Source organism: Lactuca saligna, chromosome 3, assembly GCF_052625555.1.
Source record: "Lactuca saligna cultivar CGN05327 chromosome 3, ASM5262555v1, whole genome shotgun sequence".
Classification (NCBI taxonomy): Eukaryota; Viridiplantae; Streptophyta; class Magnoliopsida; order Asterales; family Asteraceae; genus Lactuca; species Lactuca saligna.
Genome location: NC_136419.1, coordinates 27,671,388 through 27,742,384, shown reverse-complemented (window position 1 = coordinate 27,742,384; position 70,997 = coordinate 27,671,388). Strand labels below are relative to the sequence as shown.

Sequence of the window (70,997 nt, the reverse complement as noted above, 5' to 3'; positions counted from 1 at the left end):
TAGACGCACGTTATTAGCCATGATGAGATGAACCGTTACCGTGGCAACGGGAGGCAACGCCTCAAAAACTTGCAAACGGTCATAATTCTGACCGTTCCTCAACGATCAAAACGTTAAAACAAAAATCAATTTTACTCGCATATAAATAAACATATTCACTCTATTTTTTACCTACACAATACAATTATTTCTCTCATCTTATTCACTTTATCTTTTAAACACAACTGAACCAAATTCACATTCAACAAACAATGGATCAAAACCTGAACACTCATCCTCCAGACACAAACACATCGACTCCGTTCGGTTTCACGCAATACGAGGGCTTCATGAACCTCCTCAACTCGCAAAGCTCACCACAACTACCATTTTCCAACAACTTTTTTGTTCCACAAACAAATCCAAACCTTCAATAAAACATTTTCAACACATTTGCTTCCATTCCACAAACAACCACATAACCATCAACCACACAAGAAATGCAAAATACGGTTGCCAAGGCACAAGAAGGGGGTAGTCGGAAACCTAGAGTGAGAGGGAAAAAGAAATGGAAAGTGGTCACAGTCGCGAAAAACGATGAAGAACCTCCGATATGATGGACACCAGAGGAGGAGCACGCATTGGTGGTGGCGTGGTGTGGGACATCAAAAGATCCAACTATGGAAAACGATATTAGGAGATGTAGATTTTGGGAAGTCGCAATCGTAAATTTTTGCACAATTTTGAACAAATGGGAGGCATATCACAATCAGTATATGCTTATTAGCAAGTTGAATACACTTAATAAGAAGTGCACTGAGTTTAATTCGATCTACAACAAACTTTCTTCGCACAAGCAAAGTGGTGCGAATGACTTCGATGTGTTTAGAGCCGCATGAGAGCAATATTATGTCGAAACGGATCATGTTTTCAAGTACAAAAACTTTTTGGGAGATTTTGAGAAATGACCAAAAGTAGATTAAGATGCCAACATCATTGTATGTACAATCAAATAGGTCTCATGGATAAGGTTCGGTTGACGTTTTCGATGTACGAACGAACATTGACCTCAATATCGACATCGATGAGCTCCCGGACAACATTGAAAAGATCTCCCCGCCACGACCACCGATACGGTGCTACAAAGCGAAGCGCACTCAATGACATGCGGATGAAAGATAAAATAGACTTCGAGAGCACACAGAAATGAAAGATAAATTTGATGCCCACAACGAAATGGCAATTAAAAAATATGAAGTGTAGGTCATTCGAAGTTCCTTCATTAGCAAGCGGAGGAAGATCAAATGACGAATGATTTGACAATTCTTTAGACAAGCGGGAAAAAATATGGCACCGAGACAAGTACAAATGCTTTAAACGATGAAGGAAATAATCGAGAATAAATATTTCGACGATGACCAGCGTATTGTTATTATGCTTTTTTTTTAATTTAGGACTATCGTATTTTTTCCGTTCAATGTTTTTTTGTAATGTCGTTTTTAGTTAATGTTAGTTTTAAGGATTTAATTAAGTTACACGTGTTGTTAATTTATATGCTTTTTATAAATATTATGATATAAATAATAACAACAAATAAATGGAAAAATAGAAATTAAATGTAACATATACGTTTTGAAATCGTATTTTGTAAATTTTAAAATGTGAATAATATTATATAATATTATAATTATGAGTATTGAGTTCTAATAGATAGTTTTTATTTGAAATGAAGTAAAACTATGTTTAAAATCATTTAGAATGTTTTGGAAGTCTTATAAGATTCCAAACAAAAGGCAAATGTTGAAATTTAACGAAAAAAATAAAATTTAAAATAAGTAAAATTTTATTATTGAAAGTTGTAAAGAATCATGTTAGAAACATTTAGGTGAAAACCTCATCAAAATCCGAATTATAACGAAAAAGTTATGACTATTTGAAGTTTCGCAACAAAACCGGCACGACACCGAATAACGTAAAAAGTGAGTTTTTGATAAACTACTTTTTAGCCTTGGTGATTTAAATGAAGTTCGTAGTGTTTGTTAAATCGAATTTTTTTTCGTAAAATGAACGTCTAAATCTGACTTCGTATGAGGAAGTTATGATTTTTCTAAGTTTCAGAATATCAGTAGACAACTAAAAACTCGAAATAAAGATCGAGCGATATTTAGCCGACACAACCTAAACGAGAATCGAAGGTCTCGTCAATAGTAGTACAACGATAAAAAGACTGACAAAAACGGACATCGGATGAAGAAGTTATGAACTTTTAACGGATTTTTCTGTCCCGGTCTGTTAAAAATAATAGTATTAAAAATAAAATCAAAATTAGCCGACGGTTCCTAAACGAAAGTTGTAGAATATATTCTCGCCTACGCTTGCATATAAAGAAAGTCAAAACGGAGCCCGTATGCAAAAGTTATGGATTTTAGAAGTTCGGGGCAAAATTTCCAAGAAATTTCACATGAATAACGTTCGGCCACGTCACCCTCGCGTGCGAGCTCGCCCCGTGTCCGATGCTGATGACTCATCCGAAGCAGCATCCAACGCGTGTCGCACCCTCCTCGCACCGAAGGCTCGACCAACTAGAATCTGACGCGTGTCTTCCCAGTATCTCGCCCTCGCACCACCACCTCCCCCCCCCCCCCCCCCGCATGCGAGCCACATGCTTGCTTCTCCTTGCTTCAGATCTGAGGCTCGCATCTATATATAGGAAGTGCGAAACCTCCCAGGTAATTTTGGAAATTTCACACTTTTTACCCCTAAATCCAATTTTTAGCTATTTCAACTTCCCCCGAAGCCCTAGGATCATTCCCAACACCCAAAACACGTCCCGAAGTGCCTAATAAATTTATCTTTTCGGTTTGAAGCTCAACCATCGCAGGGTCCAGTTTTCAATAATGCTTCTGGTTTTCAGCGAAGAAAGTTATCTATTATAACGAAGTGTTGCATAAATTACTATTTTAACCCCTGATAATTTCACATTTAGTTCAATATATTGGGATAATTGGATGTTATGTGTTATATGTTCAATGTGCTTTCCATGTTATTATGATAATGAGCCATACCTTAGGCCACAAAGTGTATGACATAAGCATCACTTGGGTACTAGTATGTAGCCTTTGGCCATAAAGTGTATGACATAAGCTTCACTTTGGCATAGCAGAATACAAAGACATGGCTGAAAGCCTGTGTATTCTAGTGAAATGATATTCTGAAATTATATTTTCTACGCCACTTTGGGTGAAGTCTTATTGATGTATATCAAGTATGGAAATTGTTATGTCTCATTGTGTCACAACTAGCCTTTTTGCTAGGAAATTCTAAACTCTTGTAAACATCATTTATTGTGATACCTATAACTCTAAGTTGATACTATGCACCATGGTTTATTCAATGACAAAAAATTGAATCAAGGTTCATCAGTGAAGTTCAAAACCTTATACAAAACACCTCATATGTTCAACTATGGGTTAAAAACCCTAGAACTTCCGGTTCAAGTTCACTATGGACTAGGATCCTCTTATTGGGCCTAATAGACCAATAAACCTTCAACTTGACTACTTTGGGCCTAGAAACCCTAATTGGCTTCTAATTGGACCCACATTCATAGTACTTAACATTTTGGGCCATGTGGGCCATACATGATTCCATTTACCCTAATAGGCCTTAAACCCTTTAAAGTGGACTTCATTGGGTCGTGAACCCTCCTAAGGGCCCAATGGGCCGGAAATTTATTTTTAGGCTTCATAAAAATCGAGAAAAGCCAAGATTGGGCCAAAACCATTTCATTCTCATCTCTTTAGCCCAAATTCTTGGCCCATTATGCATATAATAAAAAAAGGAAAAGGAGGGATATTTTGCAAGTGACACCTCATATTTGCATGGTAGGTATCCATGCAAACATCACCTCAATCTATCCTTCTTCCCCCTTCTTCTACCCATCATCTGAAACCCCACCTCCATTTTTCTCATCTCAAACTACTTCAAACTCTCTCTAAGAACTCCTCTTTCTCCTTCATATTTTCGCAAATTATGGGTGTTTCAAGAGGATTTCATCAAAGTTTCACCCATATTGGTAAGTTGTCATCTTTTATTAGTCATTGTTTTCCATTTTTAAGGAAAGAACACTTCCTTACATGGTTTATTTCATGTTCTAGCTTCCTAGGACCATCTAAGTTCGAAACTTCTTCCAAGGAAGCACTCAAGGCAAAAAAATCTTCTTCAAACACTTCATCAAACCGAATCCAAACCCCAAAGTGAGTTCATACCCCCTTTATTTTCGGTTTTATATGATTTTTGGGGGAGAATACAAGTTACTATGTGATAGATCTAAGTGATATGCATGTTATGTGTGTATTTCTTGATTTAAGATGTGGTTATGTGTGAAAACTCTATAGATTTCGAAATCTCTAACCAAAAGTAGCGATATTTGTAAACTAAAACATTTCATACAACTTACTATAAAGACAAATGTGTTAAAATGTGAAGATCCATGAGAAACTAAATAAAATTTGGAAAAAGGACCATTTTTTACAAATAAACAAAAAAGTTAAGACTTTTATGCCATTTATGGTATTACAAGGACTAAAAAGAGTCATATTTGCATAAAAATGGGCATTTATGATAATTAAATTTTTCAAAAGGGCTAAAAGTGTAAATTCTTGCAAAATGGGCCTTAGTATGTGCTTTACGGTTTTTCTTGAGCTTATTTTGTAAAAATCTCGATTTTTAAGGACTAAATAGTCATTTAATACAAATTCGAGACAAAAGTGTAAACTTGCGGTTTTATGGTGTAACACCGTAAAAATTTGAACAATTTTTCACTTTGTAACCCATAAAATATCATTTGAAATCATAGATAAAACATTATATCAATATTGTATCAGTACAAAACCCAAGATCTATATATATATATATATATATATATATATATATATATATATATATATATATATATATATATATATATATATATATATATATAAACTCCGGTGTGCGTGTGTACGAATCATGCCGGTGCCTTCCCGCGATCATCACTGGTACCTGAAACACATAACACATAACACTGTAAGCATAAATGCTTAGTGAGTTCCCCAAAATACCACTCTAACACATAATAGCCACTCGAGGCTGTAACTCTGTTGACCCTCAGGTCTATGTGTCTTAGTGGGGCCCTCCAACCCCAACTCTCTATGGGCCCTCTTGCCCTAACTCTATGGACCCGAAGGTCCTAACTCTGTGGACTCGAAGGTCCTAAATCTGAATCATACATAACACATATCACCGTAAATCATAGCACATAAATAACATGAAATTACACTGGCATATAACTCTAAAATACTCTATCACATAACTTTGTTACCACACTAGGTAAAGTATAGTGAGAAGACTCACCTCAGGCGTCTCGGTAAATCTCTGACTCGGTAGAAATATTGCCTAGTCTCCGCCTATTCACATAAAGTAAATACTCTTATAAATATAACTCTCGGAACTAGACTCGTCCTGCCATTGGCACCCTCAGGAGGGTAAAAGGCTATTTTACCCCCCTCTCGACACAAGTACTCCATTGACCAAACCCTAAAAGTCAACGGTCACACTTTGACCCTACTTGTCGAGTGCATGGTGAGTTCACACATGTTCTCGAACACTTTGTCCTGCTTGGCACGCCGAGCCCCTCCCTATGCTTGGCAAGTCATACTAGGCATAAATCGCGGGGCCACCACGACTCAACTCGCCGAGTCTCAAGAACAACTTGGCGAGTACCGCCTTGAACTCCAATCCTCTAACTCCCTTCCGACTCACTGAGTCATCCCCCAACTCGGCAAGTCTACTCACTGAGCAATTTAAGTGAAGCCCTAACCCTACTCGCCGAGTCTCATGAACAACTCGGTGAGTTCATGCCATGCACAAACTCTACTGGCCTCCTGAGGTCAGATCTGTTTCCCTAAATCAAAGATCTGGCCTTTCCAAGCATGAATGTCACGTAAAGCTCGAAACCTGATGCTTGTATAACAACAACAAGGCATCAAAAGGAGATTTAGTCCCAAAAATGTCAACCTAAGTCCAATAACCCCAAACTGATTCATAAAGCTCCAAGGGTTAAGGTCTCTGGACCTCTTTGAATCTAGATCCAAGGCACAAACTCGAAGAGGGACCATTTGCTCCACATAATCACTCTCCAAAGGGGTTAGAAAACCCCAACTCTAATTATCAACACCAAAACTGAAGGAGGTTTGAACTATTACCTCAAAATGAAGTCTCTGAACTCTGGAACTGCTAGAATCGCACCTCCCCTTTGCTCTTGTTCACCTCCTTCTTGCTAAACCAAAGGTACAAGATCAAAAGTGACTTCTTCTTCCTCACAACGATTTGGCTCACTTAGGGTTCTCTCAAGGGATTGGTAGCCGCAATGAGAGGCTATAAGTGCCCTTAAATAGGCTCCAAACCCGGGGGATTAGGGTTTCATTAAACAACGTGGACTCGCCGAGTCCGGACGTGAACCCGGATGAACATCCGCAACCCTACTCGGCGAGTCTTGGCTCCAACTCGCCGAGTTCCTCCACAACTCCAAAATAATTAAATAAAATAATATACCTGGAAATCCGGCTGTTACATATGGGCTGAAAATTTGCATTTTATTTGAAATTGGGCCGAAAACGTTATAATTACAAAATGTGGGCCAAAATGTCATTTTTTTTCAAAAATGGACTAAAATTGTAAATTTCTTGTAGAAATGGGCCGATAACAACGATATTTAATTATTTGCGCCAAAAATGTCCAATTTTTATGTATTTGGGCCAAAAACATTAATATTTATGATTTTTTGGGCCGAAAATGAAGTTTTTAGCCAAAATGGGCTACAAATGTCATTTTTATTAGGAGTAAACCCATAAAATGAAAATTTTAGCCTTAAAGGATTTAAAGTGTCAAATTTTCCAAAAAGGTGACTAAAATTGTATATTTTGAGTCTAATGGGCCAAAAATGTCTCTATTAGAAAAATTAGATATTTTTGCTGTCATGGTAAACCTCGAGCAAAAACAAACAATGAAATAATAACAAATAGACGAAATACATCGATAACATGTTATTGGGCCTAGTACTCTCGTTACATGGCTAATGGACCTTAGGGTTTCAGTCAAAAACTTATCCGGTTGCTTAGGCTCTAAGCAGCCCATGAATCTTCTGTAATACCTATCGTGGACGAATTCTTAACCAATATTAATTAAACAAATATGATTTCTCCTTTAATATATTATTCACATAATATATTAATAAACCATAATAACCTCTTTCTCTATAGTTCATCCAGTCAAGTTGTTTTGGTGAAGACAACCCAAAATGACCATGCTACAATCGGGTCAATTACATACCAAATAGAGTTATAGGCTTAAACACCTAATCAACAGTATCCTCATTGCCAACATATTTGGTGTAGTCCTTAGTTTTTTAACCAAACAAGACTCTCTCACTTTCTTTCCTCTTTGGAAAGGTCCGGAAGAATTTTTGTACCATCGTGTTATTACGATTTCACTTGTATATGGTAATCATTATGTGATGGTACAATTAAAGGAGATTGCCCGCTGCCTACCATTTTAGCTTTCTGGATCCACCACAAAGCCACATGTGCAGCTGGATGGGAAACTATGTTCATGTCACGTCTGGAACTTTATAGGCAACCGAAAACCTTACAATCCTGAAGCACATTTTATAACTATAGATGATTGTTAAAGTGTATTAATTTTCTTTTGAACTCTGCATTTATGTATTCATGAAAGATTGTTAATGTTATTGTTTTTTGCATCATATTTTGGTTTTTATGTATTCATTTATATTTATATTTAATTATTAAATAATATAATAATATATATGTTATTATTTTATATTAGTTAAAAAAAAACAATTAATCTTTATATTTAACTATTATATATATATATATATATATATATATTTACGTTTTAATTAGTTATTTCATATTAGATAAAATTACATGAATGGTCATTTTGGTTTCTCATTTTTTCCTAAAATGGTTCTTACGAAACTTTTGTCCCTGAAATGGTCCCTAAGGAGCAAACCTTGCACATAAAAGGCCCCTATGATTAACTTTGTTAAAATATTCCATTAAATTCTGTTAAATGACAAAAATACCCTTTGTTTTATGCACACAAATGGTCCCTCCCTCCCTCACTCACTCACTAACTCACACACACATACACACACACACACTCTCTCTCTCTCTCTCTCTCTCTCTCTCTCTTTCTCTTTCTTTCTCTCTCTCTCTCTCTCTCTCTCTCTCGTTTAATACCCAAACCATTAGTAGCCATAAGACCCCTCCCTCTCACCACCGTCCCTCCTCTCACCACGAAACCATGATTTAACCACCATAACTTATCTGAAGCAAATAAGCCCACCAACAAGTAGTTCTCTTAATTCTACCCAACCACTAGCGAAAATTAGCCCTGCTGCAACCTGAAGGAAGATTTCGGAGGCAAAATCAAAACAATATTTGCAAACTGATCTCAAAGTTTCCCCAACTGTGAGTCTATGATGGTGGTTTGAACACTCCAAATTCCTCCTTGTAATTGGAGGTTAATAATAGATCTGCTTGATTTGGAAAGCGGATTATGTGAAACAGAATCAAAATTGAAGTGAAATCCTCTAATTTCGATCAAAACAAACTCTAAACTCGACTCTAATGTCTGTTGCCTACAATATTCTTTTAGAACTCTGATTTCGTGATTCCACAAAGACTCTAACGTCTTTCGATTTCCACAAAGAAATCAAGCTAGAACAAGGCCAAATCATTTTCTTTTTGATTTTGATTTTCAGTTTTAGATTTTAATAATCAAGCAAGAAAAAACCTAAATGTCGTCGCCATCAGAGAGTTGGAACAACATCACTAGAGAAGGATAGAGATGGGTTGATCAACCATCGTCTTAATCTAGTTGTAGATCAGAGAGTGTTGTTGGGAAATCAATTTTGTTGGATTAGTGTTTAAGTCCATAACTATTTTGGTATGTACTTGACCGATGGTGCATGGTCCTTTTGGGTTGCCTTCACCAAAGCAACTTGATTGGAGAAATGAATAAAGAGAGAGAGGATAATATGATTTATTAATATGTTATAAGAATAATATATTAAAGGAGAAATCATATTTGTTTAATTAATATTGGTCAATAATTAATTAAGAATTAGTTTTGTGATCAAATGTAATTAATTAAACTAGAGGGGTTGATTTGTAATTATGTGATAGTTACAAAATAAGGTAAGGATTATCTTATTTATATGGTGGACGAATTTAAGGTTGGAAAGCCTTAGAATTCGAGTATGATAAGGATTCAAGGATTATCTTATTGGTTGCTTAATGGATAATCAACTAGATAAGGATAATGACTGAAACCCTATCTCTACACCTATATAAACACCCCTAGGGTCATGAATTCGTGTATCCCTTCCCAAGAGGTCCTAAATACGAATTCTAACCTCTCACCTCTCTCTTTATACCTTCTCCATTTGCTTATGGTGTTTGTGAGCCATTAGAGGAGTGACACTTGTGACTCTAAGCCTTCCAAAGTCAATTCAAGGAGGAATTGGGATTGTTATTGCTACATAACAATCAAGGTATGATCTTAAACCTAATTACATATTAATATGATTACTTGTATGCTAGAATTAGAGTTTATAGTCTTGGATTCAAAGCATGTACAATAGAGAAACCTAGATCCAAGCATTAGGGTTTGTATGAGCACATAGGATGTCTTATGACTAAAACCCATCAGTGGTATCAGAGCCTAGCTTGGTTTCAATTGTATTGATGCATTGTATAACTGGAAAATCGTTTTTTGGGCTTTATGGCTGACGAACTCGGCGAGTACCACAGTGTACTCGGCGAGTAGACCTCAACTCGGCGAGTACAGTGTGGTACTCGGCGAGTTCGAGCGTCAGATAATGCTTATCTCAGGATTTCTTGTTGTTTTTGCATTTGGATAGTTACCTTATCATGTTAGATCAATATAAATCCGATTTTATGATATATATGACTATATTCTTGATCTAATTAAAGATAATTATCAATTAACAAGATAATTGTTTCCTTATAAGATAATTGATTAATTATTTTGAGTAAATTGATAAATTTTTTTGCAAGAAATCATTAAACAAATCAAATATGGATAATTATGTAACTAAATGTTAGTTTAGATTATTTGTTATTTGATCCTTGTTGTTATGAAAAGTTTCATATTTTCCCCTTTAGGTTTTATAGTTTAAATTTGAACCCAAAAGTTTTGGAGTTTTGAAATTTAAATAGTTAAAACCCTAATGTTTTGAAAAATGTTTCAAAACTTGCCCTCAAGTTTTGGAATTTAAAAGTTGATTAAAAGGTTTAATTAGAAATGTTAAATTCTAAAACTCTAGTAATGTTTTGAAAAGTTCAAATCACACCCTTATGGTTTTATTAATTAATTAAGGAGTATAATTAAAAGAGGTTTAATAAATCCATAAAAGTTTAGGTTAACCTTTTAATTGAATTAAAAGTGTAATTGTTAAAGTTAACCATATAGTATTTTAAAAGTACAAAATACACTCTATACTATATATAACATTAAAAGTCTAACATTATATATATATATATATATATATATATATATATATATATATATATATGTATGAGTAAAAGTCAGTCTTACCGTTAGTAGGCCTCATTCACGAAGCTGGTCTATAAGGGGTGTTTAAGGAAATTGCCTATAAAATGGCGATTGAATGGGTATCCACTCTTACCCACCGCACTCTTGACTAGTGGAGGGTCATTAGCCGAACGGGTAGGATAGGACGAAACCTTCCATTATAAGTATAATGAAATACCAAGTAACTAAATGTTTTTCAAATTCCCAATCTTAGTTACTTAGGCAAAAGTGAATTAATGCAATTCCATGAAATTACACTTTGTGCCCTTGCGAAGACGTTAGTGGAGCGTGTGTGGTTTACCGGCACACTAAATGGTTCTAAGCAAAGGTAGCAAAGGGTGACTCAATGTTTGTCATAGTTCGGTGGAGCGTGTGTGGTTTACCGGCACATCGAATAGGTGATTGTAACATGTGAGGGCACCATGTAGTTTGCATGGTTATTCACACCCGCTTTGTGATCCTCGGCATCCCAGTCACAAACAAGAGGGGCATATCGAGATTTAAACATGCCATTGAAATGTTCAATGAATCTCAAAGGATCTAGGAGTTTTCATAGATTTAAAACTTAAATTTCTTTTTCGTTTTTCATGGTGGAAATTAGTGAATCGTCATTCACTTACCTTCAAATGTTCTGCAATTTGGGTTACGGCATCCCTCTCCCGAGTTGTAGGATATTGTGTTGGGTCCTAGCCTTGGAATTTCATTTGGGTGATTTACCAAGGACTCAATCAATCAACTAACTTGAATTCGTTTTTCTCCCGATGTCAAAGTTCGACAAACTATGGTCTTCTCAAATCCTGTGGAACAAGCATTCCACATGAAGATGATATTCCACGATTCGATCGAGGAACAAGAAATCATGCTTCACTTCCTTCTCCTCCTCCAAGTATTCTCCCTAACCCACAAGATTGTAAAATTGAAAGGTTCAATAGCACTCAAGCTCTTTTGGCAAGTAAACATAAAGAGGGCAAGTCGGTGTGTGCACACATCTTAGGGATGAAGTCACACATTGATAGATTAAGAATGATGGGATCCGTTGTCGGTGAAGCGATGGTTGTTGATTGGGTTCTTCAGTCACTTCCTAACTTGTATAGTGAGTTTGTAAGAAAGTACTATATGATGAACCACGACGTGACACTCATAGATCTCACCTACATGCTTATTGCTGCTGAATCAACAATGGTTTGGCGCAATAGAAAAGCAAAGTTGATTGGTGAATCTGCCTTCAAGACCTCTATGGATATAGACAATGGCAATGAAAGACATGCAATGATCGAAAAGTTAGATCATAAGAGAAAGGAGATGTCTGAAGTAGTTCCATGTGTTGTTCCAAAGGAGTCAATTTGCTTTTATTGCCAAGAGAAGGGGCATTGGAGACGAAGTTGCCCTATTTACCTAAGAGATCTAAGAGATGGGAGAGTCAAAAGTATGACTATGCTTTAGGTAAGAATCCACTATCTAACTCCATTAAGTTCCTATTCATTGATTCTTAATACATGATGTGATAAGATTGCATTTGAATGTTTTGAAGGATCGGTGAAAAGAAAGGAAGCTTGATAAGAGAGCAAGATGAATCTAATCACAAGAGATGGATCTCGATCTCATGGACTTGAAGATTGGATTTTGAGCTTAGATAGTTATGATAGAGTTGTTAGAAATTTTCTTTTACATAGTCTTCAATAGATTTTGCATTGTAAGGACAAATCTTTTTCCGCTGCTTTCAATAAATAAAATAAATTTTGGTTTGACTCATTTATTTGTTTACTTCCTTGCAATGAAATCGTTATGAAAATTGATGTTTGCATATTTCTACAACGAATGGATATGATTCTTAGTTATGTTATTTATGGAAATGTCAAGAATTTACCAAATAGGGAGAGTTTCTCATCGCCCAAGTTTCAATTGGACAGAAACTTGGAATCATGCAACGTGGATGCACGATGAATGAGAAATTTCATATTTGGAAATTGGACTAATTCATTGACAAAGTGTCAAGTGAAGGACTAGGAGATCGAATACACAAAGTTGTGTGTTGATCAAGTTCACCATAAGAGTAACAAAGATATTCATCATGATTTACTAAAGGTTTAGTAAATATTATTATACTTACAAGATTAAGTGTAATTCTGAATTGATTAAAGGGTTTAGATCAATAGTAGAACGAATAAGAAGAATCAAGTAGGCAGAAAGACAAAAGTTTCCCCGTTCTAAGAAGAAGGGAGAGTAGCTTTTATGCTTTATGATAGATCTTAATGATTAAGAACCATATCTCAATTGATCCTCTAAGTGAGTCTTGGTACAATTGTATGTCTAAGAAGAGGAATCAAAGATTGAAGAAATGGTCAAATCAAGAAGTCAATCACACTTCGTTTCAATAACAAGTCTTAAAGTTAAGATTGTGACATGTGAGTGAAAAGTATTAAAGGTTTATAACATTCATCAAATGTGGAAAGTTGTGATGTCTTGGATAAGACAAAAGACCAACTAGGACCAATTTGTGAAGTGTTTTGATAAAAACTATACTAACTCTTGAATATTTGTTTGTCAAGAAATGTTTATTGACAAAAGAATCTTATATGTCAAGGAGTCAGTGGGAGTCTTAATGGTCTTGAAAGGTTTCAAGAACAAATCAAATAAACCTTATTGATCATCACTAGCACACGAGTTGAGGTTTACAACCTATCGTGAAGACATTATTTTGTTTCTATGCCAATCCAATCGAGTTAATTATGCATGTGAGTCCTATGAGTTCTCATTTGAATGCATAAAAGGCAAGGACCTTGATCAATGAAAGGTACATTGATAGGAAAGGGTGAGCTGCTTAACTACTTGGAAGACGTGGTGGGCAGCTGTGCTACCATAAGGCAAGAAATCAAGATTAAAAGAGTTCGGTCCATATGTGTTTGAATTTGTCGTAAAATCTGGTTTTAAAAAATTCACATGGATAGGAACATATACACCATCAAAATCTAAGTGTCATAAGATTTCCTCCTTCATGAAAATGATTGTGAGGAAATGCTTTCACTAAGAAAGATTTTAAGAAGATAGTGATTGTAAAATTGCATTCTCGAATTCGATCATGGTTACGGCATCCCTTTCCATAATTTGAATTGTGAGGTTTGGCAATTAGTCTTAATTGTTAAGACACACATATGAACTATCTAAGGCAAAAGTGTATAAGTTCAAGGAAGTCTTGATAAAAGATTATCAAAGCACTAAGTATTAGAAACATGAACTTAAGAAATTCAATAAGTATTGTTTTTCTGAAAGTTAAGATGTTTATGAATACATGTCGAAGCTAGTGGGAGCATAAGTGTTATGTTTTATAATAATCATCATGATAGTGGGAGCATAAATGTTATGATTGTATGATTATTAAGGCAAGTATTGCATAGTTGGCAATATTAATTATAGAAAACAAGAGTCATACTTTGCAAAGTTGTAAGAGTTGAAAGGTTGTTTTGCTATAATTAAGGGAGAGAATATTATGCTTCATTTCAAATCTAAAGGATTAGGTTGTGAAATGTTTAGTCAAAGGTACATAGTGTGTTCTTAAAGTTTCGATTATGATTACGGCATTCCTCTTCACAATTCGAATTTTGAGAACATAGAAAATAAAACATTGTGCGTCGTGTCCCATACGCTTCGGGTATAGGATCGATTGCAAATGCTTTAATGTTTGACCATTCTAAAATTTTCCAAATGTCCAGCGCATTTAGAGGGAAAAGGGACTAGAATTGGTTCTGACTAAAATAATTAAACGACTATCAAAGGACAATTCGAAGTTCGACGAGAATTGGTCGCTTGTGAGTAGTTGGAAGTATAGTATTGGAAATTATGGAAATGTTTCCATATTGGATGGACAATATCGACATCATTACGAATAGATAAGATTCTATTAAGAAATTAGTTGTCATATGGAAGCGTGTCCATATTGGGAAGTAAATATTGAAAATCTATGACTAGATTAGAAACCTTTATGCAAAAGGATGTTCAAAGGAATGTGCTTTGAGTGAGAGACATCATATCTAAGGAATTGTCTTGTAACAATCTCCGATAGAGGACTTTGTAATATCATTGGCAATAGTCTTTGAGACTTTGGTGCAGTGACATTACAAAAGGATCGTTGCATAAAGTGTTAGAATCTAGTATATTCTATAAGTAACAAGAATTTGATATTCTAACACTTAAGAAAATGGATTTGGAGTTGTGAAATGAGAATGATTGGAAATGTGTTCAATTTGTCTATTTCACAAAAGTAAGAACCATAGGTAAACATTGTGTGCATGCTAGGAGCATGGGACAAGTGTAATGATTCAAGTAAAAGGTTGATTACCCGAAACGACAAATAATGAGTAATCGATATGGTGATAAATAAAACATGTTTTGTTTATACTCAAAGGTTTGAGGCCATATGGGATTAGTATTATTCTTGTGTTTCACTTTGCATGTTTTGACTTCCAGGATAATTGAGTTTATTAAGAATAATCGAATTATTCAAACGGGCCACAGTCGTTCATATGTTGGAAGTAGATATGAATGAAGATTGTCGTGAATTGGTGTGTGGATTGTCTAAAAGAGTATTAGACATAAGCAAATGTTTGCTGCAACGTTCATGAGTGCTTATGAATATGATTTGAGCATTGGATTAAACCCACGCTCACTTGGATCACTATCTCGAGTGATTAGTGAGACGATAACATCTTATATTCTTGAAACCGAGATGTGTGAGTTGTATCTTGCTAATCGGTTGCACATTGATAATATGTAAACGCACCAGTAACTTGGTGTTATAAAACATATTGTTGTGTGTAATTTGGTGAGTGAGTGCAAGCGAGCATTGTATCAAAGTTTATCCGTTCCTTTTATCCAAAGTAGGATAAAAGCGATATCTTTGGGCCCCTCGATGGTTTAGTGATGACATACGTAAATGCTCGGCCGGGCTAGGGCTAATTTGATTTGTTCAGTTAGTCTGTCGTCATAAATCGAAAATCGAGATATAGTACAAAGAGAATGATTTGAAATCATATCTCATACGATATCTAGAATGGAGGAATATATGATCCCTTATCTAAGGACACGCGTATCTGATATGATCAGAGTTGACAGCGGCTTTGGAAAGCTACGATTGCAGATCAGGATCTGAAGTCATACGCAGAATAGTTGTTAGACTTATCCAAGTGGGAGACTGTTGGATTAGTGTCTAAGTCCATAACTATTTTGGTATGTACTTGACCCGATGGTCATGGTCCTTTTGGGTTGCCTTCACCAAAGCAACTTGATTGGAGAAATGAATAAAGAGAGAGAGGATAATATGATTTATTAATATGTTATAAGAATAATATATTAAAGGAGAAATCATATTTGTTTAATTAATATTGGTCAATAATTAATTAAGAATTAGTTTTGTGATCAAATGTAATTAATTAAACTAGAGGGGTTGATTTGTAATTATGTGATAGTTACAAAATAAGGTAAGGATTATCTTATTTATATGGTGGACGAATTTAAGGTTGGAAAGCCTTAGAATTCGAGTATGATAAGGATTCAAGGATTATCTTATTGGTTGCTTAATGGATAATCAACTAGATAAGGATAATGACTGAAACCCTATCTCTACACCTATATAAACACCCCTAGGGTCATGAATTCGTGTATCCCTTCCCAAGAGGTCCTAGATACGAATTCTAACCTCTCACCTCTCTCTTTATACCTTCTCCATTTGCTTATGGTGTTTGTGAGCCATTAGAGGAGTGACACTTGTGACTCTAAGCCTTCCAAAGTCAATTCAAGGAGGAATTGGGATTGTTATTGCTACATAACAATCAAGGTATGATCTTAAACCTAATTACATATTAATATGATTACTTGTATGCTAGAATTAGAGTTTATAGTCTTGGATTCAAAGCATGTACAATAGAGAAACCTAGATCCAAGCATTAGGGTTTGTATGAGCACATAGGATGTCTTATGACTAAAACCCATCAAATTTTTGATCAAAATCCAAAATGGTTCCAGAAATCAATTCTAGATCAAAATTAGAGGAAGTGAGAAGTGGAGGGATAACATGTGGGTGAATCAGATAATGTCCGACGAGTGGGTTTCTTCTCGGCGGCTTACGGACCTTCTGAGGTGTTGATGTGGTGGTTGTGTGTTATTGAGTGGGAGATGTAGTGATGTTTGTCACATTTGGTTAGATTTAGTTTGGTGAAGTGAGGGAGATGATGAGGATGTTTCCGATAAGGGTTATGATGGATGAGGGTGGCTGGTGGTGAAGTTCATTGGTGAAACCTATATTGTTGGGTGGAGTACTCAACCACACGCTTGCAAATCGATTATGGAGTGTATATTCCTCATCAATTGTGTTCGTATGTGGAGTGTGTGTGCATGGGTTCTTTCTAGAGAGAGAGAGAGAGAGAGAGAGTTTTTTAATTTCTAATTAACAAAATATTAAAAATAAATAAATAAATAAAAACAAAGGGCATTTTTGTATTTTCACACACACTTAATAGAACTAGTTAAGAAAGTTAGTCATAAGGATCATTTGTGTGCAAAGTTTGCTCCGTAGGTACCATCTGACGGAAAAAAGTTTCGTAAGGACTACTTTAGGGGAAAAAACAAAACCTTAAGGACCATTCGTCTAATTTTTTTTTTATATTATTTTAGGTTTTTTTAACAATTTTTTTTTATTCTTAGTTTAACTATTACATGTATATAATATTAATTTTAATTAACTAAAAACAAAAAATTAGTCATTTATACTATACTTAATAATTAAAGGTAAGTAAATAATCATTACTTAATTACTATAAAAAATAATGACATTGTAACGACGTAAATTTTCAAACAAAATTTTTCATTCTCAAACACAAATAAACACATGTCACATTTCTCAAAAATCTCAAGTATCAAACATCAATACATTTTTTTTCAAAAATTGTTTAGCACAATCCAGGATCCTCCAAAAACATATCTCCAATGCGAGTGTGTGTACAATCAAGTTGGGGCATTCCTGCGATCCTTTGTAGTACCTGAAACACATAACACATAACACGGTAAGCACGAAGCCTAGTGAGTTCCCCAAAATACCACACACAACACGTTAGCCACTCAAGGCTAACTCAATACGACCCTCCAGTCAATGTGTTCCAGTGGAGACCCTCCGGTCCCACACTCGGGTGGACCCTTCAGTCCTAACTCAATAAGCTCATAATAATAATAATACTCAACATAGATCACAAAGACATAATGCATAATATCACAATACACATATAAGCACATAAGACATCTCAGTCACACAAAGATACCACACATGGTAAGTATAGCGAGAAGACTCACCTCGTAAGCAAGTAAAGGTCTCGTACTCGGAAATCTCGAACTATCCTCCGCCTAACATATAGGATAATTATCTCTAATAATATTCTACTCATGCTTAAAATATACCAAGAGTTGTTCTCTCTCTCTCTCTCTCTCTCTTTCTCTCTCTCTCTCTCTCTTTCTCTTTCTCTCTCTCTCTCTAACTTTTGGTATGGACAAAAGACCATTTTACCCCTCCATGGTCTCCACTATCCATATTTGACCAAACCCTAAAGTCAACAGAAATCAAACTCGAGTCAACAGTCCATGTTTGACTCGACTTTCCGAGTGCACCCATGTGACTCGTCGAGTCCACTCGTTTTCCTCATAAGTCTCGTGAAGGTTCAACTTAGCTTGTTGAGTCGACCCTCAACTCACTGAGTTATCACATGATCATGTTCATCGAGACAAACCCTAACCGACTCATCGAGCCGGCTCATCGACTCGGTGAGTTCATTCAAACTCTTTTCTTATTCAGGAGATTACAAGGCAGAAAACATTCCTAAACTCTAGATCTAAACTCTTAAGGCTAGTTTATCACGTAAATCCACAAGCTTTACGTCCATGCACGACACTTAGGGCTTGGAATGCCAAGAACATGCTTTATTATGGGGTTTTCACTCAAGAGCTCTATTATGGCTGAATAAAGCAGGAACATTTGGACTCCAGGGACCTCACATGGTCCATATCTAAAGTCCAAACCTCTATATGAACTCAAAACACTAAAAGTCCTAAAGTTAGATGGGAAAAGCCCTAAACTCCCAAAATCATGAGATCTAATCAATAAAATGACAAAGGTGTTGTAACGCCTGTGTTTCTGGGCTTGCCATTTTTAGCAATGTAATGGTCTAGGTTAACCTTTGTAACCCGTTCTGAAATAATAAGATTGTATTATTTGAGTATTATGTGTTTTGTGCTTAATTGCTTAATTATGTGGTTTGATTAATTAAGAATTAAAATAAGCGTCAAAACTTAAGTGTAAAATAAACTTGATATCTTTAGATAATGTTGTAGTAGTTGAAACAAGGTTTCCGAAGATATAAAGAATGCCGAAATTCGAGTTATAACGAGGAAGTTATGACCTGTCGAAGTTTCGCGACAGAACTGGCAACGCTGGATAACGTAAAAAGTGAAATTTACGTTAAAGAGATATTTAGACTTAGTGATCTAAACGAGAATTGAAGATCTCGTTGTTAGTATCAAAGCGATAAAAAGTTAGGCGAGAACGGACGTCAAACGAAGAAGTTATGAATTTATAACGAAATTTTCTGTCCCGGCCTATTAAAAAAATAAATAATAAAAATAAAGTCAAAATTAGCCGACAGAGTCTAAACGAAAGTTGTAGAGCGTACTCTCACCTTTCCGTGGATATAAAGAACGTCGAAAACAGAGTTCGTATGAAGAAGATATTAATTTCCAAAGTTTATTAAATAATTTGTATTTATTTTTAAATCAAAATTCGGAAGCCTTATCCGAAGGCGAGTCATCGATCCGATCCGACTTACGCGCCACGTAAGTAAGTACGCCCCACGTACTCCGAAAGTGTCGACATCGCAGCAAGTGGCTTCGGATGACGTAAGCGATGACGTTTCTCGCACCAGTACGCCCCGCGTACGAGAGGCTTCCAGCCTCCTATAAATAGGATGCGAGGGTTCCGGGTTTATTTGCTAATTTCCTCTCGTTTTTGTGCCGAAGCTATGCGGTTTTACCCCCGAAGCCCCGGTAATATTCCCGAGTCTCGAAGCGAGTCCCGAGATCCCGAAGATCCCGAGAAGTGCGGTTTCCGAGCCGAAGCTCTGCCCGCGAGAAGTTCGATTTTCGTAGAGATCTTCCAGATCTGCTGTGGATTACTACTTCTGCAAGTCGTAGTGTTGTCCGATTATCTTCTGATCAAGTGAGTGTATACTACCTTTCATAAACGCAATAATAATACAAGTATGGTTCGAGGGTATTAAGTTTATTGTCGTTTATACGTGTGAATGCGTTGTTACTTTCTCATAACGTATAACTATGAAGTATTTTATACGAGATACGTGTTATGTGTATATTTTGTTGTTATGTGTGTGAATGTATATTCACTTTCTTCTATCTTACAGATATGATTATTTCTATATGAAGTACGTGTTATGTGCATGTGTCTCATCTGTTATATGGAAAATGTTTTGATCAAGCATGCTATACAGGTTTTGAAAATATGTATAAAATGTATGTTTTTATCTACTAATATGTTGGGTAGAACATGGGTAGATAGTTGGTGTGTAATAAACAGATGAGAGGCCTCGTTGTTGTTTGATCCAGTCATCTAGCGGAATTTAGATGACGACCACGGACTTTTCTAGATAGTCATGTGGAACGCTAGCAGGCTCATAACCTGTAGGTGTTAATGAACTTGGGTGTTCATTCGCTGTATTCCATCCCGCTCATGGTTGCCTTATTTGACTTATATTGCTGAGGAAACCCCGCAGCATGTGTTGTCACCCTGATGAAAATATTCTTATATTAGGTCCCTTGTGTTAGTTATTTTAGGGACGTAAAGTGAGAATAACGGGAATGAGTAACTGGGTTATTGTTGGTTGATAATAATTAATTTAATTATTTATTGTGGGTTGAAAACCCTATATGCTCACCAGGCTCCCAAGCCTGATCCACTCAGTTTTATTTGTATTACAGGAAGTGGCTCAAGGGCGTAAGATGGATGAACCATCAAGTTGTTTTGTTTAAAAGTCTACATATGTTTATATTTGTTATATGACTTGTAATGTATTCGTTTATGCTTATTGGTCTGTATCGGAACATGACACCCCGAGTTTTGATTATAATGAAAATACATTTCTTTTATGAAATGCTTTGGTAAACATTGATTTATCATGTTTTGTTTTTGGGAACAAATTCCGCAACTCTTTCAAATCAAAATGATTTACTCTGAAAATATTTAAAAGCATAAATAAAAATCGGTCTTTTCTGGCCGAGATTTTGGGGATGTCACAGTTGGTATCAGAGCATTAGTTTAAGCGAACTAGGAATTTTTAGGATTTCTAGACTTAAACTTAGAATGCTAAGTGGAATTTTGAGATGTGTGTCTGTTATGTTTTAGACACGAGCACTAGTTTATTTTAGGAAAGTTGCCTAAAATGCTTTTATGTGCTAAATGTTATATGTTGCCATATATGATATTATTTGTTCAGATCTATGGTCTGTTGCCGACCGGATCTAGAAACTTTATGTGTGTAGGATTCTAAGCGTACGTCTACGATATTAGAACTAGCATGTAAACGTTTCGGAGTGATAAGGATGATTTGAATATCTATCGTGAATAAGGATCTAATTTCACCTTATTCGGTGTGTAGATCAAAAATGGTGAGAACAAGAAGTGGAGTTGGAAATGCTGATGAAAACAGGAATCAACCACCAGTGATTGAACAAAGACCTGTTGTAGCAGCAGCACCTGAGCCAATAACCATGGCTGGTGTGCAATTGATGATTCAGACGATGTTGGATCGTCAGATGGAGGAAACTAGACGGTTGCTTCAACAAAATCGTGAAGAACTGTCGATTCGTGTGGAAGAGCCTGAATTAAATGAAGGGCACTCGGAAGGTGGAAACTTCAGTGGATCAGTTGGTCAAGCCAACCCACCGATAGTTAGGCAAGATAACCGCGATGGAAGGAATGATGGAATGGGATGCAAGTACAAGGACTTTTTGACTTGCAAACCATCGACCTTCAATGGAAAGGAGGATCCGATTGGGGTTATGGATTGGATCTCCGAAATGGAGCTAGCCTTCATGACGTGTGGCTGCAGAGGTAAGTTGCAAACTATCTATGCCGTGCGTCAATTCCGAGGTGGAGCCGTTCGTTGGTGGAACACTCTAGGGAAAACTTTGAGCCCAAATGAGCCACTGCAATTGTCATGGGCAGAATTCTTGGTGCAGTTCAAGCGCAAGTTCTGTTCGGCTCAAAATCTATTGGAGCTAGAGAACAAGTTTCTGACTCTAACGAAAGGCAGTATGTCAGTTGATGAATACACCAATAACTTCACCGACAAGATGGAGTTTGCCTTGCGTATCGTTCCAGACGAGCTGACTAAGGTGGATTGGTATGCGAAGGGACTTCCATGGGAGTACAAAGTGCCAGTACGCCAGGCACTTACTCTAGAGGCAACTATCTGGGCTGCCAAGTCTGTTGAGAACATGATCAAGGGGAGAACCACCAACAAGGTTGAGGTTGGTGAGAAGAGGAAGTTTGAGGGAACATCTGGTTCCGGTAGGAAAAGTAAATTTTCGAAATCTGATTCGAAAAGGTTTGGTGGGGGAAAAGGAGGAGAAGCGAAGTGGTGTGAAAAGTGTAAGAAAAAGCACTTCGGGAAATGTAGCGAGGATGTAACTTGCTACAAGTGTGGAAAGGTTGGACATTTTGCTAATGAATGTCCGAACAATAAAAGGATGTGTTTTGGTTGTAATGAAGAAGGGCATATTTTGAAGGACTGTCCGAAGAAGAAGGAGGCAGCTAAGCCCAACATTCCACCAAAGCTGAAGGCGAGAGCATTCCAGATGACACTGGAAGCTGCTAAGGATGAAGCTGATGTCGCTTCAGGTACCTTTCTCATTAACAATTTGCCTGCCCAAATTTTATTTGATTCTGGAGCCAACTACTCCTTTATATCACATGAATTTGGTAGAAAACTAGCTTTGCCTGTTGATAGGCTAGATAATGCTTTATTAGTCGAAGTTGCTAGTGGCAAGTTTGTACCTGTTAGCCATCGTATGAAAAACATCTTAATCGACTTGAATGGGAATAAGTTCCGCGAAGAATTATTGCCCATTGAACTTAATGGTTTCGACATCGTGTTGGGAATGGATTGGCTTAGTGCCAATGATGCCGAAATTTTATGCAAGAAGAAGATAGTGAAGGTAAACCCTCCTGGAAAAGAATCGTTTATGGTGTATGGGGACAAACGCCGAGTGAATTCTGGAATCATTTCCCTAATGAAAGCCAGAAAGTGTTTGACCAAGGGATGTACATCATATTTAGCATTCATGATTGATGCTAAGAAGGAAAAGAAGGTGATGCAGAGTATTCCTGTGGTGTGTGATTATCCGGAAGTATTTCCCGAAGATCTTCCTGGATTACCACCTGATCGACAAGTGGAATTCCGTATTGACTTGTTACCAGGAACCACGCCAATAACAAAAGCACCTTATCGATTAGCACCGACGGAGATGAAGGAGCTAATGATGCAATTCAGGAGTTATTGGACAAAGGTTTCATTAGACCTAGTTCATCACCCTGGGGAGCTCCGGTGTTATTCGTGAAGAAGAAAGATGGAAGTATGAGAATGTGCATTGATTACAGAGAGCTGAACAAGGCAACAATAAAGAATAGATATCCGATGCCGAGGATTGATGACCTATTTGATCAATTGCAAGGTTCGAGCTATTTCTTGAAGATTGATCTAAGGTCAGGATATCATCAGCTGAAAGTAAGAGAGCAGGATATAGAGAATACTGCATTCAGAACTAGATATGGACACTACGAGTTCTTGGTTATGTCGTTTGGACTAACCAATGCTCCGGCAGCATTCATGGATTTAATGAACAGGGTTTGTAATCCGTTCCTTGATAAATCCGTGATAGTGTTCATCGACGACATTTTGATTTACTCAAAAAGCCAGGAGGAGCATGGCAGACACTTGCAAAAAGTGTTAGGAGTCTTGAAGAAGGAGAAGCTGTATGTTAAGTTCTCCAAATGTGATTTTTGGATTCGTGAAGTCCAATTCTTGGGTCACGTGGTCAAACAAGAAGGGATAATGGTTGATCCAGCAAAGATTGAAGCTGTAATGAAGTGGGAACAACCGAAAAGTCCCACGGAGATCCGAAGCTTTTTAGGATTAGCCGGATATTACCGAAGGTTTATCCAAGGCTTTTCTTCGATCGCTAGTCCGTTGACAACTTTGACCCACAAAGGAGCTACTTATGCTTGGAGTGATAAGCATAAAGAAGCATTCGAGAAGTTAAAGAAGAAGCTATGCGAGGCACCGATACTTTCTCTACCCGATGGAGTTGAAGACTTCGCCGTTTATAGCGATGCGTCTGGGGTTGGATTGGGTTGTGTTTTAACCCAAAGAGAAAAGGTGATAGCATATGCCTCTCGACAGCTGAAAGAGCATGAAAAGAATTACCCGACTCATGATTTGGAGTTGGCAGCGGTAGTTTTCGCTCTGAAAATATGGAGGCATTACCTCTATGGCACGAAGTGCAAAATTTTCACTGATCACAAGAGTCTCCAATATCTCTTTAATCAGAAGGAATTGAATATGAGGCAACGACGCTGGCTGGAATTACTCAAGGACTACGACTGTGAGATACTTTACCATCCCGGTAAAGCTAATGTTGTTGCTGATGCTCTCAGTCGGAAAGTCAATCTTGAAAGGAAAAGGCCAAGAGCGTTGAGAATTGAAGTTGTCTCGACCATTGTGGAAAGTATAAAGAAAGCTCAAGAGGAAGCTTATGAGAAAAATGACCGAAAGGAGGAACGTTTGGGTAAAACGTTGGTGTTTGGTACAAACGGTCATGGACTGAAGGTATTCCAAGATCGTATTTGGGTACCTAAGTCAGGAGGAATTAGAGATCTTCTGATGGAAGAAGCTCACAAGACCATGTATTCGATTCATCCCGGTAGCACTAAAATGTATAGGGACCTGAAACCCTACTACTGGTGGCCGACGATGAAGCTTGATGTTGCAAAGTATGTGGCCGAGTGTGTGACTTGTGCAAGAGTCAAGACACAGCATCAGAAACCGTATGGGAGTTTAGAACCTTTACCTGTGCCTATGGGTAAGTGGGAAGACATTGCTATGGATTTTGTCACTAAACTACCCAGAACAAAGAATGGTCACGACATGATTTGGTTGGTCGTTGATCGATTCACTAAGAGTGCGCATTTCATAGCAGCCAGGGAGAAATGGTCTATGGAAAAGCTTGCGAATTCTTATGTGAAGGAAATTGTGAGACTTCACTAAGACGCTGGCTGGAATTACTCAAGGACTACGACTGTGAGATACTTTAACAATTGTGTCGGATCGTGATAGTCGTTTCACCTCAAGGTTTTGGAAATGTCTACAAGAGGAAATAGGTACCAAGTTGTGTTTAAGTACAGCTTACCATCCGCAGACTGATGGTCAGAGTGAAAGAACGATACAAACACTTGAAGATATGCTGAGAGCATGTACCTTGGAATTCCTAGGTAATTGGGATGAACATTTACCTTTGGTAGAATTTTCCTATAACAATAGTTTTCACTCGAGCATTAAGATGGCACCTTACCAAGCTTTGTATGGACAAAAGTGTCGTACGCCGTCTTGTTGGCTTGAGGCTGGGGAAAAGCAGTTTATGGGACCGGAGATGGTTCATCAAACTGCTGAAAAGTTGAAAATAATTAGGGAAAGAATGTTAGCGGCTCAGGATCGTCAAAAGAGCTATGCTGACAAAAAGCGAAGACCGATGACTTTTGAAGTTGGGGATTCGGTTTTGCTTAAAGTCTCGCCGTGGAAGGGACTTATAAGATTTGGTAAAAAGGGAAAGTTGAGTCCAAGGTTTATTGGACCGTTTAAAGTTCTTCAGAGGATTGGGAACCAAGCTTACAAGCTCGAACTACCAGAAGAACTGAATGGAATTCATAACACTTTTCATGTGTGTTATTTACGGAAGTTCACGGGGGAAGTTCCCGACATGATTCCACTTTCGGAGTTGAGAATTGATGAGAACAACATGTTGATTGAAGAACCAGATGCAATCGTTGACCGAAAGACTAAGAAGTTGCGACACAAGATGGTCAAGTTAGTGCTTGTCCGATGGAAACACACGAATGGGCCGAATCTCACCTGGAAGACGGAGAGTGACATAAGGAGTCGCTATCCGCATTTGTTTGTTGATGTGTGATTCCGGGGACGGAATCATTCTAAGGTGGAGAGAATTGTAACGCCTGTGTTTCTGGGCTTGCCATTTTTAGCAATGTAATGGTCTAGGTTAACCTTTGTAACCCGTTTTGAAATAATAAGATTGTATTATTTGAGTATTATGTGTTTTGTGCTTAATTGCTTAATTATGTGGTTTGATTAATTAAGAATTAAAATAAGCGTCAAAACTTAAGTGTAAAATAAACTTGATATCTTTAGATAATGTTGTAGTAGTTGAAACAAGGTTTCCGAAGATATAAAGAATGCCGAAATCCGAGTTATAACGAGGAAGTTATGACCTGTCGAAGTTTCGCGACAGAACCGGCAACGCTGGATAACGTAAAAAGTGAAATTTACGTTAAAGCGATATTTAGCCTTAGTGATCTAAATGAGAATCGAAGATCTCGTTGTTAGTATCAAAGCGATAAAAAGTTAGGCGAGAACGGACGTCAAACGAAGAAGTTATGAATTTATAACGAAATTTTCTGTCCCGGCCTATTAAAAAATAAATAATAAAAATAAATTCAAAATTAGCCGACGGAGTCTAAACGAAAGTTGTAGAGCGTAGTCTCACCTTTCCGTGGATATAAAGAACGTCGAAAACGGAGTTCATATGAAGAAGATATGAATTTCCGAAGTTTATTAAATAATTTGTATTTATTTTTAAATCAAAATTCGGAAGCCTTATCCGAAGGCGAGTCATCGATCCGATCCGACTTACGCGCCGCGTAAGTGAGTATGCCCCGCATACTCCGAAAGTGTCGACATCGCAGCAAGTGGCTTCGGATGACGTAAGCGATGACGTTTCTCGCACCAGTACGCCCCGCGTACGAGAGGCTTCCAGCCTCCTATAAATAGGATGCGAGGGTTCCGGGTTTATTTGCTAATTTCCTCTCGTTTTTGTGCCGAAGCTCTGCGGTTTTACCCCCGAAGCCATCCCGAAGCCCCGGTAATATTCCCGGGTCCCGAAGCGAGTCCCGAGATCCCGAAGATCCCGAGAAGTGCGGTTTCCGAGCCGAAGCTCTGCCCGCGAGAAGTTCGATTTTCGTAGAGATCTTCCAAATCTGCTGTGGATTACTACTTTTGCAAGTCGTAGTGCTATCCGATTATCTTCTGATCAAGTGAGTGTATACTACCTTTCATAAACGCAATAATAATACAAGTATGGTTCGAGGGTATTAAGTTTATTGTCGTTTATACGTGTGAATGCGTTGTTACTTTCTCATAACGTATAACTATGAAGTATTTTATACGAGATACGTGTTATGTGTATATTTTGTTGTTATGTGTGTGAATGTATATTCACTTTCTTCTATCTTACAGATATGATTATTTCTATATGAAATACGTGTTATGTGCATGTGTCTCATCTGTTATATGGAAAATGTTTTGATCAAGCATGCTATACAGGTTTTGAAAATATGTATAAAATGTATGTTTTTATCTACTAATATGTTGGGTAGAACATGGGTAGATAGTTGGTGTGTAATAAACAGATGAGAGGCCTCGTTGTTGTTTGATCCAGTCATCTAGCGGAATTTAGATGACGACCATGGACTTTTCTAGATAGTCATGTGGAACGCTAGCAGGCTCATAACCTGTAGGTGTTAATGAACTTGGGTATTCATTCGCTGTATTCCATCCCCCTCATGGTTGCCTTATTTGACTTATATTGCTGAGGAAACCCCGCAGCATGTGTTGTCACCACGATGAAAATATTCTTAGATTAGGTCCCTTGTGTTAGTTATTTTAGGGACGTAAAGTGAGAATAACGGGAATGAGTAACTGGGTTATTGTTGGTTGATAATAATTAATTTAATTATTTATTGTGGGTTGAAAACCCTATATGCTCACCAGGCTCCCAAGCCTGACCCACTCAGTTTTATTTGTATTACAGGAAGTGGCGCAAGGGCGTAAGATGGATGAACCATCAAGTTGTTTTGTTTACAAGTCTACATATGTTTATATTTGTTATATGACTTGTAATGTATTCGTTTATGCTTATTGGTCTGTATCGGAACATGACACCCCGAGTTTTGATTATAATGAAAATACATTTCTTTTATGAAATGCTTTGGTAAACATTGTTTTATCATGTTTTGTTTTTGGGAACAAATTCCGCAACTCTTTCAAATCAAAATGATTTACTCTGAAAATATTTAAAAGCATAAATGAAAATCGATCTTTTCTGGCCGAGATTTTGGGGATGTCACAGGTGCGGACTTTTACCTTTCATAGAATCTCTAGGATGAAATAACCACGGATCTAATAGCCCCTTTCTCGTCCCTTGGCTTGAAGTCCTTCCCTTCTCTTCAAAAGATGCACCAAACACTCAAAGTTAGCTCAAATAATCTCTCTTAGCTCAATGGCCGAATAGGGTTTTCTCTCAGTGAAGATGGGCAGTTGATAAGCTACAAATGAAGCTATAAGTGTCCTTAAATAGGCCCCAAACCTATGGATTTAGGGTTTCATCACTCAGCGTCTACTCGGCGAGTCGACTCTCTGACTCGTCGAGTAGGTCATTGATCCCACGTGGCCAAACACGACTCTGCTCGACGAGTTGTAGCGACAACTCGTCGAGTGGCTCAATATATTTCCAAAATGAATAAATAAATAATAATATACCTGGGAGTTCGGATGTTACAAACATTTTACTAAAAAAAAGTATTTTATAATCATTAAAGGATGTTTTCTTAATATAGATCGTGTTTGTAGTAAATAGGAGTGTTTATTTAGCCATTCTCTTCTTAATACAAGACACACCCAATGCTTGGAAGCACCAATAATTACCCCATGCCCATCATAAGTTTTACTCACATCTGAGTTACTGGGATTAAGATATTATGTTGATTCATTCAAGTAAAGAAAAAATCATTCTTGAATTCCATCGAAAAATTGCAAAAGAATTCTATAGGAAGGAGACTCTAATAGCAAATAAATAGCTAAACACAGATTTTCATAGTTCAACCATAACTTTATTGCATAATTTTAGAAAAATGTATCATAAACCAGCAACAAGACTCAAATATCTAATAGCAACATCATTTATCAATACTATATCAAGAAAAAAGAAACATCTTTCATTATGAGCAGTGACGAAGTCGTTTTTTTTTTTTTTTTTTTTTTTTTTTAAGTTTATGCTTTTACATCATCTTCTTCCTTTTCTTCTTAAAATGCCGAGATGATATCGTTACTCAAACTCGACCCATCGTGTTCCGGATCTTCCTCGAGCCTAGAATTCGGGAACCCAGTTGAAGAAATCGAATTCAAGAAATGCTCAAATGAAAAACTAGGGTAAACATGGAATCGAATGAAATGGTCGATTTGTTCTCAGATGAAGATTCGGGAAAAAGGGTTTTGGTGTTGGGCTCTGGGTGATTAAGGAGATGATGAATTATGGGTTCTATTGGATTCTATGGTTGAGTAAAGCTTTAGGGAGTGTTTGAGATTGTTTTTAAATATCAAAAGTTCTTTTTATAAACGGACTTTTTGTAAAATGATTTTTTGTAAAAGAAGCTTTTTAAAAAGTGTTTGGATTAACAAAAGGACTTTTAACTTAACTTTTACATGTAAAATCACAAAAAGTCACAAAAAGTTAGGTTTTTGTAGGGCTTAAATCGGGCATTCGTGTCGTGTTTTTGTCTGACACGACACGACACGACAAAGTTTTGTATAACACGAACACGACACGGCACGGTGTCGTGTTTTTTTCATTTACACGAAAACGAACCAATTAAAAAACGACAACACGACACGATACGACAAAGATAATATTACATAACTATTCGTGTATTTCATTCATACTTAAAGATATATAACATGACAAAAACGACAAACACGAAAAATCCGACAACCACATGCTTAATCGTATCGATTTATGAACACGAACACGACACGATACGACATTGTGTTTTTTAATCTTGACACGAACACGAATTTGAATTTTGATTTCGTCCTAATTTCGTTTCGTTTCGTGTATTTTTATCGTGTCGTGTCATAAATTGACACCCCTAGGTTTTTGTGATTTTTTAAAACCCCTCATTTTACTCTATACAAAAAGTCATTTTAAAAAGAATTTTTCTATTAACCAAATATTTTTTTAACTTTTTGAAAAAGATAAAATCAAAATTCATTCCAAAAATAATTCCAAACACCCCCTTAATTCTGCTTCCATTGAAGGGTTTGCGTGTCATTTTTTATTTTTAGGGATCTCTTTCTGTGAGAGAGACTAAGCTAAAAAGGAGAAATTACTTGGGCTTGATGAGGCCAAAACGGGAAGAAGGTTATGGTGACAAAAAAGGGAAGAAAATAAGAAAATTAAAGTTACGAAAACAAAAATAATAAAATGTCAAACAATTGCCCCCATGCAGGATCGAACTACAGACCTCCAGTTTACAAGACTGGCGCTCTACCACTGAGCTATAGGGGCTTTTTGTCTAATTCTAAATGGTCTAAATTTACAAATAAATCGGACTACAATTTACAAAATTTGTTTAAAACTACACAAACTATGGTGGGTTTTTTAGCAACCATATAATGGTAAAGTTTTATTGAAACATGGTTCAGAATAATCAATCATGTTTTCGCGATATATATCAGTTGTTCACTTGTTTGACAACAAAAAAGTGTCAAATACACATTTATGTATCGAGGCTACTGTGTGAACAATACAAAACAGCGACTATAAAGAACTACACTTATTTCATGGATGTTTTTCGATAAAACAGCATCGTCTTTATTACTAATCTAAAACACTCTATTTGGATCCATCACATTGATAAACAACAAACGGTTTCATCAGACGCTTACATTTATCGCAAATCACAGGTCCTTGATCATATGGAACCATGTTTGTGTGATCACAAGTCATCATCGTGTTGTTCACTTCATCATCATCAACGCTTCTGATCGCACCCACCAACCCCAATGTTGCAAGTTTTAGACCCCAAACATGAATGCTTTCAAAGAATTTCAAGATTTTGTTTCCTTGTAACTTCACCAAATCATTAGAATTCCCACATCCAAAAACAGCCCAATTGTTGTTATCATCATCGGTGTCTAGCAATTCTGAGACTTGCTTCAAAATGGTTTCATAGTTAGCAAAATTATGAAATTGGCCTACACGAAGGATTGAATCTTTGATCTTCTCCAACCTTCGCCAGAAAAACCGAATCTTTATGGGAGTGAAGGAGATGTCTTTGTTGAAAAACCCTACTTTTGTTTGCGTGTTTTCACTGGCGTTTCTGCTTCCGATGTAGATTACTTGAATCTGCAAGCCTGAATTTTGTAGTTTCTTGATTCTTGATTCGAATTCCTCTATCCAGTCTAGGTTACTACTTCCACATATGCAAATATTTCGGCCTCCATCCACCTGAGAACAACACAAATGTAAGATGTTCAAAACCCTAAAACACAACTTCTTGTTTAGTTCCAACTGATTAGAATCATTGATATAACTGTCTCTGAAAACTGATTTAAAAAGACCAATATTTTAATCACATCAATGATGATAATGATGATGAGATCGATAGATAAAACCAGAAAAGATACGACCCCACATGGAATTGAGTTCGAATCTACATGGGTTCGCTTCTTATTCTTTTGTATCTTTCTTATATCATTAAAGAAACAGAAAACTAGGATTCACCGATATAACTAATTTCTTGAATCTTACTGTGTTCGTTAGGGATTGATCTATTCCTTCAAACATAAACTGGAAGTTCCATTTTTGTTCCTCCCAAAGCTCTTTCTCTCTCCATTCCGAAAAAGGAAAAGCTTTTGCTCCCCAAATCAACACCATGTCCATTGCATTGTAATTCGAAACCAATCCATGTGAATCTAATACCACCATTAATGGATTTTCTTCAAACTTCCATTCTTCTCTGATCATTCTCACAACTGCTGAGTTTAGCAACCATGGTTGCCTGACTGACAACCATGGTAACGAGTTCGATAAGTAATCAAAACTTACGAGTTCATCAAGAGTCCATGTTTCTGAAGACGAAATCGGGACCCACACTATTTCGTAATCTTGCTCTATGTTCTTGTTGTGAGGATGCTCATGTGTTTGCTGTAGCAGCAGTAGAGTTTGATCTATTGGCAAAAGATCCGGCTTTGAAACCAAAAGCATTACGATCTTCTGTTTCAGTTTAGATATACCTATCTGTTTTACAAAGCAGTTAAAGTTATTAAACTATATTGAGGATTTTTCAACCTAAGTATATAATAAAATAACAAAAAGTGTGAGTGTACATTGGACCTCATTTTGGGTCCCTACACACTTTAATAAAAGAAAGCGCTAATTACCTTTGACTGAGAACAAGAAGAATCTTTGAGGGGCATATCATCATTCAAAGAAAAGAATAAGTGAAGCGCTTTTTGATTATCAACTTGTGTCTGATCCTTGAGAAGATCCATCAGCATTTTGTACAATTTCTCCTCTACCAAAGATACACAAATAAAATATAATTAATACATAAAAAAAAATCTTTCATTTCCCTAATGACAAGATTCAAGATTCAAGATTCAAGATTCCTTTCTGAGTGTATTACCTATCTGTTTTTGAGATGCATCAACCTGTAGTCCGAGGCAATTGCATAATCTGCTCAACCTAAGAGCCAAACTAGACAAACCCCATGCTGCATTTGCAGTTACATTCGAATTCCTGGAATAAAGTTTGGAGCTTTATTATATAAATGGTTATAATGATGTAACCAAGAAAAGTGAAATATAAGAAAAAAGAAAAGAAAAGAACAAGCACTTGCTCCTGCTTCATGGCAATCAAGTCTCTGATCTGAGAAGCAGATGTCAATGAGCTTCTAAAGATCCAATAAGTAGCCAAGTAAATCTGAGACTTCACAGCAGCCATTAAAGTACAACCATGATCATCACAAAGTACAAGTTGAAGAGGCAAGCTTTCAAATCTAACCACACATTTAGCCAATTCCACCATTTCTTTAATTAGCATTTCCATAGCCCTAAGCTGGGGTCTCAAAGCTTCAAAATTTCTCCAACACAAGTTCTTGAGTGTTGCAAGTGATGCTGCTAGTGAACTTTGTGCATAAACATCAAGAATCAACCTAAATTCACCATAACTTATTGCAAATGCAGTGAGTATTAAAACCACTTTTGCATCCCATCTGTAATTCCCTAACATCTCTAGTAAAACTAGAGTTCTTGTGTGCATATCCATGGTGTCATGACACTGCAATAGTATCGCACGTGAAATTTTATAAACAGCATGATCCAAAGTTTCTTTGGAAGCAAAGTTTTCAATACCATCAAGAATGCACACATCATCAATATCCTGCAACAAGAATTTGACAACTTTGTTAATTATAAAGATCAAGAATCTAAATGATTGAAAGAATCAAGAACTATGGTTATAATAAATACATTGCTGGAATTAGATGCGTAGAACATGACATTTTCCATGGCTTGAAATAAAATCTTGCAATCCACAATATGTTGGTTGGTTTCATGGGTGAGTATAGTCTTATTTATGATGAATTCTTGCTGAAGTGATAGTTCTGTAGAGGGAGATTGAGGGGTGAAACTGTCATTTCCACTTAACTCCATGGCTGAACTTGAATCAACTCCTACCCATTGCTTTGTCTATTTGACGTAGTATAATTATTAACTGTGGAAAGGATAGTGAGATATACAAGGTAAACCTTTAGTAGACTGTTATAGTACAAGTACTTATAGCATGTGTACAACTCATCAAGTGGACTTGGGTGGATCTATTTGCTAAATATGGGGAGACGTTCGAAAAAGCAAAAAGTAGATTTATAAAGAAAAAGAAAAAGAAAAAGGAGGTCGAGGTTCTTAAACCTTCTTGTAAGCATGTAATATATGTGGGAAAATATATATCCAAAAAAGCAAATTAAGTATGAATGTGAAGATCCTTGGAACGAAATAAACAATCTGATAAAATCTTTGATATTATCATGGATTAATCAATGTCTATAGAAGTAGTAGGAAAGTAGTTATATAGAATTTCAGATCTGTGGAGACGTTCATATCATCATTATTATAAGTAGTATCATCATCATGATTAGGAAATTACCAATATTTACATCATAATTTTCAAGATGTATCTACAAACCAAACAAAATTACGAAATAATCAAATGGTATGTATATTTTATTAATTGTACTCAACTACCATGTGCATGACTCATGAGTTGATCACTTCCTGTTATATTCAAATTCCACCTAAAGAGTTTCATTCATCATTTGCCCGTTTCAAGTTCAAACAAAAATACTATCTTAATTTATCAAAAACCCTCATCTGAACTCGTAGTAAAAGCTCGAGTAAGAAAGATTCAAACTTCATCCTCTGCATCTTTGTATAGCTATGATTTTGACATGCATATAATATGTCAAAACCAGTCTTGAATCTTGATAGACAAATTAATGATTCACGTTTAATCCTTTGACTGTTATACACTTATCAGTCTTTCATCACCTCGAATCAAATTTAGTAAGAATTCCTCTATATCTTCCTATGCTTTTGTTGCATGCATACATATAAACAATATGATAAAACCACACTTCATATATAAATGATTAATACACTTACGTGGGGGTCATGAGATCATGCATTATTGCTCGTTAAAGGTGGCTTGATCATTCATTAATCTTTCCAAAGATGGCTCACTAAAATAAAATGTGATCTAAAATGAACCCCTCTCCTACACATCGTCTGAGACCTATATGTCCCTTCAATGGGTCCATTTAATTAGCACCACCCTAAATAAAATATTAATTGATTACCAAAGATTAAAACTTTATACTTTAAAAGGATCTTAATGGTGATTATAAAATAGAATCCTACATATGAAATCTAATATTGATGAGTAACATTTTGAATTTCTAAGAAAGATTCAAATTAAACTGCTATTGTCATATGATTTTTGTGACATCAATGATTTTTTTCATCATTTCTAATCAAGCGATTGAAATTTGGGACAAAAAAAAAAAAAAACTTCTCCACACGTAAATATATAACACGAGTTTTGTACTTAAACTTAGATAAAAACTCACACACAATTTGCATGGTAAGATGGTTGTTACAAAATGAGTTACAACTTACCAAAAGAGCCGTCTGAAACTTAGAACAACTTATATAAATATATATGCATATACATAACCGAGATCCATAAAGCACACCAATCTCACGCCCTCTCTCATGCATATACATTGATACATAGATTGTACATTTGATTAGCTTGATGTACTCTCTTGAATACCCTCTCATATACAACCCCTCATCTATTATTTCATGAAACCAAAAAATCCTCATCACAAAAACAAAAGATGGAGTACAACATGATCAAGAGCCTCATATTCTCCTTACCAAAATGGTTGTATTCCCATATATGGTTCTCAGACATAGCCATAGGACTCCTTATTGTCTTCATCTTCAACTCCATAGTTCAAAGACTCACCACAAAGGGTCCTATGACATGGCCGGTTTTTGGCATACTTCCAACTGTACTCTTACATGTGACCCACATTTATGAATGGGGTGGCGAAGCTTTGGTCAAATCTGGTGGAAGCTTTTACTATAGAGGTATGTGGATGGGTGGTACTTATGGGATTGCCACATGTGATCCTGAGAAAATCGAGTACATACTCAAAACAAATTTCAAGAACTACCCGAAGGGTAAAGCTTATAGGGAAAGATTTTATGATTTTCTTGGAGATGGGATTTTTAATGCTGATGATGAGTTATGGAGGCAACAACGTCGTGTGGCTAACTCTGAGATGCACTCAACTCGCTTCACACAATTCTCCATGAACGCCATCAAAACGTTGGTGCATGAGAAATTGTTGAAGCTTCTAGAGGCGAAAAAAGGATGTGTTATTGATTTGCAAGATGTACTTCTTCGTTTCACTTTTGACAATACTTGTGCTGTGGCATTTGGTGTTAATTCGGGGTGTTTGGAAGTTGAGTTACCAGACATACCCTTCGCCAAGGCATTTGAACAAGTGACTTACGCAAGTTTGCTGAGGTTCTTGATGCCTCCATATGTGTGGAAACCAATGAAGTTTTTCAGATTAGGGTTTGAGAAAACACTACATGAAGCTGTCAAAATTGTGCATGGTTTTGCTGAGAAAACAGTAAAAGAAAGAAAGATGGAATTATTAGGTAACAAGGAGGCTATAAATAACAACTCAAGGTGTGATCTTTTGTCAAGGCTTATCATCATGGAACAGGATAGAGAAGAAGTGTTTTTTACTGATAAACTACTTCAAGATTTCTGCATAAGTTTCATCTTAGCAGGTAGAGACACCAGCTCTGTTGGACTAGCATGGTTCTTTTGGTTAATTACCAAAAACCCATCAGTAGAAACCCGAATACTCGAGGAAATCCACAACATTTTACAACAAAGAGAAAACCCCGACAAGGAAAATCAAGAAAACACAACCTTCACAGAAGAAGAGCTAAAGAAAATGGTGTATCTTCAAGCAGCAATAACAGAATCCTTACGTCTATATCCTCCTGTCTCATTTGACCACAAAGAGCCACAAGAAGACGACATGTTCCCTGATGGGACCCCAATCGAAAAGGGTGCACGAATAGTATACGTCATGTATGGCATGGCTAGGATGCCGACCATATGGGGTAAAGATTGTTGTGAGTTTAGGCCTGAAAGATGGATCAGAGATGGTGAATTCATCAGCGAAAGCCAGTTCAAATACACGGTGTTTAATGCAGGTCCACGGTTATGTGTGGGCAAAAAGTTTGCATATATGCAGATGAAAATGGTGGTTGCTTCGATTCTATGGAGGTACACAATAAAAGTGGTCAAAGGCCATAAAGTATGTCCAAAAGTAAACACTACACTCTATATGAAACATGGGTTGTTGGTTACACTGGAGCCTAGGGCCAAGTTCATAGATTGATGTTGATTTTGACATCATGATGTTGCTTGCTTCTTTATTTTAATAGTTATGAGCTTATTTCAATTGTTAATTAGAGTTCAGTGTTATATATGCATGTAATATATAATGAAATTTGATGTGGTCAATGTTTCGATATGATCTTTTTATTTTAAGTTTATGTTAAGTAGTGGTGTACTTCATTTATCTGCTCCAAATGAATGGGGCCCTTATACCGTCTAGTAACATCCTCTTTCCGAGTTCAAGACTTAACGAGAGAAAAGAAAGAAAATTGTAGAAATAAGAAGAAAATAAAAGAAATTGGTGTTCCCGAATTTAATTAAATGAATGAGAGAAATGGAATGATCACTTTCTTTCCTAACTTTCCTTCCGATTTGGGAGCATTTAGAAAGAAAAGAACAAAATGATTAATTTTCCTTTTACTTCTCTTCAATTCGGAAACACAAAAGAAAATTTTGTTTTTCTTTCATTTCTCTTCTTTTCTCTCATGACTTTCTTTTTTCTTTTATTAAACTCAGGAACTAGGCATCATACGTTAAAATGGATTTTTTTTAATAATCACTTGATAGGCCGTTTAATTTTTGTTAGCATGCCTTTCATGTCCGACAAGCATGGCCCAATAATTTCATTCACAAAATACTTTATTTCATATAGAACCAATAACATGAAATTAAAGGTTGTTTATAGTGTATTTACTGAGTCATATCTCATTGGTTAAATTCAACCCTTATTCTCACCGTGACTAAGTAAGAGACATTTTAAAGACAAAACTACAAAAATAGTCCCTGTTGTATGCATTTTGTCGGGTTTTAGTCCAAACTCTGACTTTTTTGGTTTCACGGTCATTTTGGCCATGTTCTATGTGAAAATGGTCCCAGACTTAACTCCCATCAAGTTGTTGTTGTTAACTACCCCACGTGACACTCACATGAGGGAAAATATGTCATTTTCTTCTAAAGGGCCTTGTTTCTTTAATGATAGTCCGTACCACACCTCTCCTTAGGGATGTCAAAAAGTCTTGTAGGACCCCAAATGCGTAGGGCTCCGATCTCATATGAGAGATATTTGTTAAAAAGAACATGGCGGTCCCGTCCCAAACCCCTATGGGGGCCCCGTTAAGATACTATATAATATTTATATAAATTAATTATATAAATATAATAAATAATAACAATGATTCTGACCTTCCAAAAGTCAACAAAAAAAATCATGTTTTTAAGTTGTTAATATAACATTTTTGAGATGTGATAATATTTTTTTGTTTTTAACATGTAAAATTATGTTATCAATAACTATTTTTAACCAACAAGAATAGTTTCTTTAAACCTAAAAAACAACTTCTTTTAGCCCAATAAAAAATACCTCAAAATCAATCGGAGGCGGTGAAACGGGGGCGGGGGCGATGAGTAATCCATGAATTTGGGGGCGGGGGCGGGGGTAGGGAGGCTGGAAATTTTAGGGGTAGGGGCTAGGGAATGGGAAAATATCTTGGGTGGGGGCGGGGGATGCAATCTCAGTCCCGTTTTCCCTCGCTGACATCCCTACCTCTCCTTCTTCTGCTATATCTCAGGTGACGGTGACGTCGTCACTAGTCACCCACAACCACTGTCACCGTCACCAGTCACACCGATAAACTCTCCTCCACAAGTATTCTACTCGTTTTCTCTCTTCTTTGACCTGCAATGTCATTGCTCTCTTCTCTTCCCTGACCAACCCTTTGTAAATTGTGTTATTCTGAAAATCTAAACTTGATTGATTGACCTCAAATTTGGGGCATGAAGTTGAATCATCATCTTATCATCAAAATTTAGGGTCATAAATCTGAAATTATTTGTTGCTTGCTTAGTTTTGTTTTCTTGTTGGGTCATAATGCTGTAAACTTAATTAGTGTAGAATGTTAATATCCATCTATCAAAACATATGAATTCTAACTAAATTTAGTTTCATATTCATTTACAACCAAACATGGAACTAAAACATAATTGAATTCCAATTCTCGATAAATCCCTTGAAATCAACATATCATACACCCCCATTAACTTCTTGAATGCTCATAATATTAAAATCATTTCCTTCACTTATTTCCTCCTTTAAAGAATATTAATTTTGTTCATTACTAGTTAACTGGGATGAATCTTAGAGTTATTCAGTAAGAAACATTTAGTTAGCTAAAATTCTTGTTATGTTATGCCTTAATCGGTATTTAAATATGGTTGTGCTTATATTTCCTTGAATATTAATATGGATCTGTCATATATAAGTTTTTATATAGGCAATTGAGAATAAAGAAAAGTTGGAAATTAGGCTTGATGGGTCAGAAAATTGATGGTATTGTGTTCCCATTTGAATAATTAGTTTTGTTTTCCAATTATTGTATGTATTTATGGGTAATTAAAATTAGTTCACTGTTGAGTTTCCTTGAAATTCAATATTTTTTCTTGTTTTACTATATATCGTCAATATAGATTCAGAACAAGGGAAGGTGACGGTATCAGGAAATGGGTGTTTTGAAACGAAATCAACATATGAATAGTCATATTAAGAACATGCAACAGGGGAAATGGGGTGGAAACAACCAACATCAACAATAAGGGAAATGAGGGCAACCATCATAAAGACTAAACCAACTATCATCTCTTTATTTCTTAAATCTTTATGAATTCCATTGATCAAGATTGCATTTTATTAAAAAAATCTCAGTGTTTGATACATTATCATGTAAATGTCATTGTAACTTCTGTACATTTCCATGAATCTTTTATTAATCCTTTGAAAAAAAAACTAGTCTTAATGATTTGTTTATATAATGCCCGTAGATCAGGGTTACTTAATTTAGAGACGATAAGCATCAAAAATGACTTTTTGATAGAAGAGTGTTTAGAATGAATAATCATAACCAAGTTGTAGTATATGTATCAAGGTTTCGTGCATATAAAAAACGCCGAAATCTGAGTTATAACGAAGAAGTTATGACCTGTCGAAGTTTCGCGACAGAACCAACATGACTGTAACGTCCGTAGATCCGGGCTAGTCAATTAGAGACGTTAAGCGTCAAAAATGACTTTTTGATGGAAGATTATTTTGAAGGAATAATCTTAACTAAGTTATAGTATATGTTACAAGGTTTCCGTGCATATAAAGAACGCCGAAATCCGAGTTATAACGAAGAAGTTATGACCTATCGAAGTTTCGCGACAGAACCGGTACAACACAGCGCGACGTAAAAAGTGAATTTACGTTAAAGCGATATTTAGCCTTAGCAATCTAAATGAAAGTCGTAGAATACATTAAACCATGAGCGTGCATAAAAAGAACGCCCAAATCTGACTTCGTATGAGAAAGTTATGATTTTTCGAAGTTTCGATTTAGCGGTATGCAGCCCGAATACTCGATTTGAGACCGAGCGGTTTTTAGCTGAAACAATCTAAATGAGAATCGAATATCTCATTAATTGTAGTAAAACGATAAAAAGATAGGCGAAAACGGACGTCAGATGAAGAAGTTATAAATTTATAACGGAATTTTCCTATCCCGGTCTACTAAAAGTAAATAATAAAAAAAAGTTAAAATTAGCCGACGAAGTCTAAACAAAAGTTGTAGATCGTGGACTAAAAAAAACTATAATATCTCAATTCTCAAATTTCAACGTATTGTGACTAGGGTTATTATAATTCATTCTATCCGTTGAATAGTTGATTTCCTCTTATATTTTCCAAACTTGAGTTGTTCTTCTTTTCATTAAATATATACTTAAAAAATAGCAAAATTAAAATGGCATGAGCACCCATGGTCTATTGGACCATAATGAGAAATAAAGTCCTATAATTGAATATATTCCAAAATACAGGGGGCGTAAGTGTTATTTTGAAGAACATATGTAGACGAAGCGAGACAACCCCATTGCCTTTCTACCCAAGATTTCTATGTTATATTCATAAATCTCTTTGCAGATTTTGAGATTTCTACGAATCGGTTGCGCTCTCGATCAGTAGTGAACTCGTAAGTCGATCATATCTGAGAACCAACATATGCAGTTTCAGTTTGTTTGTAGCTGTTCGTGTAGTATTTTAATTTTCGATCACTACTAATCCCTAATTAGGGGTGTTCCTCCCAAACTCGTTAATAATTCGTTTATTTTTATGATTGGAGTAGATTTGTTGTAATTTAGGTATCTGAAGATGTCAAATACGACAATGGATGTTCCGAAAACCGGATTCAGTTTCGACCTGTGTAGGAGAAACGATATGCTGGCGAAGAAAGGCTTGAAACCTCCTGGGTATCTTAAAACGGGAACCACCATCGTTGGCTTAATCTTTGAGGTACGCTGTGCTTCTGTTATGTTTGTTTGTTTGCTTGCTTGCTCTGTTAACAGCTTTATATGTTTTGTTTAATCTGAATTGGGTTTATCTGAAGTAAGATTATAAATACTTTTAGTCAAATGTTTCTGTATCACACTAGAAAATGTGATGAAGTTGTGTATTTCTAGGGTTTACTGAAATAAACAAATTAGTCATCAAAAGTATACAATTGCTTAGGCTTACCATGATCATAAACCTAAGTAGTTTCTCTTGAGATGAATTACCTCTAATCATCACCATTTCATCTTCAGAATGGTGTGATTCTTGGAGCAGATACCAGAGCCACAGAAGGTCCCATTGTTGCGGATAAGAACTGTGAGAAGATTCATTACATGGCACCAAACATTTACTGTTGTGGAGCTGGAACTGCTGCTGATACAGAAGCTGTTACAGGTACTCTTTCAGTCATCTCTGTTTCACTCCATCACTTTTTTTAAAGATCCCCTCCCCTTAACTTAGTCCTATACATCTCTTTTTTATTAGACAACATCAGCTCTCAACTGAAGCTACACAGATATCACACTGGTCGTGAATCAAGAGTTGTAACAGCACTTACACTGTTAAAATCTCATCTTTTTCGGTAAGCATAACATTATTTATGATTCTTTTTATTTTTCCTTCTGTTATTTAGAAGTATCTGACTTTGTTTTCACTTACTCAGCTACCAAGGCCATGTTTCTGCTGCTTTGGTACTTGGTGGAGTTGATGTCACAGGCCCTCATCTCCACACTGTAAGTTGATTTATTTATCGGGTATTTGAAAATTAGTTTTTACAATTAAGATGACATACTAATTGTTCCAAAACAATTTACCTTTTTTTAGATTTATCCTCATGGATCAACTGACACACTCCCATTTGCCACAATGGGATCTGGTTCTCTTGCTGCAATGGCTATCTTTGAATCAGAGTATCGTGAAGGACTTACTGTGAGTTCTTACACTTTTCACATATTCAAATATTCATATCTTTAACAGTTTGGTAATCAATGAGTGTTCATTTTATTAAACAGAGGGATGAAGGGGTAAACTTGGTAACCAAAGCTATATGTTCTGGAATATTTAATGATTTGGGAAGTGGAAGCAATGTTGATGTGTGTGTGATAGAAAAGGGTAAGAAGGAGTATCTGCGCAATCATCTCACTCCAAATCCCCGAACTTACATCAGTGAAAGAGGCTATACTTTCTCCAAAAAAGCTGGTTAGTAATCTCACCATATTCCCATAAGTTTAAAATAAGTTTCCATTTATCTATGCTTTTATCTGATTCTAATGATCCAATTTGTGTTTACAGAAGTTCTGCTTACAAGGATTACACCACTGAAGGAACTGGTTGAAGTAGTTCAAGTGGGAGGAGATGCCATGGAAGAATAAGTTTGCCATTTCTACCCTTTGTTTCAGCAAATTATGTCTTCTTTTCGTTTAGAACGAGCTGCTTGAGTTTAAACGACACTGAATCCAGTTGTTTGTTATCATGTTATCATTTCATGTTATGGAATATGAAGTTGCTGAATTTTATTCGAAGTTAGTATTCAAATTTACAATATTTACATACACTTTTCATACTAATAAGTTTGCTCCAAAAGATTGGAGAAGCGAACTAATAGGAAAATACCCTTTTGCTGCACTGGACCCTGACGTGGCATTAATGATTGTAAACCACTGGCTAGCAGGGTCACACGTGTTGCCATTGGTCAAACATTTACAGTTATTTGTGACAATATTGTTTTCAGAATCTACATCCAGACAAACAACTGTCCCATTGTTGATCTTTGATGAAAGATGTAGTTTCGAAGCTGATATTGGTTCCCATTTTGAAGATTGATCTGTGCATATTATCCCTAATTTTGCGTTCTTCCCAATTCCATCTGCTTGTAGGCAATAGTATGTTCCCTTAATTGTTAGGATTTCTCTCGCGGTGTAATCCCAATGCTCTGCTCCCGAACACGGTCCCAAAATCAACGGCTTGAAAAACGATTGTCTTTGCACGCAAAGCCCCGTTGATGGATGGAAAATGATTTTATGCGGACGTGTATTTGATAATCCTGGTCCTGCATAACATACACAACTGTACAATAAGCAAAACCAGAAGGATCTGATATTCCTGATCAATTCCATAATTGGAATTGATCAGGGCTTATTATACTATACAACTGTATAATAAGCAAAACCAATATCTGGTAGGCCTGACCAGATATCCGAAGGATATGGTTGGGTCTATCTGTATTACCTTGAAAAGGAGATTGGACAGCTGAGATCTTTTCCAAGAAACTTGAATTTCTTGGACGACACCAATCCCAATTCAAAACACCATAAAACTCCTCCATTCCAACAACACCTTGCCTAAAATAGTAACTTCCCGCAAGTGTCCATAAAGCCCAATCAAGGTCATGGTTAGCTGCCCATGCCAAAAAACAATTCAAGTACCTATTGTCATTGTCGTTTGTGCCCCTTTGATCTATACCCCATTCACTTACAAACAAAGGGTAACCACTGTCCAATAAAAACCCGGCTTTTCTCGTTATACTATCAACCACCCGCCCACATACCTCATTTGGGTTACCATTTTCCCATTCTTCACTATTTGAAAACCCATACCAATGGACTTCAAAAACCAGTTTTTGACTAAATGTTAAGGTTACAGGTTGGATTTGAAGGAAAGACAAATCTTTATCATAGCTCAAACCAGACATGATAACTAGAAGATTAGGGTTTGCTGCATGAACAGCTTCTGCACCTTTTTGCATGTACCTATAAAAACGATCAAATTACAAAAAACAAACACTTATATATATATATATATATATATATATATATATATATATATATATATATATATATATATATATATATATATATATATATAGCTTACCAAATTATAGGGTTGTTTGATAGTTACTAATTGAGCCCTAAATCTGACTGAATAAGTCAGAGGAGGAGTCAACACAAAGGAGGATAGAGTCAGAGGCTTCTAAGTGTGATACAGTAGAGTCACACACACTCAACCTCTTATCAGTAGTCGTGGTAAGTGGGATATTAAACAACCCCTTCAGATTAAGTTATGTTTTCATTAAGTTTTAATGTTACCTGTACCAAATGGTGATGTTTTGTTTAGGTCCACGGAGTTCGTTTCTTAAACTCATAGCAACAAAATTGGTTGAGTTGTTGAAGATGGTGGCGACTTTTGTGAGACCTTTTAACCAGACATCAGGGTCAAAATATTGATCACCAAAGAAGCCATTACCATCGAAATCACTGCAACACCATCCAGGCTTGCTTATCTGATTATCTAATATTATCATCACGTTGTTTCTATCCAGACTTGATACAACTTCCTGTAAAAAAAAAAAAAAAATCAATCAAGTTATTGAACTCTACTCGATTGATTGATGCTTTTTTATACACTCCGATCAAATTAGTTTATAAATAGACATGAAGTCTAAGTAAAAATTAGGTACCTGAAAAGCTTTGATGAGTGGGAGATCAATAATGGAAGGATTGTTGGCTTGAAATCCGGCAATTGACTCGATCAATCCAAGTTTTCGAAGCGATTGTCTGACTGTAACTGACCCTAGGGTGTCGTTTGTGAATAAGAAAAGTGGGTATGTTAGTCTTACACAGTTGAATCCCATCTCCAAGATTTTCTTCGAGATCATATCCACCGGTTGTTTGCTTAATCCCTCTGCGACCACCGCATCTAGATGGCTAACCCAGTTCACGCACGATAGTTTCACTCTTTCTCCGCCGTTTCCGTCGTCGACAATCCATCGTGAGTTTGTGGAGAGTGGAAGTGCCGCCGCCCTGAGGTGGTGGTGGGCGGTGGTGGCAAAAAGAAGGAGGAGGTATAAAATATTCAGACCCATATATGTTTTGTATATGATGATTTAGGATAAGTGTGTTTAATATTTATGGATGCCCAATATTCTGAAGGTTGAGATCACTATCACTTGTTGCCGCTACTTTAGTTTTTCTTATGAAAAGTCAATCTTACCCTTGTGTTCTAACAAAATTTCTAAAATAAAATGCTTTTTGCCGTATGATCGGTTTTTCATTATTTCATTATAAACGTGTGTAAACGAAAATTACAAGTTCAAAATTGATGCTTGATTTCACAGTATAAGACGAGTGCAATATTTTAGAGAAATTAAACACCTTTCTATTTTTTTCTTATAAATTTTATTGGTTAATACTAATTTAATGATATTTTAATATATTAATATGATAAATGTTATCGTTTAATTGGATAAAAGAATTTATAGGAACAAAAATAAAAAAATATTTAAGTTCTCAATATTTTAAAGATCGATATGAATCATAAAGTTATTTATATAAAGATCAAGATTTTGAGCATCTTATTAAACTCATTAACAAATAGTGATAGTTGATTAAAAAAATACACTTTTTGTGATTGAGCATCTTATTTAAAAAAAAAAAATCTTTTGGAAAGTAAACTTTCCTAACGAGGATTTTCAGGTAAGTTTTCGCTCATCGATTAATCCCCAGCTACGAATATGAGGCTATGTTTCATGTCCTAGAGTTATTGCAGACGAACATCAATGGCTATAAGAGCTAAGTAGCGCACGGATTTAAACATAGATCAATAGATTATTTATCATATCTTTCAGATGTCTTATAATTATCTTACAAAGTCACACAACCCAAATAATTTCTTATTATCATCCTATTCATAAAAGACGCTTTTTATGAGTTGATTGGATTCTAGAATAACTTATTAATATATGGTTTTTTTTTTTGCTTTTTTTTTTTTAATGATATAAGTTATAACAAGGCTACTGGTTATACTTAAAATGCAATGAATATAATGGTGATGTGGAAGCTTGATCAGGACGTCACCACCCCTATATGGCATGGTGGTGATGTGGTGGTTAGTGTGGTAGCCCACATCTAAAATCACAACTTCTCTTTTTATTTTTTATTTGTTTTCCTTGTTCATTCTCTTTTTGGTATGAAGGTCTTGTTGAGTTGTCCGAAGGGGTTGCATGAGGCTGTGCTAGTATACCCTATAATATGACATCTGATCGTGGCAATTTAAAAAAAAAAAAAAAAAAGCTTCTTAAATTTCTTTTTATAAAACTAACGACATCTCTAATGATTAACATTTTAAAAAAGCTTTTTTCATTAATCATATCAGATTTCTAACGATCTTTAAAAAGCTTTGGTTATAAACTCGGTCCAATGATTAAGATTTTTTTAGAACTTAAACTATTTATTTTAATCATCTTATATGTTATATAAACTACCTTAGTATTATTTTTCAATTTTTAAGTACACGATCATTTTTTTTCAATAGAATTAATTCATATTATTATTAACATCTTAGTAAATAAATAAATAAAAAAAGATTATATAGTATGTTATGGTAACGTTTTTTAATCCTTGGTATATGTATCATCTTTAAAATTTTGACAATTATATAACTTTTTATAAAGCTATATGCAAATCTATTTTAAATATTAAATAAAATAGATTCAGTAATTAACAAATTAAAATTTTAATATCTAAATATAACTAAAGTGTAAAATAAACTGTTACGAAATATAAATCCAAAACAGACAAACCATTAAAATAATTAAAATGTTAGAGAATAATAAATGGTTGGAATGACAGAAAAACTTCATTTCAATGGTAAAAAACTTTTCAATTTTTTTTTTTCGAGTAGTAAAAACTTTTGAAAAACTATCATTAAAAATGGTCTAATAGAAAGGTTTTAGAAGGTTATTCTCCTTAGACTTTTTAAAATTGATTTATAGATTTTTAAGATAAAACAACATTAATGCTCTTATTTTAACATAAACAGTAAACAAACGCCCATCTTCTATTCACCTTCATATCGTTTTTCCATTGATGGTTCTCCCTTGTTATCACAATATAGGTCAAAATATGTAAGCAGTTTTTGCCAAATATTCTAAAAGATTTTTATCAGATTATAATATTTTACGTTGTGAAATGCTTTTTGTTTTCAAAACTCAATCCCCAAACACCAGTGTATGTTCGCGTATGAAAAGGTAACAAAGATCTACATGACTGATTTTGTAACCTTTTTCCTGTTTAATTGTGTTTTTAGTTTTTAGATAGCAAATGCGTCCATTCTATTTTTTTTTTCTTATCTAAAATAAATAGTAAATGATTTAAGCAGCATATTTAAATATTTTTTTTCTTCATAACAATATTATATAAATGAATTACCAAAAAAATCTTACAAACATAAAAAACTTTTCATGATTGTTGTAACTGGTTCAAAGAAAAATAAAACACATTTTTTCCTTTACCCAGAAAACTATAAATTATATAAGCTTTGTTTCTTTATAAAGTTAAACCATATTTTTTTAAATCTACCTTTTCTATTCAATGCAGTATATTAATAAGATTAATATGGCTTAAAATATTTTTATGTGCATATTTAGAAAATCGTTCCCATGGTTACCAAAATATAGAATTTTTAGTCTACAATATTCATTTGTTAAATTTCGTTGCATATTTGGTCCCTTGAACTGAAGTTTGTTATGTCGTAACCGTTAAGCCACCTCATGTGCCTTGTGCATGAGGGTATTTTGGTCATTGTAACTAGATGCAGAACACTAAGAACAAGATGAAAAAACATGCAGAATATATGATGATCCTTAGTGTCTTTTCCTCAACAAAGAAACACCCAAAAACTAACCAAAATCTCAAAGATTATTTTGTAAAATAGAAACATAAACATAAACAACCCACGAACCAATAATCTTAAGATAAAATCAAATCACTTAAACAAAAATCATAGATGAATTTATGTGTATATGTAAAATCTACAAACCTGCTACATGTATGGGTCTATGACCAAAACCTTGTCATGGAAGGTCTTGAACTAAACTGATTTTGGAAAGAATTAGAGAAAGAATTTGTACGGATGAGTCGAGTGATGGTGGTGAGTAGTCTTGTTGAAATGACAAAAATACCCTCATGGTGGCGAACCCACGGGTACTACTTAACGGGCATTAGGTCAAGGGAATGTGAGTGTAACAAAGGTGTGAAACAGGGACGGAAACTTAAATATCCCCACTTATATCCGAAAAATCAATTTCGTAGTATTTAATGTCAATATTTTCCAATAATATGTCTGATTTTATGCACTAATATCGTATATCGTTCACATTATTATGTTTTTTTTTTTTAACTTTTTGTTAGATTTAAGTAAAAATGATTTTTTTTTTCTCAAAATTCTGGAATTGTTCATCGGATTTCAGACTTGTTCTTGAAATTCCAGAGTTTTATTTTTTCGAAATCCTAAATTTTAGTCCGGAATCCGAAATGTCAGTCCAAAATGTAATTTTTGTTTTCTTGGTCTAAAATGTGAATTTCGGACCAAATGGTTATTTTTGCTAAAAACAAATTTTTTAGGTTTTCTTTTTCAAATATACATTAAATTGTGGTTAGATTACTTAATTTCCATTAGGTATTTTATCATTGATTTAGATCAAATCATTCTTAATTCTTACATAACATATAATAGTTCCAAAAAGGAAATGGAAAAGTAGATCGCATGGACTTTAAGAGGGTTTGGCAAGACTTCAAAGGCAAACAATGGCAATGCTTCTTGTACAAATGAATCATTTTCTTTTGCTTAAATTTTGTGGAATCATTGTTATACCAAGGCACGGAATATGATTGGATTAAGATTATGGAGTTTGGCTTTATTTTTCAGATAATTTGAAAGAAACAAAGTTTCTTATAGAAAATTGATGCGATCACGATAAATGATCATGGCACTAAATTTATAAGAGTTGTATCAAATCATGGTATTTTTTAAGAATATTTACCAAGTGAATATATTTTGAAACTTATGTGCTGAAAGAAAAAAAACAAATAAATTTGATCATTCTTTGTAAAGAAACAACTGAGTCATAAAAGACTTTATACTTCGCTCTAGAGGGTTAATCTTGGTGTGGGATCCTTCGGTTTTCTTGAAATCTTGAGTTTTTAGTTAAGATAACATGTTAATTGTAGAGGGTGAATGAGTTTTCTTAAAATTAAAATGTTTCTTGATTAATGTTTACGCGCCTTAGGAAGACAGGCGGAAAGAGGATTTATGACGCTCCATTACTTCTTTTAGGGAATAAAACTCTGGTAATTACATGGTTTTTGGTGATTTCAATGTGGTTCGTTATGCTTTAGAGAGACTAGCGAGACTAGGATCGTTGTTCAATCAAATCGCAACATGCTTTCAATGATTTTATAAGTATTTGTCATTTATGGAATGTCCCCTTGGGTAGGCATGCTTATACTCATATCAGAAGCAACCGGGAAAAATTAAGTAAGTTTGACAGGTTCTTAGTTTCGGAGATGTTTTCAATATTATTCAAAATCTAGAAGTGATTGCTCTTGGCCGATTGATTTCAGATCACATGCTATCATTTTGAGACAATCTACTGAAGATTATGGTCCTGTCCCCTTTAAGTTGTATAACTCCTGGTTACATTCTCCTGATTTTGATGACTTGGTCAAAATGGCTTGGTCTGAGCTCAAGTTTGTAAAGGCTCTAATATGTGTATTGTTTCTAAAAATAAATTGAAGTTTGTGAAAGAAAAAATTGGAGCTTGGGCTCGAGATTACTCGGCTAAAAAGGACTCAAAGAATCAAGATTTGGTTTTAGCCAGAGGGTGGTATTGGTACAGATGACATGATAAACGAAAGATTCAATTTATTAAAAAACCTTCATGATTTGGAAAATAAAGATAGACCGGATGCGGCGCAAAAATCTAAAGTTAATTGGGATATAAAGGCTAATAAAAACACGAAAATTTTCCATGGTTTGATTAATTAGAAACGGCGGCAACTATATATCAAAGGAATAAAGAGTGAAGGGGTGTGGTTAATTGATCATTGGGTTGTTAAAGATGTATACATGTTTTTTTTAATTTTTTTTTCAAAAGAAATATAAAGCCTTTGATGGGGTGAAAGTGACTCACAAAGTAATCATACAAATCCTTGAATGATGATCAGATTACTTCTTTGTAAGCGATTATTACTGAACAAGAGGTGTGTGATGCTATATGGGCTTGTGGTTTGGATAAATCGTCAGGTCCAAATGGTTTACCTTTGCTTTTTTTTTTTTTTTTTAAATATTGGGAATTTTTGAAAGTTAATGTTATGGTGTTTGTAAGTGAGTTTTTTATTACGAGATTGATTCTTAATCCCCCAAAAGTTAACAGTCCAGTGATAGTGTCTGACTTTCAGTCTATTAGCCTTATCAGAGCTCAGTATAAGATTATTGCTAAAGTCTTAGCAATAAGACTTTCTCGAGTCATTGACTCGGTCGTTAGCCGTGAGCAAAAAAAATTTGCCAGGGCAGACAAATTTTGGACGGCTCACTCATGGTAAATGAAATATTGGACTGGTACAAAAAAAAAGCACATGATTTTCAAGGTGGACTTTGAAAAGACGTTCAATTATGTATCTTGGGACTTTCTTGACTGTGTGATATTTTTCTTGGGATTTGGTTTCAAATGGCGGTTGTGGTTCCGTGACTGCTTGAATTCGGCCAAGACTTCTGTCTTTGTCAATGGAAGTCCTTCTGCAGAGTTTGCCCTTCAAAGAGAGTTACATCAAGGAGATTCTCTTTCTCCTATTTTTCTTTATTTTAGCTATGGAGACTCTTCATGTTGCAGTCAATGATGCTTTAGTTGTGGGGTTCTTTCAAGGTGCAATGATTGGTTCTCTTAAAATTTCTCACTTACTTTCTGCAGATTATGTGTTATTCTTGTGTAATTGAAATCGCCCTAATATACATGGGATTGTTCAATTATTACAGTGTTTCTACTGTGTCTTTGGCCTAAAGCTTAATCTGTATAAATCTAATATGTATGGTGTGGTGTAGATTTTGAAGAGGTAAATTTTTTTTTGGTGGAATTATTGGATGTAAGGCGAATCAACTTCCCTTTTTCTACTTGGGTCTCCCTGTTAGCGATAACATGTCGAGTTTCAAAAGTTGGGATCCTATAATTGAGAAATTTAATAATAGGTTGCCTAGATGGAAAGCTAATATGCTTTCAATTGGTGGTCGCTCAGTGTTGGTTTCTACTGTCTTAGGGTCTCTTGATATATATGGAGGTGGACGTACATCTATCTTTCCTCATACTTATGGGCAAGGTATATGGTCTAGGATTTTAGGATCCATAAATTCCGAACACGAAAACGGTCTGGTACTTAATTCTTTCTTACAAAAAAGGTGGGTGATGGAAATTCTACATGCTTTTGTAGTGATGTTTGGCTAGATGACTTACCACTTAATATTAGATTCTCTAGATTGTTTCGTTTGGAAACTTAACAAATTGTTTGGTGCGAGATAAGTGGAATGATGGTTGGCATTGGAGTTGGTCTCGACCTATATGTGGAGGGGCTAGTAGCCGTCAACTTGAAGACCTTTTAATGTTGTTGCAAGGTGTAAGCTTTTCTAATAATCAAGACCATTGGAGATGGTGTTTAAACGACTCTGTTTCTTTATTTGTTAAGGAAATCAGGTTGCACATTGATAATATGACTCTTCCTTATAACAATATGGAAACTAGGTGGTCTAAATTCCTTCCTAAGAAGGTTAATATTCTTTTTTGGAGAATTTTACTTAACATGATCCCTACTAGATGGAATCTTAGTCGGAAATGTGTGGATATTAACACTCTCATGTGTCATGTTTGCTTGATTGTTCCAGAAGATATAGACCATGTTTTGTGGTCTTGTGATCTAGCAACCACTGTTTGGTCCAAAGTTTTTAAGTGGGTTGATGTTACCCTTCCTTCTCCTGACAAGTTGTGTGATGTCTACGAATGGTTTGATGATCTAACGTTGACTTCGGTTCATAAATTAGCTCTCGAAACTACTTTAGGAGTGGTGTTTTGGGTGATATGGACGTTTAGAAACGATATGGTGTTTGGTGATAAACTTCTTCTTGTGAAGTTTTGTTCCAGAGTATGGTTTGCTAGCTTTAAATATATTCTGTTGTTCCAAAAAAAAACCTTTATATAATGTGTTCTATAGAAAAACAAATGAATCATATATTCTGAGGTAATATTAAAGATTAAATGTAACTTTTTTTTTTCTGAAAAAGACCTTCCATTTTTTCTTTTCCTTTTTTTCAAAGTGATTGTTTTAGTAGTTTTTTTTCGAAAAAAAACTTGCCAAATGTGGGTTTATTTCGAAAAAATAAAACTTGAGGGTGTTTTTGAAAGATTAAAAGGTTAAGGGTTTTTTTGGAAAAAAAGTTTTGGGTTTTATTAGAAAAAATAATAATACAAGATGTTTGTTAAGGAAAAAAACAGTCTTCATGATATTAACACTTCTGTATAATCAAACTTCTGTCATGCTAACAAAATTACTGAAACCTATAACTAGGGATGAGCAAAAGGATCGAACCGGCCCGAACCGGACCGGAACCGGGAACCGGCTTCGGCCAAAATCAAGAACCGAACCGGCCCGGCGGTTCTATCGGTCCAGTTCTACCGGTTCTTGTCGTGTCTTCAAATGTTGGAACCGGTCCTTGAAAAATAGCATCATACGGTTCCGGTTTTTTCCGGTTCTACCGGTTCCGGTTATATCGGTTCCGGTTCCCGGTTCCAAAAATCTACAAAAATAACGTCCCGGTCCCGGCCCGACCGGTTCCATCGGGCTCCGGTTCCGGTTCCGGTACCGGTTCCGGACGGTTCCCCGGTCCATTTGCTCATCCCTACCTATAACTAAATACAAAAACTAAGATTTTCAAATAATAAGAAAGTCATATTCTCCACCAAGTTCACCATAATGACCCTATTTTTCCACAACTTTGCTAACCCATGTCAATTAAAGCAACAAATATTGAAGGAAAAAATATTATCGTTAAACAAACTATGCGAATAATTTTTTAGCTATAAGCGAAATACATCAAAAGAAGACAATGGCGTGAAGCAACAACATATAGTGATATCCATCAATGTTGACAACAAAATAAGACCAATACGTACAATGAAAACAAATGCCAAAAACCGATGTTAGCAAAAGATGATACACCTTGGCACGGGTGCTTATGGAACTCCCAAGTTCCAATACTTTAATCACAAGCAACAATAACAAAATACAAAATATATTATAAATGCGGAAATGTAAATTTGGGGGGAAGACGAGACGAAACCTAACACAATAGTAAGTTAGTAACTTAAGGGATAAACTGGATTTTTTTTCTTTTTTGCAGTAGATATCAGTATTTCGGTATGAAAAAAAAATGTTTTTAGACATGTAATGTAATGGTAACTTAGTGGATAAATAAGTTTTTTTTTTTTTTTTTTAAATTTACGGAGTCATTTCCTTCATGGCTAGAAGTCTACAATGCACGATGCTCGATCCAATACATTAATATCTTAATGATCACTGTCAAACGGTTTGATAACCATGGGCTCAATACATCTTATTTTAGTTTTTAATACGGTTACACTTCTTTGATGTTGTACATCAAAAGGTGTGATTGAAATATAGATTTGAAAAACGTGTGTTCAAACATTGAATGTGGTTGTGTTGCAGCTATTGTATTTTCCATGTAGTTAGATTAAGGTGTTTAAGGTTCTAACTAAATTGTTATAATATTGATGAATAAAAGTAAATCTTTTATGGGTTGTCCAAGAGAAATAAATGATTTATTAATATATTATATGACTAATAGAAATAGTTATAATTAGTTAGAATTAATTAAAATTAATTTCAAGTTAATTAAAATTAAATTAATTAATTAAAAGCTGAAGAATTATAGATGTAATTGTTTAAAAGTTGAGCAGATGTGTCACACCCCTGAACCTGACGGCGGACGTTGATGTAATTGTTTAAAAGTTGAGCAGACGTGTCACACCCCTGAACCAGACGGCGGAAACGTCCGAGGAATCGCGTGACTATAATTGAATATCATCACAATGAATATACATGAATCATAACATAAACGTCACCATGCATCAATATATTACAACTGTAATTGTTCACATCAAGTACATTGTTTTAACATTACACATTCATAACATAAATGGTTTAAGTGCTTCTAACAACATAACATCTAACATTAGTTCATATTACTCTTGCGCTTACCTGTTACCTGAGAATACAAGTTATTTTGGAAAAATGTCAACATATAAAATGTTGGTGAATTCATAAGCAATGTTGTGGTAAAATGATTTGTATAGTTTGTAAAACCCAGAAAATCCGATATTTTCTGAAAAGACTTTTGTTTATCAAAGTGTGAAGATCCATAAGTTGATGCATAAGTGATTTCAAAAACATATATATATATATAGGGTATTTTGTATAATAGTTATAAAATTTCGAGCGAGTAGTATTGAATCCCCCGGAAAACCCGATGTTTTCCGATGTTGAAATGTATTCGTAATTACTGATTTTTGTATTGTCTTAACGAATGAATCTTGATTAATCCACATTGTATATCGTCCTAATTTCGTCTACTTTGAAATCCCGTAAGTCTTAGCGAACGAAGAGAAGGGAGCATTAGGTCCCACTACTATCGTAAGTATCTTAGGCTGTCGTGGATGCGGAAGACACGATGGTCCAACTCGCATTTAATTACTGTGACCTTACTAGCTTTTCTAACGGGACACTTTGGCCCACTAGCACATAAAAGCTATTGAAAGTCCTTTTATAAAATATTGGGTCATTGAAGGCTCAATAACATATAAGCGTTATCCTTTTGGGCCCAAAGATCATGTTAGTGGGTTTGCAAGGCCCAACAAGCATGATTTGAAACTCATAAGCCCAAAGTTTGTAGATTTACTTATTGTAGTCATCACGTATCTATTAAAGAGTTTTGATTTAACGATTGTTGTTTTGTATTGATTCGAGACCGAATCAATTTCGTTTATAACGATATTTGGTGTTGATTATGTATTTGTTTTCCGTTTTGTCGGTTGTCGTGGATCTTGTATTCTATCTTAATGAATTAATTTGTTTAAAAGTAGGATTTGACCTTTTCACTACCTTTCTTTTATAAAAATAACACTTTTAGTCATTTATATAAAAGAATTTCATTTTTAGTCCTTTAAAACATTTTCTTGACACTTTTGTATCATAAACTTGTTGAAAAGACAGTTTTAACCCAAAATTTATTTTGTAAACAACTTTAGCCCTTCCAGAATGGAACTTCTCGGTTAGAACCCCATATTCGCAACTTTTACAGTTTTGGCCCAAAATATAAATAGTTTACATTTTTTATCCTTTTTGGAATTGAAAAGCATTTTTGACCTTTGAAATAGTTTTATTTCACTTCTTATCCCCTGTTTTGCAGAATGTTACATTTCACCCCCTTTAAACTTCAATTTTCGCAATTATGGGCTTATTGGGCCGAAAAGCCCAAATTTAGCCCATTAAGCTAAATTTTTGCATTTCAAGTCCTTTGAAAATTCTAATATTCAGAAAAATGATTATAGAAATTGTTTTGACTCTTTTGACCCTCAAGAAACTATGACTTGACAGTTTTTAACCCAAGTTTTGTATTTTTGACAATTTAAGCCCTAAAATGGGTTTTATGTTAGAATATGTTTCTCATAACCTTGTAAGCTATTTTTCTTGACTTTTTTAGTGTAAAATAACTTAGATTATGTTTGTTTCCTTTCTCAAGTCATAGATCTAGAGTTAACACCCCTTTTGGTTATATATTTATCACAAAAACACATAAAATCACACACATACATGCATAAAATCACACATAGCATACACATACACATAGATCTACACATTTTCTTGTATTATCCCCCATAAAACATATGAAAACCGAAAAGAGAGGGGTATGAAGCTCACCTTGAGTTGTAGTTTCGGTTTTGAAGAGAGAAAAGAAGAAAATTTCGATCCTAGCAAGTCCTGATCTCGAGTTTAGTGGCTTCTAAGGTGCAAGATCACAAGTTGGAATAGATTTAGAAGAGATTTTTGATGAAATGAAGTAGCTAGATCATGGATTTAACATCAACTTACCTTAGATGATGTGTTTGTGGGAAAAATCTCCTTGAAAGCTTCCTAATTCTCGAAAACTTGATGAATGAGTGTAAGGATGTTCTATTGAGAGTTTGAGAGAATGGAAATGAATTTTGTGAGTGTATGTGTGTTGTGTTCGGCCGATAGAAGAAGAGAGGAGAGAAGAGAAAAGGTTGATGAGATGGTTGCATGGAAATATGGGAGAGTGCATGGATGACCATTAAGTAAAAATGAGGTGGCACACACAAAGTCAATTGCTCCTTCTTTGTGGGCTTGGCCGAGAATGGAGAGGAAAAAGAGAAAGAATTGGGTCTTGAGTGCTTAGCCCATATTATGACTCACTTTAGATGATGTTTGGCCATAATAAATTAAGGTATAATTTTTATGACCTATTATGGCTAAATTAAGTTGGTTGTGACCCATTAAGACCCATTAAAGTTAACCTAGTATATTTTGGGCTCATAAGGCCCAAAAGTATTAAGTTTCATGTATATGGGTCCAACTAGGGCCCATTTGAGAGTTCTAGGTTCAAGATAAACAAATTGGAAATTTATTAGTCTATTGGGCCCAATAAGGAAATCCTAATCCATATGGACTTAAATCGTGATTTCAAAGGTTTCCAATTCTTTGTTGACCATTTGTAGTGCTAGAATGAAGTATTTGATGAAGTTTTGTTGTTATAGAATAAGCATCATGCATGCTTTCATGTTATTGATTCATAGTTGTTATAAGTGTTGTAGTTATAAAGCCTCAAAATTCCTAGCTGTGACAAGATGTCAGGTTACAGAACCCTCCTATGTTGGACGGTTTAGAGGCTCTCTGGAAGCCTTCATGTAGATAATAAAGGAACTAGATAAATTACCTTATTTGAAATAAAATTATTTCATGTTCAAATTAGAGTTTCTATTTGTTTAATAATCAATTATAAGTAAGGCCCTAGGGATTTTTGGCCATGCTATCACATATACCAAATCTGAAAATTTGCCACTCTCCCCTCTCTCCTAAATCTTTTAGGTTTCTTGAGTTGTGGGTGTGAACCATTAATTTTTGGGTTGGGTTCGGGTTTGACCGATTTTTGTCAGCTTTAACTGAATATATACGATTAAACAAGTTCAAGGCATAAATATAAATGAAAAAAACTCAATGATCAAATATACGTAAATTAAGAAAGATATTACATTATTAAAAAAATTATAAATATAAATAAATAAAATTTGTTTTGGTGTTGTAAGCCAAGATGGTCAGTTTGAGTTCTTCCTTTGAATACCCAAATCTCAATTCCCCAATATTCCCACTTAAACCCTAACATTTATCGCCTTTGATTCCACTCATCATCATCCAATTTTGCATTATTCGTCGACAGCCTTGATCCTCCAGGTACACCTACTATAATTTGATTAATCAGTTACCTAATGGAAGCTTGTGTGATTAACCGGTCATTGTGAGTTGATTTTCTGTTTGTTTCTCCTCAAATTTACCAATAATGGCCGAGGAAGAAGATAACGACGCCGTATTAAGTGATGTTGAAGAAGAAGATAATCCTCCGCCGACGGTGTTTGATGGAACTTCCTCGTCAACAGAGAATGTGTCGGTTGAGAGATTCCGAGAGGTGGTTGCGGAGCTTGATCGTGAACGCAAAGCTCGTGAGGCGGCAGAGAATTCGAAATCCGAATTGCAAACTTCGTTTAACCGGTTGAAAGTTCTCGCACACGAGGCGATCAAGAAACGCGACGAGGTTACTCGCCAGAGAGATGAGGTTTCTAGGGCGAATGAGAAGTTATCGGCGCAGTTAGCTGAAGCTGTTAAAGAGAAAGATGATTTGTTGAAGCAGAAAGAGGATTTCGCTAAGCAATTAGAGGAATCCGTGAAGGCAAAGGATTCATCTAGGTCGGAGATCGAAACTGCAGCTCAAATGTTAGTCACAGGAATTGATAAAGTATCAGGTAAAGTGAGTAACTATAAGAACTTCACTGCCGGAGGGTTACCTAGGTCTCAAAAGTATTCCGGATTGCCCGCTATTGCTTATGGAGTCATCAAGAGGTCAAATGAGATTGTTGAGGAGCTTCATAGACAGATCGAATCAACAACAAAATCAAGGAATGAAGCTCGGGAGCAAATAGATCAGAGGAATTACGAGATCGCCATTGAAGTATCTCAGCTTGAATCCACCATTGATGGACTTAGAGATGACGTCTCTAAGAGGGATTCTGTCGTTCAGGATTTGGAGAAGTCCATAGCTGAGAAGGATGAAAAGATATCGAAGTTGGAAACAGAGTTGTTAACGATGCAAGGGTTAGTGGATGATTATGGCGTAAAGTTGAAGAACACGGAGTTACGGATGGATTCACAAAAGCCATTGCTAGTTAACCAGTTGGATTATGTTTCAAGAATACATGGTCAAATCTGTAGTGTTATCAATATACTGGATGATGATAAGAAAAACCAATTGGATTTATCAGAATCCTTATTTCTCCCACAAGAAACAGACATTGAAGAGAATATTCGTGCCTGTTTAGCAGGATTGGAATCCATAAGCGACTTAAGCTCAATTGTTCATGAAAAAACAAAGGATTTGGTTGCTGAGAGAAACCTACAAGTGAAAAGCCTGAATGAAAGCATAACTCATCTAGTAAGGGAGAAAGAACATATCGGGTCTCTGCTGAGAAGTGCTTTATCAAGAAGAATGTCAGCTGATCTATCATCTAAAACCAATGAACTTTTCAGAGTTACAGAAAACGGGTTAAGAGAAGCAGGGATTGATTACACATTTAGCAATCATACAGATTCAGATCTGGACAAAACAGACGATGAAATATACACTTTGGTGTGTGTGTCTTAACACCAACTTTACACATCACGACACTTAATTTTTTTCACTTGTCTGATATCTTAAATCGCTTTGCACAGGCTGGTGCTCTTGAAAACATTATAAAACAATCTCAGCTTGAGATTATCGAGCTACAGCATAGTGTTGATGAACTAAGGGAAGAGACAAGGGTACTTAAGGAAAATGCAGAAGCTCAAGCGAAAGAACTTATGCAAAGAAAAGAAGAGGTGGAGGAACTTAAAGAAAAAGAGAGGGTAGCAAATGAAAACGTAAGTTTCCATTTCCATACTTACTCAAAATTAGGATTAGAGTTTTAGAGTTACAAAGGTTATGTATGTATGTGTGCAGGTTGAAGGGCTTATGATGGACATTGCTGCAGCTGAAGAAGAGATTACAAGATGGAAAGTTGCAGCGCAGCAAGAAGCTGAAGCAGGAAAGGCCATAGAACAAGAGTACGTGGCACAGGTAATGTGTAGGTTCATATAAAATTATAAATTAGTTAAATTATACTATCTATTAACATTAAACATCATCATTCATCAATGGTTTTGTGTAGTTGTTTAAGGTGAGGCAAGAACTGGAAGAAATGAAGCAAGTGGTGATGGAGTCTGAGAAAAAGATGAAGTTTAAAGAGGAAACAGCAGGTGCTGCCATGGCAGCTAGAGATGCGGCTGAGAAATCTTTGAGATTGGCGGATTTGAGAGCAGCGAGGTTAAGAGAGAGGGTGGAAGAGTTGACTCGTCAACTTGAAGAAGTTGATACACGTGTGAGTGTGGGGTCAAGTGGTCAAACTGGTGCCAGGTATGCATGTTGGCCATGGCAGTGGCTTGGTTTAAATTTTGTTGGGTCCCACTCCCACACGAACACACCGGATACACACACAAATAGTTCCAACGAAATGGAGCTTTCTGAACCTCTTATTTAACATCGTATTTTGGTTTTCATCTCAGGGTTAGTTTCGTCTTTTTCATCTTCATGTGTGTATTTATTTATTTACTGGTAATTCTAGCATATTCTTTATTACTGTATAGACTATAGAGAACTTTTTTTATCAGCAAAAAATTGGTAAGTGGCTTTGTTCTTAAAGATTATTAAGGGTTTTGATTTTTAATTTGAATCTATATACTACAAAACAATTTCTGTTAAAAGAGACTGAAAATCAAAGTGTCATTGATATTTTTATAAATAATTAACAAGTAAAATATTATTAAAGGTGAATTTAATTGTTTTTGCCAAATCAATCTATTAATGAATATAGATGGGTTAAAATTACCATTTTTGTGAAGAAGCAAACGTTTTTGTAATTGTAATCATTATTTATTTTTATTTTTCTCAAATCAAGCTATTAACAAGTAGATTGGTTAATTGAAAACGACTGAACATTTTTGTGTTTGGTAATTGGTAGTGGTATTTTGACTTGAGCATATTGGTTGTAACAAACGAAAGAGAAATTGTGAACTAACATGTTCGTTTTTTGTTTTTTTGTGACAAATGAGCAATCATCCCATACCGAAAAGATTCTTGACAAATTACAAAAATTAAATACACAGAATACTTTGCATTGTTTATCCAAACATGTGTCATTATCATTAACTGCAACGCTTTTTCGTATCGTAGTTTCTCATCAATACCAACACATTTTTTTTCTTTACAAACAAATACGATACGTGCAAAACCTCAAATAAAAAAATAATAAGATATAAGGTAAATTACATGATGGTCCTAATAGTTTGGAGTTGTGTGCATGTTTGGTACATAGTTTTTTTTTTTTTTTTTTTTAACTCAGATAGTTTATTTATTATATTGCCTTTTATATAATTATTACAATTTAATTATTATTATTAATAATTAACATCTTTTGAAAATTTAATAACCTCCCTTCTAAATTAGATAGATCATCCCACCCACCCCTTTGCCACTGTCATTACCCACCATAATTTACCGCTCTAACTAACTTAAGAAGAATAAATACCCAAACCAAATAAGGTGTCATCTCCGACTAACACCAACCTCATCACTCCTTCACTCTCCATCCTTATTCTCTCATGCCGCTCAATAACCCCACTGCCCATATCTTCTCTTCTAGACTTCCTTTCCCTTCAATTTTCTAAATTCCCAATCGATCTTAGAAAAAAAAAACTAGAATCCTGAATTCTAAGTTTAGAAATATATCGAAACCTACAATCTCATGTACCTTTCTTTTGCCCCAAAACCCTGTGAATCCAACTTCATAATTCATTTAAGAAAATCATTGTTTTTTTCACCTTCAATCAGGGAAGAGATACTTTCAAATGATGGATTCAGATCGTAGAAGAAACCTGTTACAATAAACGAGTTTTGTGAGGCATCCGAAAATCGACTTTTGAATGAGTTTATGAGAAGATGAAGTGTTGCTGAAATTAGTTTTAAAATCGACAGCGATGAGCAAGATGATTTTGGGGAAGACATTTTGAGAACTCGAGAAGACCCCGTGTTACTCACAAAACCTTCTTAAAAAAAAGTATAATGGTTAAGCTACATAAGCAATATACTAATTTTCTTCTCTAGGATCATAACATCAGAACGAAAGAGGTGGAGTGGGTAGTTGTCGAATACTGTGTGGTATTACTGGAATACAAACGACGGAAGTGTGGTGACATGTGATGACGAGATGGTAATGGTGGGGAAGGAGATGAGATCAATGGTATATGGTGTTGCATGGGCTGATTAGTCTTTTAATTATTAATATTAAAGGAAAAAAAAGACAAAAGAATAATAGATAAATCAAAAGGACAAAAGAATCATTTTAGGTTAGTTGGGGATTAAACCGAAATAAAACCATAAAGATGGCCAGAACTAAAAAATAATTAAAGACGATTATATATAAAACATATTGACCACCACAAATCATAGAGCACACCAAAATAGATAACATTTAAACTAATAGGCAACATTTGTAACAAACCACAAAAGAAAATTTGCAATTTTAGCCCGACGTGACGTGTTCAGTCTCTCGTTCAACCATTCAAGAACGCAAACCAATTCATTTCTCGGATCTAGTTTCGTTTCACATATTTTTCGAGACTTAATTTGCATAAAATCATTATATATATATATATATATATATATATATATATATATATATATATATATATATATATATATATATATATATATATATATATATATATTTATTATTATTAATTTTTGTAGTAAATTCCAGTAAAGCAGTCCCCTATAAATAGCAAGCAATAGGATCCAAGGGGAAAGAATTGGATGACGCTGGCACTTTGACCGCTTCTGGTTTCCCGGTCAAATATGGCCACCACCTTCCTCTTTCCTCTTCTTCTTTGCGATTCAATCTTGAAATAAGAATAATCCAAATCTCTCGTATTATGATTATCATTTAATTATTACCATTAAAACTTTCACCTCACACTCCTGTTTTCTATCCTCCTCCTCCTTCTTCATCGTCTTCTTCTTCCAAGTCTTCGTTCAACGATCTGCGCCCGCTTTTTCTGAATTCCTATTTAATGTATACCCCACGATAGCTCAGTCGTTTACTCAGTCCATTCTACTGCTAGCTGCTTTGCTTTATTTTCTTCACAGTCAAGGGTTTTAGGTGAGATTTTTTATTACTTTTCATTTTTGAATCTCTGATAAGATAATCAGTTTATTGGCCTTTCCTAGAACCATCCTCAGATGAGTTTAATCCGCTAGTTCTCTAGAAAAAAACAAAGGTATAATGTTCAAGGAAGAAGACAAACCAGCACAGCCGCCGCCTCCACCTGCAGCAGCAGCCACAGCCGGAGGAGGAGGGAGAATATACTCCCGGTCAGTTTCCTGGGCGGGACGCTCGCTCACAAATCCAACTCCCGGCAACCCTAAATCACTCTGGAACAGCAAGGCTAGGGCATGTTTGCCGCCGCTTCAACCTCTTTCAGTTTCCCGGCCGAAAGCCGAGGAGTGGCCAAGAGCAGGCTCCGACGATCTCGGAGTTTGGCCGAATGTCACCGCCACCACCCCCGGCGCCAGACCTAGACCTCCTGCTCTTCCTCTAAACTTAGGAAAACCCCCTTTAGAGTTCGAATTTAAGAAAGATAAACTCGCGTTCTTCGACAAAGAGTGTTCCCGAATCATAGATCACGTATTTCTAGGAAGCGACGCCGTCGCCAAAAACCGCGACGTTCTTCGCCAAAACGGAATCACCCATGTTTTGAACTGTGTAGGCTTCGTATGTCCGGAGTATTTCAAAACCGATTTGGTTTACAAAACGCTTTGGCTTCAAGACAGCCCGTCGGAGGACATCACCAGCATCCTGTACGACGTTTTTGACTATTTTGAAGACGTTCGAGAGCAAAACGGACGTGTTTTTGTCCACTGCTGCCAGGGTGTTTCCCGATCAACCTCCTTGGTCATCGCATATCTCATGTGGAGAGAAGGACACAGCTTCGAAGACGCGTTTCAACAAGTGAAGGCATCAAGAGGGGTGACTAACCCTAACATGGGTTTCGCTAGCCAGCTTTTACAGTGTCAGAAACGGGTCCATGCTGTTCCGGTGAGTCCAAGTTCGGTTTTGAGAATCTACCGGATCGCTCCACACTCGTCTTATGCACCACTTCATCTTGTTCCTAAATTGTTAGCTAAACCCAGTCAACAAGCTCTTGATTCTCGTGGGGCTTTCATTGTGAATGTTCCTTCTGCTGTTTATGTTTGGATTGGGAAGAGTTGTGATCCGTTGATGTATGATAGTGCCAGGATAGCAGCTTCTCAGGTGATTAGGTATGAAAAGGCAAATGGTCCGGCTTTGACTGTTAAAGAAGGGGAAGAACCAATTGAGTTCTGGGATGCGATTGGGAATGAAGGAGATAAGGGTATTCCCGGAAAAAGAAAAATAGTTGAATACGATATAGACTTTGGGGTTTTCACCAAGGCGGCAAACAGTGGTGTGGTTCCACCGTTATCCATCTCCGGGAAAAACGATTCCGAGATGTGTCTGCCGGCTAGACGAAGTGGTTGGGAAAGATTAAGGAAAAAGTTCACAACTGGAATCATGAAGGAGTTGATTACCTCAGCTAAAGTAGTTGAATCCCCGGAATCGGAATCACAATCGCAATGTGACTCGCCGGATTCTTGTTCTTCGTTTTCCGAGGTTTCAGTTAGCCGGAGTTGGGTGAAGGCAACTCCGGGTATTGGTTCTAAGGGAAGTGAAGATGATAATAACTCGGAATGCGTATCACCGGATTCTTTCTCTTCTTTTCTTGTTAAAGATCCAAGAAAGTTTGATGATAATAATAACACGTCTCCCTTGATCTCACCTTCAACATCCGATTACTCGAATTCATTTTCGTTCTCACCAACATCATCTAACTGGTCTGACTTATCTTTATCTGCACAACCTTCCCCTTCCGGATTGGAATCCGTGAATCCGATTCCGAATAGGCCTAAGGTAAGAGAGGTTTCACCTCCAAAGAACCTGCTCAGGACATGGTCGTTTTCCATGGAGGATCAAAGCATGGAAGATGCTGAAGAAGAGAGCTCGAGTGATGCGGATGAGCATGAGTCCATGTTTGAAGCTGAGTTTGTTCTTTATCGGTGGCCTGGTATGGAAAAAGTTGAAATGGGTAGTAACATGGGAATTCCTGATTCCAGAGGTGTGTATATAACTTATATTGCAGATGTGGTATATATTTGGGTGGGGCGAACAAGTGGGGAAGATGATGATAACCAGTGGCAGATTGTTGGTGATGACTTCATTGTTAGAAAAGGTCTGGCAACAAGCTCTATTGTTCAGGTAATGTGTTGATTTGAAAAGGCTTCTAGAAACTAGTTCTACTTGTATCTTCAAGTCCTATTGCTTATAATATTTTGTATATGATTGAACAGATAGTGAGAGAAGGTGAGGAACCAGAGCAACTATGGAAGCATCTTCACTGTTTCTCATTCCAGAACACAGGAGAGACACATTAGAAGCGTCCAAGGCAGCTTCTGCTTTGTGATGCAGTGATGTATGAAAATGTTGGTTTAATTTTTTTCCATTATGTGGGTGGGAATTTATGTACAGTTTCTAGTAAAAAAGAAAAGAAACCGGATGGAATCAACTTATTCCTCGTTGGCTTTGTATATGTTATTATTCTACAACATGAAATGTTATTATTTTAATATCTTAACCTATCAATATTTTCGCAAATTCAATAGTAGAAAACCAAAAATTAGCTCATTCAAAGAGTATAGTCATTCAACCTTTGTACATACAAAGAAACCTAATAACAGAATCCAAGACTTACATGGTATCTGATTGCATAGATTCTTAGATATTACATTACATAGTAGGTATAATATAATATTAGAGGGAAGCAGGTCTCATACCTTAAACAGCCATAATAGATTTAGGCATTCCGACCTCGACCACGGCCTCCTCGACCGCGTGGGCCCCCACGTGGGGCCCATGGTTTCCCATTGCCATTGCCACGAGAACTTCCCCTGCCTCCCCAATCATTTCCTCTGCTTTGCAAATTTACTGAACTGCCCCTCAAGGGTGTAAAAGATGACCATGGCCTTCCCCAGGAACTTCCTTCTCCACAATCTACTTTCTTGCCACTTGTCCAACCAGTCAATGAACTTTGATTGTCTTGAGATGCATCCGGCTTCTCTGTATTCAACCATGGATTACCCATACTACCCTTCCCCTTGTCTCTGTTCTCAGAGCACTCAGCTATATTAGCATTTGGGACAGGGTCACCACTTACTACCATGCTTGAATGATTGACATTTGGCAATGGCAATGGCGTTTCTGTGTTTGAGTTTGCCTTGCTGAAATGATCCCATGGGTTTGCTTCTCCTCCTACAGATATACAACATGTTTTAGTATCTTATTCTTTATTCTTGTGAGGTTTGAAGACATGTAGCTACCTGTATTGGAGTCTTTTGAGACATTATTTGTGTTGTTGTCATTACTGTTGGATACCAAGTTTTCTGCAGCATCTTTGCCATCAGTTACAGTTACAGGAGCTTGTTCAACACCATTAGTGACTGCTTCCTTATCCTTATCCTTAGCAGCTTCTGGATCATATTGCTTCACGTAACAGACATCAAGAAGAGCTGAGTAGTTTATCTGCACACACGCAAAACAAAACAAAACAAACATATTGGTAGTGATTAATTAATTCACAGAGGAGATATAGGGGATTATTTTTCAGGGTGAAAGGTTTGAGTAGTACCTCTAAAGTCCCATCTTCTCCATAAAGAGAATCATTGGGCCTGTTCTCATCCGTTTTATCAGTAACAATGGGATATTCTGGCACTGGAATCAGAACAATGTCTCTCGCATCATAATATGATATTCTTCCAACCTGCAATATAAAAACATTTTTTTTACTTTTTACTTTTTACTTTTCACACAAACAAGAAAACAAATAAAAAAAACATATATATAGATATAACTTCAGAGAAGAAAGTTACACGGAAGGATGAAAACTCAGGGATCCATGAAGAAGATAACTCAAGGAGACGATATGCAATCACATCACCTTCCTGCAAATTATAACAAATACAATTTGAAGAAAAAAAAACTTCTCCAAGTATGTGGATGCATGCACTGTGTGTGTGTGTGTGAGAGAGAGAGAGAGAGAGAGAGAGAGAGAAAGACCTTTGGTGAACAACAAGGAGGAAGCTTGCTGAAATCACTGGGGTCAATTATGGGAACTTGCATATCTGTAATGGACATTTTGAAGGATTTTTTGTCTATTCTTTTAGTGTCATTCCTTCGTGAGGTTGAGAACTTTCCATTACTACCCCATCTTTGACCTTTTTTCTTTCCATTACTACTACCATTCCACCTAAAAGCTTCCTGAACCAAAACTCAACAAATTCATGGTATAAAGACTGGTGTGACATAACTAATGAAAACTTCAGAATGTGAAAAATGTATGCTTCATATTATATCATATCAGCAATCATCTAGGCCCCAATTACCCATGTGTTTAAGAGGTAAAATTCCATGCCCTTTAAGAATTTAAAGTTTTAGCTTCTTGATAAGATACCTAGTCACTCAAGCCATTTAACATGCAATACACAATGCATCAAAGTCACAATTATTGATTATGTGATACTATTGTTGTTGTAATCAAGAGTTTCTGTGAGCATGAGAAGCATACATTTGATACATCAGTCTGTTTTGCAGCTTCATCTGCATGAGACAAGAACAATGAAAATTAGCACTCTATAATGACACGAATAACTCAACCCATGAGAAAATCAATAAGTAAATAAACGTGTTGACTACAAAATTATGTGTTGAAGTACTACTATGTCTCTTTCAAATGGCTATTCATTAAATTATAGTACTTTACTTAAGTATTATATATACATGCTAATAAATAATGTTGATATATGAAAAAGAAACTACCTTCATCAAGGTTTTCAAATCGAATATGTCCTGGCTTTGTTACAACAGCCACATCCCCATTCTGATTGCTTGCTTCTTCTACTCTATTCTTATGCACAGGCTTTTTAAAAGCCTGTTTCCAGTGTAGCTGCAAATTGAAATTTTATCAAAGAAAGCAAAAATACTTCATAGTTAAAGGAAATTTAATGCACAATTAGTTACTTACTAGTCCCTTAGGCCGACCATTAGTATCCTTGTTTTCAGCTGGAGTTACTACAGGCTTTGAATAGGGTTGTGGCTACAGTTCAAGATAGTCAAGAAGTGGATATGAGTCTGGAGGAATAAATTACAGATTTGACCTTTTATTCATCCTCAAAAACTTTAGCAAAACAATTACCTTCTTCTTTGAGATTTTAGCCAGTTCTTGCATCCATTGTCTCTTAGCCTTTTTCCTTCTAGCACTTCTACTAGGCATCTAGCAAGTTGGTGGGGCCCAGACATTTATAAATTATAATTATATAAAAAGAAACTTTTTTACTTTTTAGTATACATCACTATTACCAACCTTTTTCCCACCAGGGGCAGATACTTGTTTTGCTTGTTCAGCATTCTTATCATTGTCAAATTCCTGTGTCTCAGCCTCATTTTCAACATCATCCAACACCCTCAAACAAGGTCTCTTATTTCTGATATTCACAAAAGCAAACAAGTTTTTCATACCTTAGTGATGTTAGATTCATAATAAGATAAAAGGTACACAAGATATAAGGTTTACTTCGAGTTTTGAAGTTTAATGGAGGCTTTTCTTTTCTTAGAAACTGGTTCTTCATCTTGCGACTGTTCTTCCTCAACCTCCTCAGATTCACTTTGGACTTCTTCAGTTCCTTTATCGTTTGCTAAAAGTAACAAACCATTCTCTCCAGGTTCCAACTCATCAGCTTCCACTTCATCGAGCAAATTGTCTGCATCAGGTGTTGCCTCACCTTTCTTTTTTACACTAAAACAACAAAAAGTAATGCATAGTTGTTAAACATATGATTACATATTTACTGGAGGATGGTTAATATAAAACTGAAGAGTTTAACTACCAGATAAGTTCCTTATCTTTCAAGATTTCAGTTGACTCACAAGGTGGTAACACAAAGCCATCCATCTGCAAGGAAAGAAACAGCTAAGTGTGATGAAAGTAAGACAGCAAACACTAAACTTTACTTACTTTACACATCAACTCAGCACTTAACACAAATTACCATAATAGGTAGTATTCCTAGAGCTATAAGAATGGTAATGTACTAAATAAAATCAAATACATACCCACAACAACACTGGGACCAATTTGCATAGAATTATTTTTCTTGTTTTCATGTCTGTTACCTTTTTACAGTGTTAAGGTATAAAGATTTACAATAACCACCAGAAAACATCTAAGAGATCCTTTGCATTCATGTTAAGAAAGGACAGTGGAAAAAAACCAACTAAATTCACTAAGGGTGACTCTTTATACTAACTTTTTTTAAGAATAAATACATATGATTATTTTTAAAGTACCAAAATCAGAATAAATACATACATTCTTGTCAAATTTTCATTTGAAAAGTGTCAACTCAAAAAATCAAGAGCAGGCTCTTTTTGGAACAGATTGAGTATTGTTAGCAACAGGAGATTAAAAAGTACCAACCGACAAAACTTTGCAATAAACTTAAGCAACAACTCATCAACACACAAAAGGGCGATTTACACAAAATTAACATTTGAAAGAAGAATAGCCCTTGTTGGACTAACGATTTAGAAAAAATTAGGGTTTTAGCACATACATTACGGCATACCAAGAGAGAATAGAAAGAGAGTTACAGAAAGTAGGATCCCATTAGGGCAAGAGCGATGAAGTTTGAAAATGTGGAGAAGATGAGTGCAGACATCGGAGATTGTTCGATGTTGTTGTAATTTGAGGAGAAGCCAGCTTTTGTTCATCCCATCCGATCGCTGTGGTTTGCTAAGAATCGAACGATCTCCGAACTCCAGACGGACCCTTAACGATGGAGTCTCCATTCTTACATGCAGAACACACACTCACACCGTAATCTGTAGAAAGAGAGAACGAAAAATACGATTGACGGAAATCGGACAGAGTGCTGAGTGCATATAGTGACACAACCGCCGTGCTCCTCCGCGCTCTAAAACCCCACCACCGTAAATCGGTCTCGGGGAGTTATTGGTGGTGTTAATACGTTATATGTACTACGAACGTGGCAGTACGACGGAATATATACGGAGTTTTCTAACAAAATAAAGTTATTTGAAAAAATATTTACCATATAGTTTGAATTTTTTTTTTTTTTTTTTTTTTTACTAAACTAAGCGTTTTTCTTCGTTTTTTCTTTATATTTCATTTTTTCTTGTTCTTTTTTATTTATTTTAAATATCTCTTTTTCTACTTTTTATTTTATTTCAGTTTTTACTATACTTTATTATTTTTCTTAATACCAGCTTTTTTTTATTTCAATTTTTTTACATTTTTTTTAAATATCCAATTAACATAAATGCTTGGCAAGGGCAAAATGTGTTTGTGAACTATTTTTGTTGTGCATGTGGAATAAGAGGGTGTTTGGGATTGCTTTTGAAAATGATTTTTGGTTTTTTGTAAAAGCTAAAAGTATAAAAGATGTTTCGTAATTTAAGAAGTTATTTTTAGATCAACTTTTTGTGACTTTTGGCAAGAACAAAAATCGGTTGTTTTAAAAGTCATAAATTAGTGACTTTTTGTGACTTTTAGGATTTTAACCTTTAACTTTTCAAAAGATAAACCAAACACATTTTAAAACCATTTTTTGTAAAAAGCCAAAAGTCAAAAAGATCTTTTGTATAAAAGGACTTTTTAGCCTAAAAAGCAACCTCAAACACCCCTTAAGTTGTGTTTAGAAATAGACATGTTACACACGTATTTCATTATATTATTCAAACCGTGAGAGGTTAGAGTAGGATACTCAAAAGAATTCATTACATTAGGTTATGAAAGAGATAAACCAAAAGGCTGACAATTAATCACACATTTTTGAAATACATTTAAAAAACAACTCGATTTTACAAATATTCATCTTACTTTGATTGGGTTTAAAAGGCAGCAGCTAAGCAACCTGTTGTACCACCAATGAGAAACTTGATGGCTACAATAGCTACAACATATAAGGCAAAATAAATGAATCAGCCATAAGATGGAAATACCAAACGACAAGTGCAAGAAATATATATTATACATTTATTTAAATATTAATTATAGCATTGTGTTTTCATTTTCTTGGTTAACAACTTTGAAGTAAAAAAAATTTACCAAATTATATAAGTGCAAATTGCCTTGTATTTGGGTTATATTGATTTTTACCTTCAAACATACATTTAAGAGGCAGAGGCAACTAATATAACATCAAAAAAAAAATTAAATAAATAAATAAAAATAAGAAAAAAAACAAGCAAAGTCAGTAGTAACATTGCCAGTTTTCAACTTCTATTTATTTGGAAAAATATACATTTTTAACATTAAAATAGAAATGAATAAAAAGATTGTTCTGATATTTTTATATAAAAC

The 70,997-nt window shown here is 35.6% G+C and overlaps 6 protein-coding genes, 1 non-coding gene and 1 pseudogene across 9 annotated transcripts; 4 read left to right on the top strand and 4 right to left on the bottom strand.

Moving 5' to 3' along the window:
• Positions 1-30,327: 30,327 nt before the first annotated feature.
• On the bottom strand, positions 30,328-30,399 carry TRNAT-UGU (transfer RNA threonine (anticodon UGU)). Its single transcript has one exon. It is a non-coding gene; the product is annotated as a tRNA-Thr (tRNA).
• Positions 30,400-30,538: 139 nt separating this feature from the next.
• On the bottom strand, positions 30,539-33,625 carry LOC145034897 (sieve element occlusion protein). Its single transcript, XM_078983456.1, has 6 exons — positions 33,366-33,625; positions 32,735-33,276; positions 32,522-32,634; positions 32,277-32,410; positions 31,645-32,133; positions 30,539-31,341 (listed from the first exon to the last, which is right to left on the bottom strand). Exons 1-6 carry the CDS (start codon positions 33,546-33,548, stop codon positions 30,727-30,729), a joined length of 2,076 nt encoding a protein of 691 aa, XP_078839582.1. The 5' UTR covers positions 33,549-33,625; the 3' UTR covers positions 30,539-30,726.
• Positions 33,626-35,110: 1,485 nt separating this feature from the next.
• On the top strand, positions 35,111-37,016 carry LOC145034896 (cytochrome P450 86B1 pseudogene; annotated as a pseudogene).
• A 3,707-nt stretch (positions 37,017-40,723) lies between these two features.
• On the top strand, positions 40,724-42,778 carry LOC145034899 (proteasome subunit beta type-7-B-like). Of its 2 annotated transcripts, none has more exons than XM_078983458.1 (8): positions 40,724-40,879; positions 41,033-41,199; positions 41,490-41,631; positions 41,722-41,818; positions 41,900-41,969; positions 42,061-42,165; positions 42,249-42,435; positions 42,529-42,778. In XM_078983458.1, the coding sequence occupies exons 2-8, from the start codon at positions 41,059-41,061 to the stop codon at positions 42,606-42,608; spliced, it is 822 nt and encodes a 273-aa protein (XP_078839584.1). In that variant the 5' UTR covers positions 40,724-40,879; positions 41,033-41,058; the 3' UTR covers positions 42,609-42,778. The 2 variants fall into 2 exon arrangements, with proteins under 2 accessions (XP_078839584.1, XP_078839585.1); XM_078983459.1 differs by having other exon boundaries at positions 40,732-40,879; positions 41,049-41,199.
• LOC145034898 (glycosyl hydrolase 5 family protein-like) lies at positions 42,725-45,136 on the bottom strand. The gene is made up of 4 exons (XM_078983457.1): positions 44,693-45,136; positions 44,322-44,569; positions 43,465-43,985; positions 42,725-43,285 (listed from the first exon to the last, which is right to left on the bottom strand). The coding sequence occupies exons 1-4, from the start codon at positions 45,095-45,097 to the stop codon at positions 42,795-42,797; spliced, it is 1,665 nt and encodes a 554-aa protein (XP_078839583.1). The 5' UTR covers positions 45,098-45,136; the 3' UTR covers positions 42,725-42,794.
• A 12,314-nt stretch (positions 45,137-57,450) lies between these two features.
• LOC145034895 (uncharacterized) lies at positions 57,451-60,166 on the top strand. The gene is made up of 4 exons (XM_078983454.1): positions 57,451-59,046; positions 59,130-59,318; positions 59,398-59,514; positions 59,606-60,166. The coding sequence occupies exons 1-4, from the start codon at positions 57,706-57,708 to the stop codon at positions 59,972-59,974; spliced, it is 2,016 nt and encodes a 671-aa protein (XP_078839580.1). The 5' UTR covers positions 57,451-57,705; the 3' UTR covers positions 59,975-60,166.
• Positions 60,167-62,297: 2,131 nt separating this feature from the next.
• On the top strand, positions 62,298-65,206 carry LOC145034892 (protein-tyrosine-phosphatase MKP1-like). 2 transcript variants are annotated; one of them, XM_078983452.1, is made up of 3 exons: positions 62,298-62,650; positions 62,719-64,822; positions 64,915-65,206. In XM_078983452.1, exons 2-3 carry the CDS (start codon positions 62,774-62,776, stop codon positions 64,996-64,998), a joined length of 2,133 nt encoding a protein of 710 aa, XP_078839578.1. In that variant the 5' UTR covers positions 62,298-62,650; positions 62,719-62,773; the 3' UTR covers positions 64,999-65,206. The 2 variants fall into 2 exon arrangements, with proteins under 2 accessions (XP_078839578.1, XP_078839577.1); XM_078983451.1 differs by having other exon boundaries at positions 62,298-64,822.
• Positions 65,207-65,223: 17 nt separating this feature from the next.
• Positions 65,224-69,659, bottom strand: LOC145034894 (coilin-like). Its single transcript, XM_078983453.1, has 13 exons — positions 69,266-69,659; positions 68,503-68,567; positions 68,190-68,411; positions 67,980-68,100; positions 67,812-67,889; positions 67,641-67,712; positions 67,436-67,562; positions 67,185-67,216; positions 66,677-66,877; positions 66,490-66,561; positions 66,249-66,380; positions 65,941-66,142; positions 65,224-65,872 (listed from the first exon to the last, which is right to left on the bottom strand). Exons 1-13 carry the CDS (start codon positions 69,461-69,463, stop codon positions 65,418-65,420), a joined length of 1,977 nt encoding a protein of 658 aa, XP_078839579.1. The 5' UTR covers positions 69,464-69,659; the 3' UTR covers positions 65,224-65,417.
• Between the last annotated feature and the right edge of the window lie 1,338 nt (positions 69,660-70,997).

Coding starts and splice junctions, on each gene's coding strand:
- LOC145034897 (XM_078983456.1), bottom strand. CDS start 33,548: ATGGAGTTAAGTGGAAATGACAGTTTCACCCCTCAATCTCCCTCTACA. Junction 33,277..33,365: donor ACGCATCTAATTCCAGCAAT/GTATTTATTATA, acceptor TTCTTGTTGCAG/GATATTGATGATGTGTGCAT. Junction 32,411..32,521: donor TGCATCTCAAAAACAGATAG/GTAATACACTCA, acceptor TATCTTTGGTAG/AGGAGAAATTGTACAAAATG.
- LOC145034899 (XM_078983458.1), top strand. CDS start 41,059: ATGTCAAATACGACAATGGATGTTCCGAAAACCGGATTCAGTTTCGAC. Junction 41,632..41,721: donor TGATACAGAAGCTGTTACAG/GTACTCTTTCAG, acceptor CTTTTTTATTAG/ACAACATCAGCTCTCAACTG. Junction 41,970..42,060: donor CAGGCCCTCATCTCCACACT/GTAAGTTGATTT, acceptor ACCTTTTTTTAG/ATTTATCCTCATGGATCAAC.
- LOC145034898 (XM_078983457.1), bottom strand. CDS start 45,097: ATGGGTCTGAATATTTTATACCTCCTCCTTCTTTTTGCCACCACCGCC. Junction 44,570..44,692: donor CACTCATCAAAGCTTTTCAG/GTACCTAATTTT, acceptor TTTTTTTTACAG/GAAGTTGTATCAAGTCTGGA. Junction 43,286..43,464: donor TGTCCAATCTCCTTTTCAAG/GTAATACAGATA, acceptor TATGTTATGCAG/GACCAGGATTATCAAATACA.
- LOC145034895 (XM_078983454.1), top strand. CDS start 57,706: ATGGCCGAGGAAGAAGATAACGACGCCGTATTAAGTGATGTTGAAGAA. Junction 59,047..59,129: donor ACGATGAAATATACACTTTG/GTGTGTGTGTCT, acceptor CGCTTTGCACAG/GCTGGTGCTCTTGAAAACAT. Junction 59,515..59,605: donor AACAAGAGTACGTGGCACAG/GTAATGTGTAGG, acceptor GGTTTTGTGTAG/TTGTTTAAGGTGAGGCAAGA.
- LOC145034892 (XM_078983452.1), top strand. CDS start 62,774: ATGTTCAAGGAAGAAGACAAACCAGCACAGCCGCCGCCTCCACCTGCA. Junction 64,823..64,914: donor CAACAAGCTCTATTGTTCAG/GTAATGTGTTGA, acceptor ATGATTGAACAG/ATAGTGAGAGAAGGTGAGGA.
- LOC145034894 (XM_078983453.1), bottom strand. CDS start 69,463: ATGGAGACTCCATCGTTAAGGGTCCGTCTGGAGTTCGGAGATCGTTCG. Junction 66,878..67,184: donor AACAGACTGATGTATCAAAT/GTATGCTTCTCA, acceptor GTTTTGGTTCAG/GAAGCTTTTAGGTGGAATGG. Junction 66,143..66,248: donor GAGAAGATGGGACTTTAGAG/GTACTACTCAAA, acceptor GCGTGTGTGCAG/ATAAACTACTCAGCTCTTCT.